This window comes from Schistocerca cancellata, chromosome 3, assembly GCF_023864275.1.
Source record: "Schistocerca cancellata isolate TAMUIC-IGC-003103 chromosome 3, iqSchCanc2.1, whole genome shotgun sequence".
Lineage (NCBI taxonomy): Eukaryota > Metazoa > Arthropoda > Insecta > Orthoptera > Acrididae > Schistocerca > Schistocerca cancellata.
This window is the reverse complement of record NC_064628.1, coordinates 921,439,160-921,511,248: the sequence shown is the minus strand read 5'-3', so window position 1 is coordinate 921,511,248 and position 72,089 is coordinate 921,439,160.

The following is a 72,089-nucleotide window of genomic DNA, read 5'->3' as shown; positions in this document are numbered from 1 at the left end:
TCTTGTGTATGATAAACGCCATCCCGAGATGGGGGGCTCCTCTTCCGATTCGTTTATCCGTCTTGCTCTTAAAGATGCGATAGTTGCCATAATCTGATGTTTCTTCATCTGTAAAACGTGTCTCCTGTAAAGCTAGTATTACTATCTTTTGCTTTTCAAGTTCTGTTGTAAGGTTTAGAAGTTTTCCTGGTTGGATTAATGTATTTATGTTAAAGGTTCCAATGTATGTAGGTGTTTTAAGTGGAAGTTTGCCAGAGAGCTCCGACTTTCTCTGATGTAATCGTGTAAGTCCAGGTTCCCCAGAATCCGAATTCCTGGTTGCCATCTGTTGATGGGTGGATTGGTTACCACCTGGGGTAATGTTGTTATTACTTGCACGAGTAATACTTGCTTGTAATCAAGTTGGTCCAGTGTTTCCACTGGGTGTTTAGAACCAGGGATTGTTAGTTCCTGGCGCATTATGACCAGCCGCACATTGTGTGAACAGACGCTGACCAGGATGCCGATGGTTCCCACTTCAGACGCGTCCTGGATTTGGGTGTTGACAGTGCTTATTGTAATGGCGGCACTTACTCGCCATGACACAGCAACGTCTTCGGGTTCTGTGGTTTTTGAATGAGTGTGACCCTTGCCAAAAGTCACCCTCCCACACCCTCGTGATGCTGCCGCCTCGGTCCGGGACTGCTTATTTGGGTTTTCCCTTATTCGCAGCTGTCCACCATATCTGATGGATCGTTCGCTATCCGCCACCTGCGACCCGCCCTGTACCTGAGGCTCGGCTAGGGCACCCTATATATATATATATATATATATATATATATATATATAGAGCCACAAATTCTTCCTCTGTGCCAACCCCTTCATATCAGAGTAGCACCTGCAACCTACGTCTTCAATTATTTGCTGGATGTATTCCATGTATTCCAGTTTCTGTCTTCCTCTCCAGTTTTTCCTCTGCAGATCCCTCTAGTACCATAGAAGTCATTCCCTGATGTCTTAACAGATGTCCTATCACCCTGTCACTTTTTCTTGTCAGTGTCTTCCACATATTCATTTCTTCTCCGATTCTGCACAGAACCTCCTCCTTACTTATGTTATCAGTCCACCTAATTTTAAACATGCGTCCGTATCGCCATACCTCAAACGTTTCGTTTCTTTGCTGTTCTGGTTTTCCACAGTCCATGGTTCATTGCCATACAATGCTATGCTGCAGACGTACGTTCCCAGAAATTTCTTCCTCAAATTAAGGCGTGTGGTTGATAGTAGTAGACTTCTGTTGGCCAGGATTGCCCTTTTTGCCATTGATAGACTGCTTTTGATGTCTTCCTTGCTCCGTCCGTCATCGGTTATTTTGCTTTCTAGGTAGCAGAATTCCTTAACTTCATCTAAGTCGTGACTGTCAATCCTGATGTTAAATTTTTCGCTGTTCTCATTTCTCCTACTTCTCATTACTTTCATATTAGACTCTTTATTCCATTTAGGAGGTCCTGTAATTCCTCTTCATTTTCACTCAGCGTAGCAATGTCATCAGCTAATCGTATCATTGATATCATTTCACCCTGAATTTTAATCCCACTCCTGCACCTTTCTTTTACTCCCTTCATTACTACTTCGATATACAGATTGAAAAGTAGAAATGAAAAACTACATTCTCTCTTACACCCTTTTTCATCCGAGCACTTTGTTCTTGGTCGCCCACATTTTTATTCCCTCGTGGCTCTTGTACATATTGCATATTATCCGTCTGTCACTATCGCTTACCCCTATTTTTCTCAGTATGTCGAACTCTTACACCATTTAACGTTGTTGAACGCTGTTTCCAGGTTGTGTGGATTATATTTTTTCGGAAGTCAGACGATATGTCGCCAGACTCACACATTCTACACACCATTATGAATAGTCGTTTTGTTGCCTCTTCCCTCAATGGTTTTAGAAATTATGATGGAATGTTATTCGGCTGGTGTGGTCTAGCGGTTCTAGTCGCCTCAGTCTGGAATCACGCGGCTGCTACGGTCGCAAGTTCAATCCTGCCTCGGGCATGGATGTGTGTGATGTCCTTAGGTTTGTTAGGTTTACGTAGTTCTAAGTTCTAGGGGACTGATGACCTCAGTAGTCAAGTCCCATAGTGCTCAGAGCCATTTGATGCCTTTATAAAACAAAGTTTCATCTACACATTTTAACCAATCTGATTAACTCCGAGGGTATTTCAGATTCCTTGACTATACTTGGGTTTCCCAGAAAGTAATGCACCGAATTTTTTTTCTTCAACAATTCTTCATTGAACATAATGAGAATTACACACACAAAAGAATGGTGTTTTATCTACACACCCTATTTTTCCACGTAGTCTCCATCCTCTTCTATGGCCTTCCTCCAGCGCAAAGCAAGGGACTGATGACCTCACATATTACGCCCCATAATGTTTAGAGCCATTTGAACCATTTTTATGGAATGTTATCTATCCCTCCTGCTCTATTTGATCTTAAGTCCTCCAAAGCTCTTTTAAATTCTGATTCTAGTACTGGATCCCCCATCTCTTCTAAGTCGATTACTGTTTCTTCCTCTATCATACCAGACAACTCTTCGCTCTCACAGAAGTCTTCGATGTGCTCTTGAGTCAGGTAGCAGTAGCCAACCGAGAGAGACGCAGCAACAGGGAAGTAACCGCTTTTGTGACATTTACGAGTTCCTAACTAAGAGCGAATTTTATTGTATCATCAGTGTCCTTTAATAGTTTAGTTTCTTGAGTTTCAGCGTGTAAATTTAATATCTAACAGCCACAGGTGTCGCGTTTTCGTTAGCGTCGGAAAGTAAACCGATTTTGTGACATATTACAAGCTTCTAATCAGGGGCAAATTATTTAGTTTCACCTGAGTGCTTCGGTAGTTAGGTTTTTGAATATCTGCGTATTACTGCACACTGTTCGTGCGTTTTCGTCAGGGTCTACAGTAGAGTTGCACAGCACGTGCCGATAGTCAGTTTATGTGTGTAGTTTAGTTTTCCACCGTCTTTAGTATGGACAGGGACTGCGTCTGTTGTGTGCGGATGCGAGCCGAGTTGGTGACACTTCTCTCTCAGCTTCAGGCTTGACGGCTTCGGTTACACAGCTTGTGGCTGCAGTGGATGAGCACCACTGTTGTGGGCCAGCCGTGGGGATCCAACTGACGTCCAGCACGTCAGAGTCCTCCAATCGATCCTCACCGGTGGCCAACCCAGTTACTTCACGAGTTTAGACTGAGCCCCCACCTGTAGTCTAGTGGGAGGAGGCCGCGTTGCGAAGAAGGCGGCGAAAGACTTCCCAGGCGGCCGCACGTAAGGCCTACCCGGTTTGTCTGACAAACAAGTTCCAGGTGCTGTCTATGGCTGACACTGTCGCTGAGCCAGATGCTGTCGCCTGTCCTGTTTCAGAGGAAACCACTCAGCCTGCAAGATCCGGGAAATCGTGGAGGGTGGGATTATTGGTAGTTGGAAGCTCCAACGTCAGGCACGTTATGGGGCTCCTAAGGGACTTGGCTGACAAGAAGGGCAAGAAAACCAATGTGCACTCCGTGTGCATACCAGGTTGAGTCATTCCAGATAGACGTGGAAAGGGTCCTCCCGGATGCCTTGAAGAGCACAAGGTGCAACCATCTGCAGGTGGTTTCTCATGTCGGTACCAATGATGTGTGTCACTTTGGATTAGAAGTGATTCTCTCTGGTTTCGAGCGGCTAACAGAAGTGGTAAAGACTGCCAGTCTTGCTTGCAAGATGAAAGCAGAGCTGACCATTTGCAGCATAGTCGACAGGACCGATTGCGGACCTCTGGTACACTGCCGAGTGGGGGGTCTGAATCAGAGGCTCAGACAGTTCTGCGACCGTGTAGGCTGCAGATTCCTCGACTTGCGCCAAAGGGTGGTTGGGTTTCGGGTTCCGCTGAATAGGTCAGGTGTCCACTATACGCAGGAGGCGGCTACGGGGGTAGCAGGGGCTGTGTGGCGTGGACTGGACGGTTTTATTAGGTGACACTGTCTCGGGAAAACACAAGAAGGGCTTCAGTCACAATGGGGCGCGTGCTGAACACAGGAAGAATGTAGATACAGGAACCATTGGTATAACAGTTGCAAATTGTCGTAGCTGTGTTGGGAAGGTACCAGAGCTCCAAGCGCTAATAGAAATCACTGATGCTCAAATCGTTATAGGCACTGAAAGCTGGCTAAAGCCGGATATAAGCTCAGCCGAAATTTTTGCAAAGAACCTAACGGTGTTCCGAAAGGATAGGCCAAACACGGTTGTCGGTGGCGTGTTTGTTGCTGTCAGAAGTATTTTTAACTTGTCGCGAAATTTAAGTAGTCCTGTTAGTCAGTATGGACAGAGGTCATTTTTGGCAACAGGAATAAAATAATAATTGGATCCTTTTACCGACCTCCCATTTCAGATGATAAAGTTGCTGAAAGGTTCAAAGAAAACTTGAGTTTGATTTCAAACACGTACCCTACTCATACGATAATAGTTGATGGTGACTTTAACTTGTCCACGATATGTTGGCTAAAATACATGTTTAATTCCGGAGGTAGGCATAAAATATCATCCGAAATTGTGGTAAACACATTCTCTGAAAATTATTTCGAGGTGAGCCGACGCGAATAGTAAACTGTTGTGAAAACACACTTGACATCTTAGCAAGAAATAATCCTCAGTTAGTAACGAGCATCAAAACCGATTCAGGGATTAGTGAACACAGGGCTGTGGTACCTAGATTGAATATTGTAATACCCAAATCCTCGAAAAAGAAGCGAAAATATACCTATTCTAAAAAGCAGAAAAAAATTCACTTGACGCCTTCCAGAGAGACTCATTCCACGTTAATAATATAAGTATAGACCAGATGTGGCAAAGAAATAGTATCTGCAGAAACTGAGAGATTTATACCAAATAAATTAACAAACGACGGAGTAGATCCTCCTTGGTACACAAAACGGGTTAGAACACTGTTTCAGAAAGAACGAAACAAACATGCCATATTTAAACAGAGGCAAGGTCCCCAAGATTGGCGATCTTTTACAGAAGCTCGAAATTTAGCGCGGACTTCAATGCGAGATGCCTATAACAGTTTCCACAACGAAACTTTGTCTCGAAACCTGGCAGAAAATCCAAAGAGATTCAGGTCGTATATGAAGTATGTTAGCGGCAAGAAACAATCAATGCTTTCTCTGCGCGATATCAATGGAGATACTATCGAAGACAGTGCTGCCAAAGCCGATTTACTAAACACAGCCTTCCGAAATGCTTTCACAAAAGAAAGGCGAAGTAAATATACCAGAATTGGAATCGAGAACAGCTGCCAACATGAGTAATTAGAAGTAAGTATCCTCTGAGTAGTGAAGAAACTTAAATCACTTAATAAAAGCAAGTCTTCTGATCCAGACTACATACCAATTAGGTAACTTTCGGAGTAATCTGACGCATTAGCTCCACACTTAACAATCATATACAACCGTTCGCTCGACAAAAGATCCGTACCCAAAGACTGGAAAGTTGCACAGGTCACACCAATGTTCAAGAATGCTAGTAGGAGTCATCCACTAAATTACAGGCCCACATCGTTAACGTCGATATGCAGCAGGATTTTAGAACATATATTGTGTTCGAACATTATGAATTACCTCGAAGAAAAAGGTCTATTGACACACAGTCAACATGGGTTTAGAAAACATTTATCCTGGGAAACACAACTAGCTCTTTATGCACATGAAGTGTTGAGTGCTATTGACAAGGAATTTCGGATCGATTCCGTATTTCTGGATTTCTGGAAGGCTTTTGACACTGTGCCACACAAGCGGCTCGTAGTGAAATTGCGTCCTTATGGAAAATCGTCTCAGTTATGTAACTGAATTTGTGATTTCCTGTCAGAGAGGTCACAGTTTATAGTAATTGACGGAAAGTCATCGAGTAAAACAGAAGTGATTTCTGATGTTCCCCACGGTAGTGTTATAGGCCTTTTTTGCTGTTCCTTATCTATAGAAACGATTTGGGAAACAATCTGAGCAGCCGTCTTCGGTTGTTTGCAGCTGACGATGTCGTTTATCGACTAATGAAGTCATCAGAAGATCAAAACAAAATTGCAAAACGATTTAGAAGAAATATCTCTGCCAGGCACTTAAATGTGATTTGCAGAGTTTCCATGTATATGCAGATAGATGTAGATGTATATGTATCCGCTCTATCTTCTCCATTTAATTGTGGAATCGCCTTACATATTTGAGGCAAAATGAAATAGCTCTCATCTCGAGCAGTAATTTTTTCTTCGACATAAAAGAGCGTAGTGTAGTGCGCTTCTCGCCAAAATCCAACCGAAATTCTCACGTGACTTCACAGACATTATGTGGTACTACCGTAACTTTTATATTTGACGCATTTGCCCTTTTTTTAAACATTTCATAACAGCAATTGTGAATAACTGTTGCTGCTACGCATGAAAATAAAAGTACATGAAAGAAAAACCAGTAGTTTTCCTAGGTGACTACCACAGAGTGACATATATTAGAGAAAGATATCCTCTTCTTTTCATCCAAATGCTCACTCTACTGATATTTATACTCTATGGCTTCCGATGATGTAGCTTTTAGGGAGATGGGCTAAGAATTTTTTCCGATTTAGCATGTAAAAACTAATAAACATCAACCGTCTACTTCTTTTTAGAAAGTCCAATAATCAGGATGAAGTAGGCAGTTTTGGATTCATTGACTACACACAAGCTATCCCTCTTTTCCAGCAGTTGCACGTCGTGATAATAATGTTCTTTTGTACGCAATGTGATAAAAGTTTGAAACGCTCTGAAGCGAATAACAGAATTCAGTGAAACATGTTCTAATATGACTAATACTGGCACTGGTAAACAATTAAATGTGGTAAGAGCCTGAACCAGCAGTCTTAGTGTAGCAGATTCGAGTCCTGTCACAGTGATGTATGTGCTCCGTGCTTCTAAGATTCTGACGTATATGTGGTAACTCGAGGAGAAAATGCATTTCTGCATTGCAAAACTTAAGATCGTAATTTGTCTGTTGAAGATGACTGACTTCCAATAGCTAATGATGTGGCAAAAAGATGTTCAAATGTGTGTGAAATCTTATGGGACTTAACTGCTAAGGTCATCAGTCCCTAAGCTTACACACTACTTAACCTAAATTATCCTAAGGACAAACACACGCACCCATGCCCGAGGGAGGACTCGAACCTCCGCCGGGACCAGCCGCCCAGTCCATGACTGCAGCGCCCTTAGGCCGCTCGGCTAATCCCGCGCGGCAATGATGTGGCACTTTGGTAGAGTTGCTGAAGACTGAAAGTTATAACAAGAAAGACCTTAGGAATGCTGCTGTAATTCAGTCATTATGCTGTGAAGCTATTTTGAATTGCAACAAGGTACATAATATCGAAAAACCTAAGCGATTGAGTAGGAGGGGGTTGTTGGTTGTGGCCAAACGCGGAACATCGTTCTCCTAAGTAGACAAACAGTAATTTAATTGCTCTCACGTAAACGAACTGTTAAGTTGGGTGTACGTTTTATTTAGTTTGGCCATAATTAATATTCAATAACTGTAAAAATAATTAACATAATTTATAGGCAAGACGGCGGCCTAGTGGATTCAGGTGTTCAATGCTTTTAGCTTAAAGTGATAACGTCATTTTTAAGGACGGTAATTTATGACTGAAATAATGCCGCCCTCACTGCGCCCATTGCGCTGCTATTGGACGCTCCACACTACAACCACCACTTCTTTTCCGCGTCCCTCAGATTTTCATTCTTAATCTCTACCTTGCTTGAGCAACACTCCCACCACCATGAAGCATCAGGGATCATAAATTACCAATAAGGAGAATAAAAAGAAGAAAACTGTTTCATTCGAATGTAGTTATTAATTCCTCCATTTCTCCCTTATTATTGTTATTATTATTTGCTATTTTTAGTAATATTATTTCTTTCTCATATAGTGCCGCGGACTCCTGATGATACTGCACTTGAACAGCTTGATTTGTGGGAGCTATTCGATTTATCACCGGACTTACCTGGTTTGATGCACTTCAGGTTACACTGCCTGTTTCATGCAACTTTGAGCCTCAAACGCAGCAGCCTCATGCATGGTCCCACCAGCTACATATCACTGACATCATCATCATCATCATCATCATCATCATCATTTAAGACATTATACCTTTCAGCGTTCAGTCTGGAGCGTAGCCCCCCTTATACAGTTCCTCCATGATCCCCTATTCAGTGCTAACATTGGTGCCTTTTCTGATGTTAAACATATTACCTCAAAATCATTCTTAACCGAATCCAGGTCCCTTCTCCTTGGTCTGCCCCGACTCCTCCTACCCTCTACTGCTGAATCCATGAGTGTCTTGGGTAACCTTGCTTCTCCCATGCGTGTAACATGACCCCACCATCTAAGCCTGTTCGCCCTGGCTGCTACATCTATAGAGTTCATTCCCAGTTTTTCTTTGATTTCCTCATTGTGGACACCCTCCTGCCATTGTTCCCATCTACTAGTACCTGCAATCATCCTAGCTACTTTCATATCCGTAACCTCAACCTTGTTGATAAGGTAACCTGAATCCACTCAGCTTTCGCTCCCATACAACAAAGTTGGTCGAAAGATTGAACGGTGCACAGATAACTTAGTCTTGGTACTGACTTCCTTCTTGCAGAAGAGAGTAGATCGTAGCTGAGCGCTCACTGCATTAGCTTTGCTACACCTCGCTTCCAGTTCTTTCACTATGTTGCCATCCTGTGAGAATATGCATCCTAAGTACTTGAAACCGTCCACCTGTACTAACTTTGTTCCTCCTACCTGGCACTCAGTCCGTTTGTATTTCTTTCCCACTGACATTACTTTCGTTTTGGAGATGATAATCTTCATACCATAGTCCTTACATTTCTGATCTAGCTCTGAAATATTACTTTGCAAGCTTTCAATCGAATCTGCCATCACAACTAAGTCATCCGCATATGCAAGACTGCTTATTTTGTGTTCACATATCTTAATCTCACCCAGCCAGTCTATTGTTTTCAACATATGATCCATAAATAATATGAACAACAGTGGAGACAGGTTGCAGCCTTGTCTTACCCCTGAAACTACTCTGAACCATGAACTCAATTTACCGTCAACTGTAACTGCTGCCTGACTATCCACGTAAAGACCTTTAATTGCTTGCAAAAGTTTGCCTCCTATTCCATAACCTTGTAGAACAGACAATAACTTCCTCGTAGGAACCCGGTCATATGCCTTTTCTAGATCTATAAAGCATAGATACAATTCCCTGTTGCACTCATAACACTTCTCCATTATCACTGACAACTTAAAAAAACTATTCTTCTGTGATCGTGAATCACCACTATAATCTACGTCTGCACCACCATCTGTGCAGTTACAGTGGCCCAATGCACACGCTGAAGTGCCTCTATTGGTTCAAATGGTTCAGATGGCTCTGAGCACTATGGGACTTAGTACCTGAGGTCATCAGTCGCCTAGAACTTAGAACTACTTAAACCTAACTAACCTAAGGACATCACACACAGCCATAACCGAGGCAGGATTCGAACTTGCGACCGTAGCGGTAGCGCGGTTCCAGACTGAAGCGCCTGGAACCGCTCATCCACTCCGGCCGGCAAGTCTCTCTATTCACTGTTATGTACAGTATAAACGTGAGTATAGTGAAGGTATAGTTGTGCGCGTGTCTACAGGTCATGATTTCATTGCTCTAGTAGTGTTTGAAATGCCTCAGATTTATGGCAAGAATTTTATGCTTTTATCATCCGAGTAGTGACAGTGACATGACAAGTTCTGAAAGGTAGATTCTATATTCAACGATCAAACTGCACCCCCCACCGTTACTGGGTTGTCACTCAATGTACGTCGGGTGATGTCTGTAAACTATTAAAATTACCAATGATCTCGCTAGATTACAATACACCCATTTACAGGAAGTGATATTTAGAATCTTGGTGGGTGCCAATTCGACAGTTCAGTGGGCTGTTAAGGACCATGCTAGTTGGTGGAATTATCTTTATGCATTTCTCAGTAGTCTTTGGTAAGCTCTTTCGAAGCTGACTAAAGACAAAACTTCTGAAGTCACATAGAGAAAAACTTTGATATGTGTTGTGAAACTGTACGGAGCATATTAAATGTGTCGCCACATGATGTAGGCAACAAAATGCACGTATACTTACATATGTTTATCTCACCACAATGTTACCCAAAATTAAAAGGCAAAGTAAATGACCTGTAAAATAACGCTTTCTTAATTTTTTCCAAGAAAGTACTTGGAATAAGAAAGAAAATGAGTCTGCCTCCAGCAGCAAATGTTTCTAAGCTACATAACAGTTAAGAATTTCAGTAGGACTACGCAAAATATGTGATACGGTTTTTTCTGCAAGAGAAAAGATCGAGAAAGAATTACACTGAAGAGACAAAGAAACTGGTACACCGCCCTGATATAGCGTAGGGCTCCCGCGCACACAACGTATTATGAACTCAGCTAACGTCCGAAGTAGTGCTGGAGGGAACTGACACATTGAATCCTGCAGAGCTGTCCATAAATCCGTAAGAGTACTAGGGGTCGGAGATATCTTCTGTACAGCACGTTGCAAGGCATCCAGATATGCTAAACAATGTTCGTCTCTGGGAAGTTTGATGACCAGCGGAAGAGTTTGAACTCAGAAGAGTGTGTTCCTGGAGCCACTCTGTAGCAATTCTGGAAATGTGGGGTGTCACAATGTCCTGCTGGAATTGTCCAAGTCCGTCGGAATGCACAATGGACATGAATGGATGCAGGTGATCAGACAGAATGCTTGCTTACGTGTCACCTGTCAGACTCGTATCTAGACGTATCGGGGCTCCCATATCACTCTAACTTCACACACCCCATCCCATTACAGAGCCTCCACCAGCTTGAAGAGTCCCCAGCTGACATGCAGGGTCCATGCATTCATGCGGTTTTCTCCGTAACCGTAGACGTCCATCCGCTCGGTACAATTTGAAACGAGACTCGTCCGACCAGGAAACAAGTTTCCAGTCATCAATAGTCCAATGTCGGCGATGACGGGCCAAGGCGAGGCGTAAAGATTTGTGTCGTGCAATCATCAAGGGTACACGAATGGTCTTCGGCTCCGAAAGCCCATATCTATGAAGTCTCGTTGAATGGTTCGCACGCTGACACTTGTTGATGGCCCAGCTTTGAAATTGGCAGCAATTTGCGGAAGGTCGCACTTCTGTCACGTTGAACGATTCTCTTCGTTCGTCGAAAGTCCCGTTCTTGGAGGCTCTTTCTTCGGTGGCAGCGATGTCGGTTATTTGACATTTCGCCGGATTCCTGATATTCACGGTACACTCGCGAAACCGTCGTACGGGAAAATCAGTAATCCATCGCAACCTAGGAGATGTTGTGTCCCATCGCTGTTGCACCGACCATAGCGTCACGTTCACTCACCTAAATCTGGATAACCAGGCGTTGTAGTGGCAGTAACCAATCTAACAAATCCGCCAGACAGTTCTACATCTACATCCATACTCCGCAAGCCACCTGATGGTGTGTGGCGGAGGGTACCTTGAGTACCTCTATCGGTTCTCCCTTCTATTCCAGTCTCGTATTGTTCGTGGAAAGAAGGATTGTCGGTATGCCTCTGTGTGGGCTCTAATCTCTCTGATTTTATCCTCATGGTCTCTTCGCGAGATATACGTAGGAGGGAGCAATATACTGCTTGACTCTTCGGTGAAGGTATGTTCTCGAAACTTTGACAAAAGCCCGTACCGAGCTATTGAGCGTCTCTCCTGCAGAGTCTTCCACTGGAGTTTATCTATCATCTCCGTAACGCTTTCGCGATTACTAAATGATCCTGTAACGAAGCGCGCTGCTCTCCGTTGGATCCTCTCTATATCTTCTATCAACCCCATCCGGCACGGATCCCACACCGCTGAGCAGTATTCAAGCAGCGGGCGAACAAGCGTACTGTAACCTACTTCCATTGTTTTCGGATTGCATTTCCTCAGGATTCTTCCAATGAATCTCAGTCTGGCATCTGCTTTACCGACGATCAACATTATATGGTCATTCCATTTTAAATCACTCCTAATGCGTACTCCCGGATAATTTATGCTATTAACTGCTTCACTGTTGTCTTATATAGGCGTTTCCAACCTCAATGCCCTATTCTGCTTGTTTACATATCTCTGTATTTGGATACGCATGCCTACACTAGTTTCTTTGGCACTTCAGTGTATGTATTTGACAGTTTTTCATGGTTTCTTCATTAGATACATGTACAATAATTATTTTATGCAGAGAGAAAGAGACAGTGAGAGAGAGGGTTACAAAGCATTGACTATATATTACAGAAATAAAACTCTTCTTTTTAATGACAAGCAGTTACAAGGATACAGAGCATTGACTTGAGATTTCCTTTTATCATCTTTCACAATATTAGAGAGAATCCATTTTCTCAATACAATATTATAGATTCATTGTAATGCATTTATCGCCTTTGACGTAAAAAAGAGAATGGGAGACGAGTGAATACAAATATATACACTAATAATAGAGGTGTGACTAGCAAAAGATGCAGAAATAAATATACTCTATGTGATCAAAACTATCCGTTCATCCCCAAAAACACACATATTTCATATTAGGTGCATTGTGATGCCACATACTGCCAGGTACTCCATATCAGAGACCTCAGCAGTCATTAGACATAGTGAGAGAGCAGAATGGGGCGCACCGCGGAATTCACGGACTATTTGAATGTTTTCTAGAATGTCAAGTTTTTTTCCTTTGCTGGCCCTATGCAAAATCTCCGTCTCGTCGTATATCTAACACTTTATTCTAGAAAACATTCAAATTTATAGAAACAAAAAAGAGACCCTAACTTATTGCTTAATGATAAACTCGAGTCTGCAGACCATAAATTGTTTAGTAATTTTGACGAGGTCGTATAGAGCCCTTTGAAGCAATAGTTAACGATGGGAACGCAGTCAACTCTTTAATGAATGTGGAGAGAGTGTTCTGTTTTAGGGCGATAAGCACTCCCCCCACCCAGTTTTATGTTTTCTCGGTTTTGGTCCGGTGATCGCAGCATACACAATAGAACAGGGTTTTTCACGGCTACGTAAGTATATAGTCAACAAAAGGCGGCATAACTTTTTGATAGACGACTGTGGTTCATTTACATGAGGCTTCCACATAGTTGTACTTATGTAACCAGGCAGATGTGCATTTGATATGACCGGCTTGTAGTGTAAGAACAGAGCCGGAGTGTCGGTAGTACCTAGACTGCGCTTTATGTGATGGAGACACTTAAAATTTATGTCTTTTCTCTTGGACGCCTATGTGCTGCTTACGAAATTTTGTAAGGCCTGCGTGTTATAGGCCACTATTAATATCACCATATCACCATTGTTTGCCTTGATGTTGTAATCAGTATGTGTCCTAAGGTAAGTAACTAAATTTATATGTATACATGTTATATAAGTGGATCCAAGCCCACTTTTATAGTGTGTTCTGTACTCTCTAGATCCCATGATGGCGGCTTTAGTTTCACCGAAACCGTTTATCATGGAATAAAAAGAATTCCTGAGATCTTGGCTACCAGTTTATTGTTTCTGAACTTTATTGAAACGGTATGCCGAAATATCATGTATACCACAAAGCCCCTTCCAGCGATAAAGTGCATTGATTTCGAGGCAGTCTCTTAAATTATCCATGGTTTTCCCAAAAATAGCATTATTCATTAATTTTAAAAAAGGTCTCTCTGAAAGTCTCACATCGCAAGGGTCTTCTGTTCGGTATTAACACTCGTTCATCCGGCGTGTCTGCTTGCAGGAAATGCCACAGGTAACTTTAAGCAGTATCATTCAAGAACGGATGCACTGATGGAGGTTGGAGGTTTCTCTGTAGTGAATAATGGGTCTGTCCACCCCACCCCCCTACCGCCGGCGTTGTCATCTGTCTGGTGATGGAACCACGGGACTAGGTGCTCCAGACATAAAGCAAGTCTACATCCACAAAATATCCTTCACCAGGATCAGCTGCCATGCCTGTCAAATCACCTAAACTGGAGGATATCTCCATCAGACAGCCGTTGAAACTGTGCTACAGGTAGATATTGTTGCACGTCATATCTGTATAAGTTGTAGTTATAAAGACGCATGATGAACCTCTGAACCTCAGATGCTTTGAATTGTCCACCTATTTGTAGGCTATTTGCCTTTGCCTGTCTAAGGACAAATTGACGTTAAAAAATGCACATGGTCATGTATACTGTAATGTGTCAGGCAAATCCAACACCTTCCATGAAAACCCGTACATGATAAGCAAATCCAGTAGTGTGTGACATAGCTCCGAATAAATCGTGACATTAAATTAACCAAAGCAATACGAGTAACGAGTGAGCAAATGGAATACCACAGACTAACACAAGAATGCCTAAATGCATGTCATACCTTCCCACCGTGAGACAGACGCAGCTCCTAGGGGGGAAACGAGAACAGAAGCCGAGAGCAGAACCGTGTTAAGCTAGAAGGCCCTACGATAAGGGACGGACACCCACGTCGCCAGCTAACCGCTAGGACCACCCCCCAGCCCGTGTTAAAAGCTAGAGCCCTCCAGAAGAACAGTATAGATCTTACGATAACACTAAAAGGACCACACCAGCCGCAAGTTTTAGCGTGAGACTTTTTCGCGTCTGTTACGTCAGGACCACCCCCCCAGCCCATGTTAAAAGATAGAGCCCTCCAGAAGAACAGTATAGATCTTACAATAACACTAAAAGGACCAAACCAGCTGCAAGTTTTAGCGTGAGACTTTTTCGCGTCTCTGTTACGTTGCAAACTTTAAAAACATTGCCCCACCACGAAAAGTATAACGTTTCTCATTGGATAGACAGAATTTTTGTAGGCGGAGCTTAAGGTTAACATTGAGACCCTGATTGGTCAGATGAAAACACAGCCAGATAGTTTTTTTAAACAACTTCGGTAAATTGTAGTAAGGAGAAGTTAGGAGAGAGTTGCTTCCGAGACGGCGAGGTGAGCGGAGATGTGCTGTCCGCCGCCCCCTGACGAACACCGACAAGGTAATGAACGCACGCGATGCCGCATAACAGCGCATAAAGCTTCACTCAGAACTGCAGAAGTCTCATCTGTTACACCTCCGTTTTGCGTAATACTAGTGTTGATCGTCAATTAAAGCTCATGGTGTTCACATTTGCCACTTGAAGTAGAAATCTGAAATGCGATGATTTTTCTGTTATGTAGTTATTGAGAAGCCACATCAGCTACTGTAATTTACGACAAGATAGATAAGTAATTAAAGATAATTGAGGGTCACTGTAGACCATTTTGATAGTTTTCTCTCTTGTGAAACTTAATTTAACCCTAGATTATACATGTGATATGGCATAGGTCATCCTTCGATCCATTGTAGAACTTGGAAACCTATTCAGGGAATATTCGTTCACATTTTTGGTGGACGCAGTTGGTTTTTATCATCCTGTATTAAAACATTTCCTTTTATCAATAGTGCAATTTATAAACAATGTTTTGTGAGTAGAATAAAATTTCCAATGGTAAACTTAACTGCTTTTTCGACTTTATTTTACCAGATAACTAAAAATAGGAAATCCTTGAACCCCTTCCACTAAATTTAGTTGCCGGCCGCGGTGGTCTAGCGGTTCTGGCGCTGCAGTCCGGAACCGCGGGACTGCTACGGTCGCAGGTTCGAATCCTGCCTCGGGCATGGGTGTGTGTGATGTCCTTAGGCTAGTTAGGTTTAAGTAGTTCTGAGTTCTAGGGGACTTATGACCTAAGATGTTGAGTCCCATAGTGCTCAGAGCCATTTGAACCATTTGAATTAAATTTAGTTAGTATTAAGATTCCTTTACAGTGAGTGCAGTGGAGCTGACGCTGAAATCATTAAGTATTTGGTTATATCATCGCTAGTCTCACTGAAATTTTCTGAACTCTACATGTCACGTGTGGTCTGGCGTCTCCTTACCAGCAACAGGTCCCAGGTTCAAACTAGTCAATTCCCTAAAAAACACGCTCAGAGCGTCGTTGCGCGAAAGTGGTAGAGAGACACGATATAGAACAAACAGACACCACGCAGAATGTTAGAATACACTCTGGAACTTCTCGAAAAATCTGCTAGTAGTCATTCATCTGTGTCCATATATAGCTCTGCATACTCCCTAAGTCGCAGATGTTGAGTTTCTGCCGTACATTCACAACATGCCAATCTCCACATCCGCTGTGCCATTGCCTGTAAGATTACTGGTGAATACATTTATGTGGGGTAACATGGTTTCATTGGGTCTGTCGACTAAATACAGGTGGCAGAAATACAGTTGCAGATGAGAGCAGCTCACCGATTCCAATTTGAAAAATGTGTTAGGGAACCGTCTGAAATTTTGGTCTAATTGTAGAACGTGAACATAGGGAACGTATGTGGGAGATTTGCATGCTCACCAATGAAAAATCTGTTCGTATTGTAATAAGTCAAACGCAGAAATTAGTTTAAAAAAAACGCCATTAATGGATCACCCATCTTAAAAGTAATTTCACATTATTTGGAGCCGAAATAAAAGAATTACTCTGCTCAACTTCTTCTCCATAGATCTTCTTTAGTTGGCAGATCAATGGACAACCATATGACTCAAGATCACGTAATGGAGCGTTCGTATGTATTTTCTTCACCCAAAACACTTCGTCACTGCCTTTGACCTAAACTACGCTATCGATGTGATCAGAATTCTGAAAAATTATCGGCACATCTTCCAGAGACAAGCCAGATTCGTCCCAGACCTTTGAATGCTGATTTCGCATCAGCTGTAATGGTGTGTCCCGAGTTTCTCAATACTTAATACTGTACTTCTGAATGGTTTATTAGCCTGAACAGTCATTGAAAGTGTTGTTATTACCTATCCAGAGCTCGTAAAAGCTAGAAATTCCAGGTCTTGGCACACAAACTCCCAATGTTCATCCGTGAATCCTAAGGTGTCAGCAAAATAATCACATTCTGAAACATTGCTGGTGCGATGTATCAACAAAAACGTAACAGGACGTAGAGGATGCTCCAGTGAACAATTGCAGGTAGGCAACCTGGGGTCGGAGAAGCCAGTTTAAGGAGAGTAAAATTGTTTACCCCTGTGCCTAGCATTACTGTTTTCCAGCGTTTTTACATCTAAGATGGTGCGGGTTTACACTTACGGAACCGTTTGTTTAAATGTATAGTCTTTATTTCCTGCAAGGGAACAAGGAGGACGAGTCTGATTAGTAGGAAGTCATGATGATTGTGATGGTATTTCGATCAGCAGGAATACCCATGTGCCGGACGAGGAAAACACTCACGCTGTAGTAGAGTCACACCATCAAGTACGTTTTGCTGTGAATATCTGGACCAGCAGTGTAGGCGAGGATCTCACTGGGCCATATCTTCTACCTGGACGTTTGAATGGCCACCTGTACTTGAGGTAGAGTTCTACCTGAGTTGTTGGAGATGCAACATGACGGTGCACTGCCTCGCTTGTGGATATCTGCATCCACCTCAATGCTATGTTTCATGCTCACTGGATTGGAAGGGGACGTCCTATTCAATGAGATGCGAGTTCAACTGACCTGAATTCTGTTGATTATTTCCTATGGGGATATATAAAGCCACTTGCGTACGAGACGTCAGTGCATAAGGACATGCAATTAGTTGCTAGAATTGTAGTTGCCTGTGGTGTGATTCGAAACACACCAAGGATATTTGCAGGGTGCGTCAGAATATTGTTCGCCGATGCCGTACTTGCATTGAGGTTGATGGCCGTCAGTTTCAGCACATTTTGTAAGACACGGTACAAATGGTGCGTTCATTGTGTCGGTGTTGGTATTTGCAGTTAACTGTAACTAATGCAAAAAAGGTCACAGTAGGTATTGTTTTGTCCCTGTTATCTCCTTAAGGGGCTCCGGAACGCCCTATACTTGCAATGTTAAAATAACGCTTATAAATTACATCTTTCCTCACAAAGTATTTGAGATAGGAAGTTGAACTTTTTACAGATTATTTATTGGAATATGGGCTACAACTTAACACAGGGATTTTACAAAATTTTAGTTCAGTTATTAAAGATGATTTTTTTTCAATTGTAATGAAAATTCACAACATTTTTTTGCGATTTTTTATTTATGTATTCAAAAATATACAGTTTTTTGGAAAAAGGCTGTGTTAAATTATGCAGAAGGTACTGTGTAACATTTACTGAAAGTCTGAAACAAATATGTTTGGAAGATCCTTAGAAAACATGTAATTAGTATGAGAAAATAAAACTTTTGGGAATCGAGCGACAAAGATTGGATCAACTTTTTAGTGCATTCCAGGTCCATAGGATGGATTATCTTCATCCTCTGCAAACTCCTCCTCCAGCTTTCTCTTGTTCCTCTTCCTGTTTACTCTTGCTTGTATTTCTAGACTCTTTACAGCCCTGTCTGCAGCCCGAAGGCGTTCCTTGTCTAAAGCAAGCATCGCTCGTACCATGTTAAAACCTATCTTCATTCCCATATTTCTAAATACCTTGCACCTTACAATGTTGCCATCATTGAAAGTCGCAACAGCATCATACACACCAAAGTGAAGTGTTTCTATTCCAACAAATACAGTCTTGGGGATTCTCGACCATATAACACAATTTACACTTTCATTGGGGTTTTGAGTTTTTCCGTGAATACACTTTTTCAACAGTTCAGGTGCTGCTAAGTCTCTGAAAATAGGTTTTATCACTTCCATTATTGCATGAGGTAGACTATGCTTATGAGTGTACACTTCACCAGTTAGCAATCCTTTGTTATATTTACACCAACTGTCTTCCTCTTTAGGACACAAGCTATGTTGGGGATTTTCATCGGTTGAAGAAGTATGAAAAAAAAGAGCCCAAACAGCCTTCTTCATTTCGTCGACACTTTGTGTATTTCTAATAACTTTACTTTTACTCATTATTATACTTCAACAGTATAGAGACTCAAGTAACAGAATTAATTACGAATATTTTCGAGATAACGACAGAGTAAATAAACATGAAACAATCGACAATCACACCAGCGATATATATTGAACCATCACAGGTTAGCCGCAACACATACTTTATCTCACATCACTAAAATGTACCTGATGAACACGGACGTTAATAATAACACCATTTGACAGCAGTTTAACAGCGCCACAGTGGGTCACGCCCATGTAGAACACATTTCAAAAAAAATTTAAAAATAGTTGTAGTCTTCGGAATTGAATAAATTATATATCTATTAAAAGGAAATAGTTGCAGATTCAGAAAACGTAAAAAAGTAAAAATTGAACTTTTCATGATTTTGAGCCTTTCCGGAGCCCCTACCTCAAATTGTCCTTTGCAGCATCCTCTATGTCCTGTGCAACTTTTGCTTGCTCTTACGGAAGCACCCTGCAATATAATTTAGGTCAGTGGACAGTAATTCACCACTCTATCATGTAACAACAATGTGAATGACGTAATGCATCAGAGAAATAGTCTGATGACACAAATTCTATACGAATGTCAGCAGGTTCGCCTTTGATGAGCTCATTCTGCTTCGATGTGTGTATAACAACGATCGGCGATAATTACTTAAACTTGTGTGGACTCAGTATGCATCCGCTTCCATCGTTTGACTCGCAGTAGGACGGACAAAACTTTAATACACGCCGTACAGTAGGCTGTTCACTGTGTTACAGCAGTTCAACTGTAAGTTATCGTGTGGGTAGAATTCTGAATTTAGAAAAACCTCGGCAGTTTGCAGTTTTTGAGTACGCTAATTTTTCGTTAAGTTTCCTTTCTCTTTGGTCTGAAATGCCTGCAGCACGCTGACAGCATTAAAGTAGCTGCTCAGTCAAACCACACAAGCTACACACGGTTCCACGAACAACTCGAACATTACTAAAACCAGTGAGTGTGGAACAACAAGCACGCATCGCAAGTCTACACACACGGAGAACCCAGAAGTGGTTGGCGACCAAATACACGTCGTCCGCACTCAGGTCATGTTGTGTCGGCAACGGTCGGGCGAGTCACGGCTGTCCGAACCTCACTGCAGCTCCGTCCCGACCGAACTGCCAACACGCGACCACACGGAAATACCAGCGGTCGCTCAAAAGATTGTATGGCAGTGCTCTTATCGATAAGCGCTGCTGCTTCCACTCACTAGCAGGCATGCCAACAACTTAGTGACACCAAAAAATCGAATAAGAAACGGGATGGCAGTACCGCCAAGAAAAAATGTCATTCAATAATAGCACGACCACGAGCCGCGCACGGCTCAGTGATGTACGAGGTGCATTCAGGGTCTAAGGCCTCCGATTTTTTTTCTAATTAACTACTCACCCGAAATCGATGAAACTGGCGTTACTTCTCGACGTAATCGCCTTGCAGACGTACACATTTTTCACAACGCTGACGCCATGATTCCATGGCAGCGGCGAAGGCTTCTTTGGGAGTCTGTTTTGACCACTGGAAAATCGCTGAGGCAATAGCAGCACGGCTGGTGAATGTGCGGCCACAGAGAGTGTCTTTCATTGTTGGAAAAAGCCAAAAGTCACTAGGAGCCAGATCAGGTAAGTAGGGAGCATGAGGAATCACTTCAAAGTTGTTATCACGAAGAAACTGTTTTGTAACGTTTGCTCGATGTGCGGGTGCGTTGTCTTGGTGAAACAGCACACGCACAGCCCTTCCCGGACGTTTTTGTTGCAGTGCAGGAAGGAATTTGTTCTTCGAAACATTTTCGTTGGATGCACCTGTTACCGTCGTGCCCTTTGGAACGTCATGGGTAAGGATTACGCCCTTGCTGTCCCAGAACATGGACACCATCATATTTTCAGCACTGGCGGTTACCCGAAATTTTTTTGGTGGCGGTGAATCTGTGTGCTTCCACTGAGCTGGCTGGCGCTTTGTTTCTGGATTGAAAAATGGCATCCACGTCTTATCCATAGTCACAACCGACGAAAAGAAAGTCCCATTCATGCTGTCGTTGCGCGTCAACATAGCTTGGCAACATGCCACACGGGCAGCCGTGTGGTCGTCCGTCAGCATTTGTGGCACCCACCTGGATGACACAGTTCGCATTTTCAGGTCGTCATGCAGGATTGTGTGCACAGAACCCACAGAAATGCAAACTCTGGAGGCGATCTGTTCAACAGTCATTCGGCGATCCCCCAAAACAATTCTCTCCACTTTCTCGATCCTGTCGTCAGACCGGCTTGTGCGAGCCTGAGGTTGTTTCGGTTTGTTGTCACATGATGTTCTGCCTTCATTAAACTGTCGCACCCACGAATGCACTTTCGACACATCCATAACTCCATCACCACATGTCTCCTTCAACTGTCGATGAATTTCAATTGGTTTCACACCACGCAATTTCAGAAAACGAATGATTGCACGCTGTTCGAGCAAGGAAAACGTCGCCATTTTAAGTATTGAAAACAGTTCTCATTCTCGCCGCTGGCGGTAAAATTCCATCTGTCGTACGGTGCTGCCATCTCTGGGACGTATTGACAATGAACGCGGCCTCATTTTAAAACAATGCACATTTCTATCTCTTTCCAGTCCGGAGAAAAAAAATCGGAGGCCTTAGAACTTGAATGCACCTCGTACTAGACGCTAAATGCGATAAGAAGGGAGTAATGGTAATATATGTTAATTTACATGCAGACGATGAGTGTGTACTGTAAGTTCTCACCACAGAAGCATTTTTCAACATACTATAGTCAACCATTAAGATACTGTTAATGGAGAATGACGAATGCAGTACACTTCTGATTTCAGAAAACCGGCTTAATCCAACCATTCTTAACATTCTGAACCAAATTATACCAGATCTCATGACAATGATGCAACTACACGAAAACGGATTTGACTAGATGGAGATTGCTCACACATATTACATATTTGAATGGCTAAAATCTAAAAAGGGGTGTACGGAGTTTCTTGAAATTTATAAGAAACTTACAGATGAGTGCTATACTTTGAATGATGGAGTGGGTTACTACTTGTTTCCTAAAGACCTGATGGCTACTTTACGTTGCGCCACACACAGATTCCGCAAGCTGCTGCCAGTGTTTCACAGCATGGAGATTGTGGTGTCGATGACACATCCCCTATTAAACTGTGTTATGAAGGTTGTAAAAAATTGGTTGAACGAGAAATAAATGAATTTTTAATCCATTATTATTTGCATATAAATGCGTGACTCCCTTGTCTGTATTTGCTATTGAGATAAACTGGGTGCACATCTGTACACTCTCTGAACAAAGTTTTGATCCAGCAATGGTGGCCAAGTATTTACAGCCCCGTCATGGAATCGACGACAGAGGGATAGAGAAACAATTAAAATCGCTCAAAAGAGGAAAGGCCTCTGGACCTGATGGGATACCAGTTCAATTTTACACAGAGTACGCGAAGGAACTTGCCCATCTTCTTGCAGCGGTGTACCGTAGGTCTCTAGAAGAGCGTAGCGTTCCAAAGGATTGGAAAAGGGCACAGGTCATCCCCGTTTTCAAGAAGGTACGTCGAACAGATGTGCAGAACTATAGACCTATATCTCTAACGTCGATCAGTTGTAGAATTTTGGAACACGTATTGTGTTCGAGTATAATTACTTTCCTGGAGACTAGAAATCTACTCTGTAGGAATCAGCATGGGTTTCGAAAAAGACGGTCATGTGAAACCCAGCTCGCGCTATTCGTCCACGAGACTCAGAGGGCCATAGACGCAGGTTCCCAGGTAGATGCCGTGTTTCTTGACTTCCGCAAGGCGTTCGATACAGTTCCCCACAGTCGTATAATGAACAAAGTAAGAGCATATGGACTATCAGACCAATTGTGTGATTGGATTGAGGAGTTCCTAGATAACAGGACGCAGCATGTCATTCTCAATGGAGAGAAGTCTTCCGAAGTAAGAGTGATTTCAGGTGTGCCGCAGGGGAGTGTCGTAGGACCGTTGGTATGACCTTGTGGATGACATCGGAAGTTCACTGAGGCTTTTTGCGGAGGTTGTAACAATGGAAAATTGTACTTAAATGCAGGAGCATCTGCAGCGAATTGACGCATGGTGCAGGGAATGGCAATTGAATCTCAATGTAGACAAGTGTAATGTGCTGCGAATACACAGAAAGATAGATCCTTTATCATTTAGCTACAAAATAGCAGGTCAGCAACTGGAAGCAGTTAATACCATAAATTATCTGGGAGTACGCATTAGGAGTGATTTAAAATGGAATGATCATATAATGTTGATCGTCGGTAAAGCAGATGCCAGACTGAGATTCATTGGAAGAATCCTAAGGAAATGCAATCCGAAAACAAAGGAAGTAGGTTACAGTACGCTTGTTCGCCCACTGCTTGAATACTGCTCAGCAGTGTGGGATCAGTACCAGATAGGGTTGATAGAAGATATAGAGAAGATCCAACGGAGAGCAGCGCGCTTCGTTACAGGATCATATAGTAACCGCAAAAGCGTTACGGAGATGATAGATAAACTCCAGTGGAAGACTCTGCAGGAGAGACGCTCAGTAGCTCGGTACGGGCTTTTGTTGAAGTTTCGAGAACATACCTTCATCGAAGAGTCAAGCAGTATATTGCTCCCTCCTAATCAGAGAGATTAGAGCCCCCACAGAGGCATACCGACAATCCTTCTTTCCACGAACAATACGAGATTGGAATAGAAGGGAGAACCGATAGAGGTACTCAAGGTACCCTCCGCCACACACCGTCAGGTGGCTTGCGGAGTATGGATATAGATGTAAATGTAGATGGAAGAGGAGGGGGAGGGGTGACAGCCCCCACCTGCGCCCGCAGCCACTACGCCCCACCCTGCCGCCCACCCCTCTCCACCGATGCGCCAGCACCGCAGCCACAGTCATGGCTCATGCGCTGTGTCTCCATCACAAACCCACCCGTCAACCACCGCTCGACTAAAGAAGATAAAGTGCATAGCTAACCTATCCCAATGTTATCTTCTGTCATATTAGAATAACAAGAGCATATTTTTTTCGAAGCATTGTGATGTTACCTTGACATTTTTCACAAGTGACTGCAGGTTACGCAGTCTAATGTTAGTTGCAGGATCAGATATTTTTATGAACTGAGGTGTTAACTACCATCACGATATTCCTTTTTTAAAGAAAATCGGTAAATAGCATTTGGACTAGTGTTGTTGATAGAATATCGATGTATCGATAATTCCTCCAATAAATATCGTCATGTACAGCGATACCTTTTCATTTGATGCATCGATATCAAAATAACAATATCGAGTGCCGATATTTTTATTTTATATTATTTTTTTCACAATTTTCAGTAAATATATAAAGTTGTTCTTTTGAAACTGTTAGCACATAATTTTACTTTCACTGTGTGAAAGAATCTGACTACTTTTTTAGCTTTAATCACGTAGAATCTTTCTCTTTGACTGTGTGAAGCAAATACAGAGATATTACAAATGATTGAAGCGATTTCATAAATTCACTGTAGCTCCATTCATTGACATATGGTCACGACACACTACAGATACGTAGAAAAACTCATAAAGTTTTGTTCGGCTGAAGCCGCACTTCAGGTTTCTGCCGCCAGAGCGCTCGAGAGCGCAGTGAGACAAAATGGCGACAGGAGCCGAGAAAGCGTATGTCGTGCCTGAAATGCACTCACATCAGTCAGTCATAACAGTGCAACGACACTTCAGGACGAAGTTCAACAACTGCTAACTCCATTCGGCGATGGTATGCGCAGTTTAAAGCTTCTGGATGCCTCTGTAAGGGGAAATCAACGGGTCGGCCTGCAGTGAGCGAAGAAAAGGTTGAACGCGTGCGGGCAAGTTTCAGGCGTAGCTCGTAGAAGTCGACGAATAAAACAAGCAGGGAGCTAAACGTACCACAGGATGGTGCTCCACCGCACTTCCATCATGATGTTCGGCATTTCTTAAACAGGAGATTGGAAAACCGATGGATCGGTCGTGGTGGAGATCATGATCAGCAATTCATGTCATGGCCTCCACGCTCTCCCGACTTAACCTCATGCGATTTCTTTCTGTGGGGTTATGTGAAAGATTCAGTGTTTAAACCTCCTCTACCAAGAAACGTGCCAGAACAGCGAGCTCGCATCAACGATGCTTTCGAACTCATTGATGGGGACATGCTGCGCCGAGTGTGGGAGGAACTTGATTATCGGCTTGATGTCTGCCGGATCACTAAAGGGGCACATATCGAACATTTGTGAATGCCTAAAAAAACTTTTTGAGTTTTTGTATGTGTGTGCAAAGCATTGTGAAAATACACTCCTGGAAATTGAAATAAGAACACCGTGAATTCATTGTCCCAGGAAGGGGAAACTTTATTGACACATTCCTGGGGTCAGATACATCACATGATCACACTGACAGAACCACAGGCACATAGACACAGGCAACAGAGCATGCACAATGTCGGCACTAGTACAGTGTATATCCACCTTTCGCAGCAATGCAGGCTGCTATTCTCCCATGGAGACGATCGTAGAGATGCTGGATGTAGTCCTGTGGAACGGCTTGCCATGCCATTTCCACCTGGCGCCTCAGTTGGACCAGCGTTCGTGCTGGACGTGCAGACCGCGTGAGACGACGCTTCATCCAGTCCCAAACATGCTCAATGGGGGACAGATCCGGAGATCTTGCTGGCCAGGGTAGTTGACTTACACCTTCTAGAGCACGTTGGGTGGCACGGGATACATGCGGACGTGCATTGTCCTGTTGGAACAGCAAGTTCCCTTGCCGGTCTAGGAATGGTAGAACGATGGGTTTGATGACGGTTTGGATGTACCGTGCACTATTCAGTGTCCCCTCGACGATCACCAGTGGTGTACGGCCAGTGTAGGAGATCGCTCCCCACACCATGATGCCGGGTGTTGGCCCTGTGTGCCTCGGTCGTATGCAGTCCTGATTGTGGCGCTCACCTGCACGGCGCCAAACACGCATACGACCATCATTGGCACCAAGGCAGAAGCGACTCTCATCGCTGAAGACGACACGTCTCCATTCGTCCCTCCATTCACGCCTGTCGCGACACCACTGGAGGCGGGCTGCACGATGTTGGGGCGTGAGCGGAAGACGGCCTAACGGTGTGCGGGACCGTAGCCCAGCTTCATGGAGACGGTTGCGAATGGTCCTCGCCGATACCCCAGGAGCAACAGTGTCCCTAATTTGCTGGGAAGTGGCGGTGCGGTCCCCTATGGCACTGCGTAGGATCCTACGGTCTTGGCGTGCATCCGTGCGTCGCTGCAGTCCTGTCCCAGGTCGACGGGCACGTGCACCTTCCGCCGACCACTGGCGACAACATCGATGTACTGTGGAGACCTCACGCCCCACGTGTTGAGCAATTCGGCGGTACGTCCACCCGGCCTCCCGCATGCCCACTATACGCCCTCGCTCAAAGTCCGTCAACTGCACATACGGTTCACGTCCACGCTGTCGCGGCATGCTACCAGTGTTAAAGACTGCGATGGAGCTCCGTATGCCACGGCAAACTGGCTGACACTGACGGCGGCGGTGCACAAATGCTGCGCAGCTAGCGCCATTCGACGGCCAACACCGCGGTTCCTGGTGTGTCCGCTGTGCCGTGCGTGTGATCATCCCTTGAACAGCCCTCTCGCAGTGTCCGGAGCAAGTATGGTGGGTCTGACACACCGGTGTCAATGTGTTCTTTTTTCCATTTCCAGGAGTGTATCTCAAATAATAAGGTTATTGTAGAGCTGTGAAATCGCTTCAATTATTTGTAATAAACCTGTATATGTGGCACAAAAGAAGAAGTCCAATTGCACTGGGCTGTGCCGGTGTGAATAGAATAACAAGATTTCCGCTGTGAAGGAATACCACACAAGTTGCGTTAAAAACATTTTTAACACAAAATTTTTTAACGCAAATGGTGTGCTATTTCTTCAGATCGGCATTCTTAGAAAACAGTTGTTGAAAATGATGAACAAAAATCTAAATGACAAGACTGGTCTTTACAGTGGGTGGAGTGATGTAATCGGAGCACGGCGCTATCACCAGAAACTGCAGTGCTTGGCTTCACCACACAGTTTCAACACCAATTCCAGGTCGCTAGCATTGACAGAAATGAAAAAAAAAAAGCAGGGAAATCGACATGAAGTGTTCTGGGCAAATCCGATACGTGACGAAACCGAACAACATACTCATCATCAGACACATTTTACTGTGCCACTAACATGCAGTTGCCATTGATAGCAAAGTGGTTCCCGGCAAGGTTGAAAATGTTTTATTTTTTGTTCAGTTCTTGTTCTGAGGGGGGTAAGAAGACTGGTAGATTTTTGATGTTCAGAGTATCTAATAATAAATCAATACTTAAACATTCAGCTCTAAAACCGTCAGTATATATACAAGATGCGGCCGATATTTTTGTAGGAACTTACGTCGATATCGTTCCCATCGATATCTCGATTCATCGAGACTTTTTTCCGGTATATCGAGAGCCGGTAATGACATTTTTTAAATATACACTCCCGGAAATGGAAAAAAGAACACATTGACACCGGTGTGTCAGACCCACCATACTTGCTCCTGACACTGCGAGAGGGCTGTACAAGCAATGATCACACGCACGGCACAGCGGACACACCAGGAACCGCGGTGTTGGCCGTCGAATGGCGCTAGCTGCGCAGCATTTGTGCACCGCCGCCGTCAGTGTCAGCCAGTTTGCCGTGGCATACGGAGCTCCATCGCAGTCTTTAACACTGGTAGCATGCCGCGACAGCGTGGACGTGAACCGTATGTGCAGTTGACGGACTTTGAGCGAGGGCGTATAGTGCGCATGCGGAAGGCCGGGTGGACGTACCGCCGAATTGCTCAACACGTGGGGCGTGAGGTCTCCACAGTACATCGATGTTGTCGCCAGTGGTCGGCGGAAGGTGCACGTGCCCGTCGACCTGGGACCGGACCGCAGCGACGCACGGATGCACGGCAAGACCGTAGGATCCTACGCAGTGCCGTAGGGGACCGCACCGCCACTTCCCAGCAAATTAGGGACACTGTTGCTCCTGGGGTATCGGCGAGGACCATTCGCAACCGTCTCCATGAAGCTGGGCTACGGTCCCGCACACCGTTAGGCCGTCTTCCGCTCACGCCCCAACATCGTGCAGCCCGCCTCCAGTGGTGTCGCGACAGGCGTGAATGGAGGGACGAATGGAGACGTGTCGTCTTCAGCGATGAGAGTCGCTTCTGCCTTGGTGCCAATGATGGTCGTATGCGTGTTTGGCGCCGTGCAGGTGAGCGCCACAATCAGGACTGCATACGACCGAGGCACACAGGGCCAACACCCGGCATCATGGTGTGGGGAGCGATCTCCTACACTGGCCGTACACCCCTGGTGATCGTCGAGGGGACACTGAATAGTGCACGGTACATCCAAACCGTCATCGAACCCATCGTTCTACCATTCCTAGACCGGCAAGGGAACTTGCTGTTCCAACAGGACAATGCACGTCCGCATGTATCCCGTGCCACACAACGTGCTCTAGAAGGTGTAAGTCAACTACCCTGGCCAGCAAGATCTCCGGATCTGTCCCCCATTGAGCATGTTTGGGACTGGATGAAGCGTCGTCTCACGCGGTCTGCACGTCCAGCACGAACGCTGGTCCAACTGAGGCGCCAGGTGGAAATGGCATGGCAAGCCGTTCCACAGGACTACATCCAGCATCTCTACGATCGTCTCCATGGGAGAATAGCAGCCTGCATTGCTGCGAAAGGTGGATATACACTGTACTAGTACCGACATTGTGCATGCTCTGTTGCCTGTGTCTATGTGCCTGTGGTTCTGTCAGTGTGATCATGTGATGTATCTGACCCCAGGAATGTCTCAATAAAGTTTCCCCTTCCTGGGACAATGAATTCACGGTGTTCTTATTTCAATTTCCAGGAGTGTATTTACTATCAAAAACAGTCCTGATCACAGTTTATTTATTACGGTGACCGGTTTCGACCACTACTGTGGTCATCTTCAGACCAATGAGTAAGAACCTCCTTCTGGTGGTAAATCACTACCCACCAGCACAGTAGTGGTCGAAACCGATCACCGTAATAAATAAATTGTGATCAAGACTGTTTTTGATAGTAAGCACTTGAATGTGATAGCGAAAAATGTTTCTGTGGTATCAGACCAGCTCATAGCGCACCCCGAGGTCTAGGTTACTTTGGTTGTGAGATCGGCAATCCAAAGAATGTTATGCCGAAAAACGAGTCCGTGGTGACAGATTGGTCTGTAACGTTGTCCGAGACGTAGGTTAGCCTGGATGCAACAGTATGGATGTGAGAGAGCGAAACCAACAAGTGTGAAAACAAAAAATGTGTCTGTGGTGACAGAAAAAAGCAGCAGCGTAGGATGTGTTCTAGGTTAGCTTGGAATGCAACCTTTTGGTTGTGAGTTGGCGATACAACCACGAATGTGATAGCGAAAAAGTGTCTGTGATGACAGAATGGTCTGTAGCGTAGCTCGAGATCTAAAGTTTGGTTGTGAGATGGCGATGGCAACGAATTGACAGCGATAAACGCGTCTGCGGTCACAGACTTGTTTGCAGCGTAGCCCGACGCCTAGGTTAAGTTGGAATTCAACAGATGATGATGCTGATGATTTATGGTAGAGGGTGCTAAACAGCAAGGTCATCAGCGCCCTTGCGTTGATGTTATACCGAAGAAAAGTGTGAAAATCTACGGAAGAAGATCAATAAACTGGAAAACTACGTTTGATCCCACCATAGGAATCGTAAACAACCCCAAGACGGCGAGGTTCAGAAGGGCCGTAATAAAACCCCAGCGAGTCACAGCGGAATAACTAAATAAAATCATAGTTGTTAAAAAGAGTACAGATAACCGTGGCTGAATGAAGACTTAGAAATAATACGTGATCCAACCATTCAGTGACACATTAAGATATCCTACCAGTATTTTGGGAATAAATCCGAACAGTAAACAAAATCTTAAGACACATGTTGTGAATTGGCAGGAGCCAATTCACGGAGTTTGGAGGAAGCCGAAAGGCACGCGTTTAAGCTCATGCAGGCTGGCGTGAGGTCTGGATAATGACAAGGAATTATAGTAGCCAAAAATAGTACATAGCTTCTGGAATACTAAACTTTAATCCATAATTGGAGAACATCGCTCTTGATGATACATAATTACAATCTCAATATAAACTGGTAATGGCGCCTTGCTAGGTCGTAGCAAATGACGTAGCTGAAGGCTATGCTAACTATCGTCTCGGCAAATGAGAGCGTAGTTTGTCAGTATAGCATCGCTAGCAAAGTCGGCTGTACAACTGGGGCGAGTGCTAGGACGTCTCTTTAGACCTGCCGTGTGGCGGCGCTCGGTCTGCAATCACTGACAGTGGCGACACGCGGGTCCGACGTATACTACCGGACCGCGGCCGATTTAAAGGATACCACATAGCAAGTGTGGTGTCTGGCGGTGACACCACAACACAAACAACTCTATCCTCTTTATTAGTTAAAATAGAGGGAAGATCCTGTGGGGACCCAGTTCAACCCTCAGTTCGTCATACACAACACACTCAGTTAAAATATGTCGTACAGACAGCTGTGTTCCGCATCTCTGACATACTGGGGGCTCCTCCCAACATGAGACGAAGCCATGTGTCAATGGACAATGTCCCACTCTAAGCCGAGTAAGGGCTACTTTTTCACACTGTCGCGAGCAGCAGGATGTGATCCATGGATTCACTGAAATCTTAATGGAACGCAGTTTATTATTCCTCACTCCCAACCACACTGGACTCGCATTCGGGAGGACGAAGGTTCCATCCCGCGCCCGGCCATCCTGATTTAGGTTTTCCGTGATTTCCCCAAAATCGCTCCAGGCAAATGCCGGGATGGTTTCTTTGAAAGGGCACGACCGACTTCCTTCCCCATCCTTCCCTAATCCGATGGGACCGATGACCTCGCTGTCTGGTCCCCTCCCCCAAACAACCAAACCCCAACCCCTCACTCCCAACCACTGAGACCCCCACCAACATATGGCCTTCCTGGTCACAAATGAAGTGACAGCTCGCAGAGGGACTGAACAGCGAGCAGGTGGAGGAAGGGAGCAAGCAGCAGCGGCAGCGAGTTCATTTCCCTGGATGCCTGTGTGCCCTGGAACCCTGCAAAGAAGGATTACCTTGTTTTGCCTTTGCAAGAGGAGGAGAGCGTCCTGCACCTGTTGCACCATCCAGTCTGCTGGGTACATCTGTCCAACAGGGAGAAGGGCACTTTCAGAAGCGGAGCAAATGATAAATTTGTTGTCACGACGCCATCTCATCTTCTCCATTGCTCTCAGGATAGCAAACAGTTGCGCGTAATTAAGTGAAAGCTGCTCTGGGAGCCCTATCCTGAGGGAAATGTCGGGGAAAACGACAGAACAGCCGAAAAAATCTCCCTGCTTAGGACCATCCGTGTAGACAGTAATAAAATCTTGGTGACTACGTACAATCTCATCAAATTTAATTTTTAAAAACATAGTCCGGGGTACAATGCTTCTTGTAAGCAGTCAGTTCTAAAAGCAATCTGGGCCTTGGTAGTAGCCAGAATGATACCCTACTCCACCCCTGGCTTTGGACCTTAATGCCCCCACCTGTAATAACTCAAGGCTCTCTCTTCCACGGATCCCATATAGCCGTGTTGCTTGTGGTCGATGATCGAACAGCCGTTCCAGTGGCGGATGAACAACGTAACTGGATGCTGGCGATGTAGGAACGGACAATGCCCTATATGTTTGGTCTATCATGAGAAGAAGACGTCGAAAAGACAGCTGCGGCTCACCATCCTCTGCACACAAATTAACAACTGTTGACAGCCTTATACCCTCGTGGTGAACTGCAGCCAGCATTCTGAAGTATGAAGGTCTGACTGACCCATAAATCTGGCACCCGTATTCAAACAGGGGTCGCACAAAAGCCTTATAAAGTGGGAGCACACGTGCCCTGCCGCCTCCCCAAGACCAACGACTGATGCATTTAAGGATGTTTAACGCCTTGAGACATGTCAGTTCCAATTCTTTAAGGTGTGGCAATCATGTTAACTCAATATCAAAGGTAAGACCGAGACACTTCACCTTTTCCTTAAAAGTGAGAACGGTGTCTCCCAGTTTTAAAATGGGTACGTTAAACAGACAGCGATAGCAATTAAAATCAACACAAACTGTTTTCTGTAGTGAGAATTTAAAACTTGTGGTGCAAGACCATTCCTCCAACCACCTGATAGCTGCAGTTGTCGAGTAGGGGTGGTGAGGATGGAGGATGTACAGAAGATGGAGAAGTCGTTGTAACACCACAGTTCTTATGCTGTATGGATTTATTTTGTTTTTTTGATTTATTTAATGTTACATTGTTGATCGTCTGTAAATGTGTTTGAATCGATATCATAAAATTGTGTACTCTTTTCTTTGTCAAACTTTTGATGTCGTGATTTGATTCTATGCAAAGCAGTGTATCTGTAATTTAAAATTCTTTGTCCCATTTGGAGGGAACAAAACTTACTGTATATAATTGTAATTTTGTGTGAATAATTTTTTGTACAAGTGTCAATATGTGAAAATGTTCTGTTTTATTTAATGTATTTGTTTGCTGTTATGTAAACTGCTGACCTTCACTTAGGGTTCTTAGTTAATTTGTATATAAAAGGTGTAGTGGTTCCCCTCGGGAACGGAACTGTGTAGCGCGCGCAAATTGTGGTTGGCCTAGGTGGAAAGGTGGAACTGATTGTCAGTCGGGGACGAGCCAGCAGTCGGAGACGAGCTACCAGTCGGGGACTGCCAAGTAACCGATGCATATTGTGATGATTCCGAGGGAGGCTTTTTCTGCCACTTTCAAATGCCTCGGATGGGTGGATAAATAGCTGGAACTATTCTGGAATTTGTATTTATCATCGCCACCAAGAAATGACAGAGTACAGGAATTCTACCTGCAATTCCACCTACCAACATGCAGTTGCCACCACATTGCGCAATCATTGTATCGGAATACTACATTGATGTACAGTGAAGGAACAGCTTAATGGACGTGCTAATGTGCTGAAATATAAGGTAATTTGTATCTGAGTTTGTGTACCTACCTTGATTTTACTCCTCATCATAACACCTCTCAGGGTCCTCTCCGTTTGAAGTAAAGTGATTACCGAGTGTCCTTACTGAAAGTACATTGAAACCCAGTTTTCTAATTGATGCCCTTTGAACATAGTAAAGAGAAAGTTAAAGTTAATGATGCTTGCTGAAATAATTTTCCTAGTAAAACTGCTTATTAAAGTGTTATTGCCAACTTCAAATTAAAATTTCTCAAGACAGTGACTTACAGAGTTTTGCTTAGTAAACTATCACACTACTGCCTGTTGTTAATATCCGAAAGTGGGTCAGTATCTTACATTAATGTTAATTTTATGTTTCACGGTAGTAAAAGTAGAAAACTGCATAGTAGGAAATTATAAGTTCATGATCACTAAGTGTTTATCTCTCTTGTGTGCATATTAACAGTATAAAGACCACTCAGTTTGTGTAAACCCTGAAAGTGATAGTGTTTTTCTGTACGTGTCATAATTTTGCAAATAGTTTTTGTGCTGCTCCAGTTGTTAGCTTCAACCTTAAAACATATGTGTGTCGGCGTTCATTGCACTCGCGTGTGGCCAAGTCTAGGTTGTGTTTTGTCCGTTATAGTTACTTATACCTATTTTCTTGAACGAGAATGTTAATCATTCTCTTGCCTAGTTAGGCTGGCGACCGTTTTCTTTATCAATTAAACAGTGCAGATAAATAAAATTTCGTTTGTTACTGTTCAAATATTAACGTAATTCTGACTTTCATTTCCGATAAGCCACCTCCGTTAGGAACAACACGGTCAACATAACAAAATTCCTCTCAGAGGGTAACACAGATCTGTTGCTTTATACCATAATTGCTATAGCAAAATAGTTCTGTTTTGCAAATTTCCTCCAGTTTTGTGGTTATGGTATAACAGTAGCAGTTAGGGAGTGTTATATCGTCCACAAACAAGGAACATAGTACTGGACGTCGCACTGTGGATGTAATGCTGCTTATTGCAATGACGAAAGCCGTGTCACTTAAAACACTCTCTTGAGGGAGACTATTCTCCTGTTTAAAACGGCCAGGCAGGACATTCCCAACCTTGTATCTAAAATATCTGTCCGAGAGAAAGGACCGTGCGGAGGTCGGTAGGCGTCCACGAAATCCCCACTGATGGAGCTGCAATAAAATATTATCCCTCCAGGTTGTATCGTGAGCCTTTTCCAACTCGAAGAAAACACTGACAAGGTGTTGCTTACGAAGGAAAGCTTGTTGAATTGTGCTTCTAGCAGGTTCAGGTTATCGAGCGTGGTATGATACTTCCTGAACCCACACTGGGAGCGACTGAGTAGGGACCTGGTTTCAAGAACCCACAGTAGGCGCCGATTGACCATACGCTCCAGTGTCTTTCCTACGCAACTCGTCAGGCTAATACTGTCATAACTATCGTGGTCTGTCCGATCATTCCCTGGTTTTAAAATTGGGATTAAAACAGATTCTTTCCACGAGTTGGGAAACTCGCCCGTCATCCAAATTTTATGGAAGAACTGAAGGAGGACCTCCTTCGACCGTCGGTCCAACTGTTGCAACTTGTTGTAGATTATCAGGTCGATTCCAGGGCTCGTATCACAAGAAACTGACGATGCAGGAGGGAAAGGCTGGTTGTATTCTTCCATGTTGGTGGAACGGAAATCAGCATCAACCTTCTCCTGTGCCTCCCAATAGCGGTGGAAGGTGGGATCCTGGCTAGAATCAGCCATAATGGATTTATATGATTCATCCATTTTCTGAGCTATGTCAAAACGTAGATATTTACTGTTTTATGTGGCATGCGGACACGAGCTAAGGACAGCAGCCCGACCGAGGGTCCATTGACAACTGCTCTTCTCTTCCTTACCGCCGCGAGTGTACCCCTAGGCATCCTTGAAGACCGTTGCATTCTGACGGTCGCCTTCATGCATAGATGCCTGCACAGAGGGTTGCACTCTCCAGAGACGCGGTTGAATGTAGCGACCGAACATACTGGCAGCCACAGAAATATTAATTTCTTTCCACCACAACACAACTAACGTAACTCCTGATAAATCATAGAAAAGAACTCAAATGGGTACACATATCATTGCTTCTTTCAACCAGGTAATCTGTCCCTAGAGTTTGTAACTGGCGTCTGACAATCACAATCACATAAATAAAAAGTGCAGTGAAACACCAAAAATGAGGAAATAGACTGTGCCTGTCGCAAGGTACACACACGACAAAAAAAAGAAAAAAAATATAATAATCCGAACACACTCTTCACTTTTGTATCATTTCATTTGGTAAAGGACATAGCTTTCAGAGAGGTCTCTTGAAAACTCCTTGTGGTGTGCTAATAGTGGCCACTCGTACCATTCCATCGCGCCCGTGTGCTCTTTCAATGATGGTCAGCTTACAGCGTGAGGGTGGCACACTGGAATGCCAATACTTCGACGAATGCTACAGGTTACACGGTCTGACTGCTGACCATCCACTTGACCCACTTCTGTAGATGATGTAGGTAGTTAGATAACCAGTGCCACCAGAACCCTTGCTGTAGTGGTTCCTACTTTGTGAGAAAACTCAGTTTGGCTGTATCTAGATCTGGTAGAGGAATGCTTATGATTGTGGTTGCAATCAAGAAATGACCTGGGCTGTGAGCAGTGCGCGGCTCGTGTTCGTGCGGTTTTCTGCTTGACATTTTATCTTTGCGGTACTGCCGTCCCGTTTCTTTATCGATTTACTGGCGTCACTAAGTTGCTGGCTTGCCTGCCCACGAGTGGCAGCAGCAGCGCTTATCGATGAGAGCACTGTCGTACTACCTTTGGTGCGAAAGCTAGTGTTTCCGGGTCGTCGAGTGTCGGGAGTTCAGTCAGGATGGAGCAGCAGTGAGATCCGGACAGCCATGACTCGCCCCACTGTTGCCGACACAGCATGACTTGAGTCGGGACGACCTTGGTTGGTCGTTCTGTCGGTCGACTCATCGGACGCAGTGTATTTAGTCGCCCACCGCTTCTGGGCGACTTGTGATTCGTCGTTGTTGTTCCACAGTCACTGGTTTTAGTATTGTTCGAGTTGTTTGTGGAAGTGTTTTCTTGGAACCCTCTGAAGCTTGTCTGGTTTTGACTGAGTAGCGGCGAAGTTCGTTGCCCACCGAACTCTGAAGCTGAGTGATCAATTAACCTGTTATGAAGCCTCAACTACTGTGACATCTCTTTGTTCACTTGCAGGTTCTTGCTCTTTGGGCCGTTCGGCATGCAGCAACGTGTGATGTATTGGGTCGACGAAATATTGCACCCATTTTCCTATATTGTGATTAATTATTAAATTGACTGTTATTTATCAGTGGAGTGCACCAGCGGCATTTCATCTACATCTACATCTACATTTATACTCCGCAAGCCACCTAACGGCGTGTGGCGGAGGGCACTTTACGTGCCACTGTCATTACCTCCCTTTCCTGTTCCAGTCGCGTATGGTTCGCGGGAAGAACGACTGTCTGAAAGCCTCTGTGCGCGCTCTAATCTCTCTAATTTTACATTCGTGATCTCCTCGGGAGGTATAAGTAGGGGGAAGCGATATATTCGATACCTCATCCAGAAACGCACCCTCTCGAAACCTGGCGAGCAAGCTACACCGCGATGCAGAGCGCCTCTCTTGCAGAGTCTGCCACTTGAATTTGTTAAACATCTCCGTATCGCTATCACGGTTACCAAATAACCCTGTGACGAAACGCGCCGCTCTTCTTTGGATCTTCTGTATCTCCTCCGTCAACCCGATCTGGTACGGATCCCACACTGATGAGCAATACTCAAGTATAGGTCGAACGAGTGTTCTGTAAGCCACCTCCTTTGTTGATGGACTACATTTTCTAAGGACTCTCCCAATGAATCTCAACCTGGTACCCGCCTTACCAACAATTAATTTTATGTGATCATTCCACTTCAAATCGTTCCGCACGCATACTCCCAGATATTTTACAGAAGTAACTGCTACCAGTGTCTGTTCCGCTATCATATAATCATACATTTTCTGCCCTGTGGTCGTTAATGCCCCAGTTACCTGCCCTGGTCGTTAGCGTACTTAACCGACAGTGTGCCTTCCCTCGTGGTGTTGAGGCTGTCCTGCAAGGCGTGTAGTTTGACATCCTTTAAAGTTGTTTGGTTCATATTTGCTTAGAGTGGTTATTGTTCCCTTGGCTGTTTTTAAACGACAATTTCTGCAGACGTAGTGCTGCTCGTATCCTCGTCCTCGGCCGATATTTTCCATCCTTCCGCCGTTGGTCGGATGGAAGGGAATTGGTTAAATTATTGGTCGGTCCTTGGGCGGTCCCTAGTTTGGGTTGCCAGCCGATTATTTAACTTCAACTCTTGGCTTCCTGTCTCTTCACCTTATGATTGAGCTACCTTCTTAGACCGACCCTCGGAACACTTCTGAGCACCCATTGTTCTGTTTCTTTTAGATTGTGATTTTCATTTTAGTTTGAAGTATTGTGCGAGGCCTTCGGCTGTGTATTAATTCAGTTAAACTTTACATAAAGGCCTTCAGCCATGTTAAATTAAAATTTCGGAAATTGATTTTATTAAATTTTTTTTTCCCCTTAACATTGGTTCTATCTGAAATTGTTTGTAATCCAGGCCCTAAGCCATTAGTTGTTCAATGTATTATGTGTGGCCTTCAGCCGAGGACCAGCATGAACCCCTTTTAATAAGGTCTTCAGCTGTGTGTATTCTTTAAAGGAAAATTTTTTATAAGAAGGAAGGGGTTCATTTTAAGTTGTTGGTCTGAGTTGTTGTTCAGGCCTTCAGCCGTTGTTTCAAATTTGTTTGTGGCCTTCAGCCATACAATACGTTAATATTTCTTTGATTAGGCTTTTGGCCGTCCTGTTACAACTTTAAAAAGAAATTTATTGGTTAAAAATTGTTTATTAATGTGTTTTCATTACAGTTGTCCTTCGGACGTGTAGTGTAGGCCTTTAGCCGTTAATTGTTTTCAGTTGCATGTTTTTCTTTAAAAGGAAAAAGAGTCACCTTCTATTTTTAGTTGCTTTTGATTTCTAAGCCATGCCTTCAGCCGTTCTTGTTTTGGTGTGGGTTTTGGCCTTCAGCCCAGAAAGCATCTCAAGTCCTTTAACTAGACCTTCAGCCATATTGTTTAACTGTTATCTTTTAGAGCAATGTGTAAATGAGTGGTTCTCAGAAAAATAAAGTTGTGTGTTTGATTGTAAAATTTACACTAACTGTTTACGACCTCATCCACAATCATAATCTTATCCTGTGCGCTCTCTGCGTACCGACCAACCTGGTTACATTCTGATGACTTGGGGACCAATAAAATCGCAAGGTAATGGCTTGAGGGGATGAGATTTCAAAGAAGTCTCAATTTTTTTAAAGTCAGGGTTGTCAACTCTTCGTATCTTGGACATATAGTTCCCATTGTTTGCCGTAAGTGGTACTTGAAGAAATTCACTCCTGCTGCACATATTCCGCCAAATGTGGTGATGCAGGAGGATTGAAATGCTAATCGATGCGTTATTCGGGCGTAAAGTTTTCGTCTGTGTCTGCTAATAATGACTACTCACATCGACTTGTAACTTGTTGAGTTGTCGACTAGCTCAAACAAAGTTTGCCCCACTGAATGGTTCAAATGGCTCTAAGCACTATGGGACTTACTATCTGAGGTCATGAGTCCCATAGGCTTAGAACTACTTAAATTTAACTAACCTAGGGACATCACACACATCCATGCCCGAGGCAGGATTCGAACCTGCGAACGTAGAGCAGCGCGGTTCCAGACTGAAGCGTCTAGAACCTCTCGGCCACAGCGGCTGGCGCCCCATTTACCACGTACAGCTTTTGGCACCTACCCCGTCGTGATACAAATTTTCTGAGGACCGATATAAATACTTCTGTTGTCATGTAGTCAGCTACCTTTAAATGCTCTGCTCGTGTATCCAGTCACACAGACATGACAACGTAGCACTTTTCCTTCAATTTGGATCGTTGTGAGTCTGTTCCCACCTGGTACGGACCTGTGTAATCAATTAAAACTTGAAGAAGGCTTCACAATTCTACAGGGGGGCGTGGAAAGTCTCCCATGAGCTGTTGTGCACACTTCGCCTTTAATCCCTGACAAGCCAAGCACTGATGCAGAACACACCGAACTGCGTTCCTCCCGTTAGGTATCCTGTACGGCTGCCTGAGAGATGCAGACAACAGTTGACCAGTTGACACACAGCGTAGGAAAGACGACGATGTTCACCTTCCACTATTAGTGTCATCAAATGATGGTGAGGTGGCATACCATGGATCAACATATCGTAGCCCCTACAACTCGTAGTAAATCGACGGTAGGACACTGTGATGTGATTTGAGCTTGCTGCTATTATTTATTAGCTTATTGGCCTCCAACTGCGTACGAGGCTTCTTGTACTATTTTGACACTCAGTAGCAAGGTGCCCTGCGGTTACTCCTGTTTCTCCTGCAATTATTAATAAACGTGGGTCAGTATGCCGTTAACCGCTGCAGTCGTGACAACTTCGAAAATCGGCAGATGAGACCGCCTTTGCTTGCTGTGCTGAAGTGACAGTGGACTTTAGCCGTTTCTTGTAGGACCTCCGAGGAAGCATAAACGTTAGACGTTTCCAATACAGGTCTTTAAGCCAAGCTGGTCCTTCCTACCACATGCTGTATTCTTGCAGACCTCCAGGAGACAGTAGTGGCGATATCAGATCAACTAGGTTTCCCATTGTGGATACATATTTCCGTACTGCAGCTGCTGTATTTTCCTGTATCACGGAGAGAAGGCTCCCCACAAATGTTTTCGCTGCGTGGCTGGAGAGGCGAGACATGCCAGTATGATGAATGAGTCAGTCCACAGGTAATTTAGTTCCCTGTCTGCACCCAGCGATCAAACGGTAATAGTCACGATAGCAAGAGGACTCCACAGAGTTCCAAGCGAGGTAACGAAAGTTTTTTCAGTGGCGCCTGCTCGTCTTTTGGAGCTTAATAGTTCGAAACAGGTGACTCCATGCTGATTAGTTGATCTCACATGTATACAACAGCAGTGGGCCTTCCTGAAGTGACGCATAATCCATGGAGTTGAATGTGGCGGGTGTTCCTTCTGTAACGACTCTACAATCAGCTCTAATATTGTCTGTCGTACGAACCTCTCTGAATAATGTCTGCCACATGCAGTTCAACTCTTGAGGCAGGGGCTCGTCCCATGACAACTGATTTTGCCACAGACTTTGGAAAAAGATCCTGAATTAGATCTCAATGGGACTGATTAGTCCCAGAGGGTCAAACGTTGACGTAACAGACAGTACAGTGCATTTTGTCAAGTTGTAGCCCTTACATGCTGGCTTGACACTGTTCACCTTTTGAAACTGATCAGTTACTACATGCCAGAATAAACGTAAAGTTTTATTATCCTCGTCGTTATCAAGCCGTAAGGGTACTTGTGTTTCTCAAAACTGTGAGGGGAAATGTTCTAGGGGTTACACGCAGTTGCCGGAATATTTCTGTGATGAGAAACCACATTTCTTCAACAGCTTCTTGAAGTCTTGCTGGACTTTGATTGCAGCCTCTGCCGTATCGTAACCTGAGATACACTCGTCCACATACAAATCATAAGTAAGAATTTTTGTTGCCTCGTTATATCCGCCGCCTGCATGAGATAATTGTAACAGACGTCGTACGCGGAGGAAAGGGACACCAGCCATTCCATACCTACTGTCTTTAACTGATATTCCTGCAGTGGTGCAGATCTTCCAGTACTCCACAGTAATCATTGGTAGGCGCGATCTTCATCCCCTATGAGAACTTGTCGATACATACTCTCTATGTCAGCTGTAAAGGGAATGCCAATACTACGGAAGCGTGATATTCTGGAGCACAAATCATGTTGAATGGTTGGACCGACCATTAACACATTGTTCAGTGACAAATTAGTGCTTGTTTTTGCTGAGCAATCAAAAGTTGCTCTTGTTTTGGTAGTCTAGCTGGTTTCCTTAAGGACAGCGTGATATGATGTGTGATATGAAATTGCAAAAGGTGTAATTACTGGTTCCGTATGTGCAAAGTCTTCATACACACTCATAAACTCTGTGTAGCTTTCGTTAAGCTTCGAATGTCTCGCTAGATTCTGTTCAAACTGAGAGAAGCGTTTTTCTGCAGTATGAAAAGAATCACTCAAATGATTTGGCTCTTCGCGAAACGGAAGGGGTACAACGAATCAGCCTGTGGAATCTTTCATTGAGTGTCCCATGAAGTGTGCTTAGCATTGTTACTCTTCTTTCGTCATTATATCACGATTTAGTTCATCTACAGTAAGTCTCAGAATTTCTTCAAAAGTGTTTGAACGTCAGATTCGGTTTTTACAAAGCATGACACGACCGGCCGCCTTGAGGAATGCTGTGCTTTGCCGTTTGATACTGGTCACGTACGACCCATCATAGTTCTGTTTCTCGAAGCACGGATGATAAGCTTCTCTGGAGATAGTCGTTGACTTGTCAATGTACGGACTAGATTCTGCTCCTAGCAATATGTAGATCTTTCCAGGTGACCAAAACTCTGGTTCAGCGAGTTGTACATTTGGCAAGTTCCATGTACTTGGATCAATTATTTGTTCACACAGTGTGTTAGTTATCTTCAGTAAAACTAAACTTTCGACAAGCCACATAAAGTTGCTTACACGAGAACCCTATAATACAGTATAGAGACACAGCGTCCTGAGTGGGTTGCACCTATTCCTTGAATAGATAATTCGCTGTGCCACCCTTGAAGCCTGAGGCTTTGTGCACATTTTCCTGATATGAAGCGTGACTGCGACCCAGTGTCTAACAGAGCACGTACCATTTGCCACTGATATTTTGCAACTTTATTCTTGCTGTCGCAACGAGCAGTAGTTTGCTTCGACGGATCATAAACGAACAATAACTCGATGTGCTTGACTGATGCTTGCCACTGTGTTCGAATTGCATATCAGTTGGACACTCCTCCCTTGTGCCATCTTGTGCGCGTTGTGATTCTGCGTTCAATAACGTGTGGTGTCGTTTACCACAGGTATGACAACTAATGGAATTGTAATTAAAGGCCCAGTGATAATTATTCAGGCAGTTGTAGCACAAATTGTTGCTCATCACAATGGCTTTTCTTCCGCGACATGTGGCCTCTTTGAGTTACCTGCACTTGTGCACACGGGATGCTGCTAGCACATGACACCCGCAGTACTGCTAGTGACGTATGTCTGTTGCTAATACCCAAACTGCTAGGCGTTGGACGCATTATGATGTTTATTAACTGCTCGCTCGTGACTTTGTGGTACTGCAGCCTTGGCTATCTCTAAGGATTTCCTTTTTTTGTTGTTGTGGAAAGCACACTTTTTTTAAATGTCAGAAAGCTAATTGAACTGTGACTGGTTTCATGTTCTGTTCTTATATACTGTTCAGCTCTTTTTATAAGGAGCTGTGATGTAATTATATCTTGCAACGAGACATCTGGCTGCAATACCACCAGCGCATGCACATTGCTTACGCCCTCGTTCTGTAGTGCACGAAGCTCACTTACATATGGCTCTGTCATTATCGAAAGCGTTAACAGTTTCTTTAAATGTTCCGGTGAAATCAGTCGAGGACTGTTGTATAGAATACAGATCAATCGAATACTACATTAAAGTCAATGTTAGTCACTGGAAGATAAGCAGTCACATTCTGTAGTTCATCTATTAATGAACCCAGCCAATGATGGTACTTAGCAATGATCTCTAGTGCCACATTCTTTACTATGAGACTGAGAAATGTATCGTAATAACACCGGAATTGCATTACATTTCCATTAAATGATGACTGTTTTCAGACCCAGCATCTGACGAAACCTTGTCAGTTGCGTAGGCGTGATTAATCCGAATCGCTCTCATTTCTTTCGAAATCTCGAAGATTATGTTTACCCATGGGTCTCTACACCTTTGAGCTGTTACTGCGGGTCCTCATCTTTGGCAACTGTTCTAACCTGACAGTAAAATCCAAAGTGTTCAAAAATGGTTCAAATGGCTCTGAGCACTATGGGACTTAACCTCTGAGGTCATCAGTCCCCAAGAACTGAGAACTACTTAAACCTAACTAACCTAAGGACATCACACACATCCATGCCCGAGGCAGAATTCGAACCAGCGACTGTACCGGTCGCGTGGTTCCAGACTGAAGCGCGTAGAACCGCTCGGCCACACCGGCTGGCCCAAAGTGTTCGATTTGCCTGTTACGTCGAATAAGTTTGCAGACTTTAACAACCGCGTGAGGCTTGCATTCGTCACCGACAGTGTGGTGACAAGGGTCTTTCTTAAGGCTTCGTCGGTAATGGAAAGGAAGCGGTGGCAGCCAATAGCAGAAACTGCAGTTGCAATGAGTAGGAATTAGAGGAAGCAGGATAGCCAGACCAGGTACTTAACTTTAAAAGCGTCTTGTCGGTGCTGCTGGCTGCGTCTCCTTGTTGCTTCGTTGAGACTCGTCGCTGCCGTTCCACCGACGGATGGCTGTCGCTGCACGTTACTTCGTCGAATCCATCACGATCTGTCCCGGGAGGATTCAAAGTGTTAACGTCCGTAGACGAAAATACACTCCTGGAAATGGAAAAAAGAACACATTGACACCGGTGTGTCAGACCCACCATACTTGCTACGGACACTGCGAGAGGGCTGTACAAGCAATGATCACACGCACGGCACAGCGGACACACCAGGAACCGCGGTGTTGGCCGTCGAATGGCGCTAGATCCGCAGCATTTGTGCACCGCCGCCGTCAGTGTCAGCCAGTTTGCCGTGGCATACGGAGCTCCATCGCAGTCTTTAACACTGGTAGCATGCCGCGACAGCGTGGACGTGACCCGTATGTGCAGCTGACGGACTTTGAGCGAGGGCGTATAGTGGGCATGCGGGAGGCCGGGTGGACGTACCGCCGAATTGGTCAACACATGGGGCGTGAGGTCTCCACAGTACATCGATGTTGTCGCCAGTGGTCGGCGGAAGGTGCACGTGCCCGTCGACCTAAGACCGGACCGCAGCGACGCACGGATGCACGCCAAGACCGTAGGATCCTACGCAGTGTCGTAAGGGGTCCGCTCCGCCACTTCCCAGCAAATTAGGGACACTGTTGCTCCTGGGGTATCGGCGAGGACCATTCGCAACCGTCTCCATGAAGCTGGGCTACGGTCCCGCACACCGTTAGGCCGTCTTCCGCTCACGCCCCAACATCGTGCAGCCCGCCACCAGTGGTGTCGCGACAGGCGTGAATGGAGGGACGAATGGAGACGTGTCGTCTTCAGCGATGAGAGTCGCTTCTGCCTTGGTGCCAATGATGGTCGTATGCGTGTTTGGCGCCGTGCAGGTGAGCGCCACAATCAGGACTGCATACGACCGAGGCACACAGGGCCAACACCCGGCATCATGGTGTGGGGAGCGATCTCCTACACTGGCCGTACACCACTGGTGATCGTCGAGGGGACACTGAATAGTGCACGGTACATCCAAACCGTCATCGAACCCATCGTTCTACCATTCCTAGACCGGCAAGGGAACTTGCTGTTCCAACAGGACAATGCACGTCCGCATGTATCCCGTGCCACCCAACGTGCTCTAGAAGGTGTACGTCAACTACCCTGGCCAGCAAGATCTCCGGATCTGTCCCCCATTGAGCATGTTTGCGACTGGATGAAGCGTCGTCTCACGCGGTCTGCACGTCCAGCACGAACGCTGGTCCAACTGAGGCGCCAGGTGGAAATGGCATGGCAAGCCGTTCCACAGGACTACATCCAGCATCTCTACGATCGTCTCAATGGGAGAATAGCAGCCTGCATTGCTGCGAAAGGTGGATATACACTGTACTAGTGCCGACATTGTGCATGCTCTGTTGCCTGTGTCTATGTACCTGTGGTTCTGTCAGTGTGATCATGTGATGTATCTGACCCCAGGAATGTGTCAATAAAGTTTCCCCTTCCTGGGACAATGAATTCACGGTGTTCTTATTTCAATTTCCAGGAGTGTATCAACCGTAAATGTACCGGAGGACCATGAGTTTAGGAAGGCCACATAATGGTTGGAATCAATTTGGATTGTAATGAATGGCTACAGTCAAGATGAACACTTTCTATTCACAGTTAGGTTAGTAGTGAAAATATACATATTCACCGTTTGACATAACCCGCGATTACGAGCTAAGGACAACTGCCCGACCGAGGGTCCGTTCATAACTGTTCTTCTCTTCCTCGCCACGCAGGGGGTATCGTTATAAGCCACTGCAGGATGGCCTCCTGGACATTGTCCCTCAGGCACGAATACCTCCAGAGAGGGCAGCACTTCGGTCTAAACCAAAGACATATTAATTTCTATCTCCCATAATACAGCACAAGTCCTGATAAATCACGGAAAAGAACAGGAGTACGTACGCACATCACTGCGTGTTTCCACCAGGTATTCTGTCCACAGGAACAGAGTTTGTAACTGGTGCCTGAAAATCACAATCACATAAACAAAAAATACATTAAAACATGAGAAATGGTGAAATACACTGGTTCTGCTGCAGGGTACACACAGGACAAAGAAAAGAAAACATACAAGGTAAATAATGCGAATACGCTCTTCAGTTTTGTATCGCTTCAGTCGGTAAAGGGTATAGCTTGCAAACTGTCTCTTGAAAACCGCTTGCGGTGTTCGAGTTGTGGTAACTCGTTCCATTGCATTGCATCCAGGGTGTACTACTTCAGTGACGGCTACCTTGCAACACAAGGGTGACAGGTTATCTTACTATGACCAATGCACCAGGTTGCGAGCTTTACCTGGGGACCGTTCACTTGGCCTCCGCTGCAGTTGATAAAGGTAGTCAGGTGACCAGAGTCACCAAAATACCTGGAACCCTGGCTGCCGTAGTTCCCACCTTGTGAGGAAGCAGAGGTTGTTTGTACCTAGATCTGGAGGAGGGATGATTGTGATTGAGATTCCAGAAATGGGATCAGTAGAGTCGCAAGATAATGGTGTGAGAGAAGTAGAATTCAAGCCAGCCTGTATTTGGCAAGTTAAGGCATAAGCGCCTTTCGAGTGTAGTGTATTCGAGTAACTTTGAATTACTTGCATTTATGTGAGACACCACACTACTCCCCCTCAGTTAAATGCCTAACAAAGTTACCCACTGGATATTGAGTAATGAAAGAAATAAATTAGCTCTGTGGAATTCAACGCAAGGTTGGAAATCTTGACATATGAGTAACCTCATTCGACAGATTTGTCGAAACATTTAGACATATGACCAACATAACTGCGTGAAATTCAGTCAGTAGCTCTCTCACCCTTAAGAATCATATACAGATGCAGGTGATGTCTCGTACTCGTAACTTGAAAGAGAGGTAGTATGTTTTAAGAATTTCATTTATTTGAACAAACCACAAAAAGGCACAGGGAGCATGTTTCAGCAACACTGCTGTTAACGTGTTAAATAGATGCAAGGGTTACTCATGTAAAATAAAATGAATGAAATTAATTCGTTCAGAATATTTTTTTAAAGCAAGGAAAATGGCTGGGGCGGTCTGTCAGTTTCCACATGCCTATTCACGAAAGAGTATGTCCTTCGTAATTTCAGTTAATGTACATTATAGTGTTAAAGTTCTAATGCAAAGGTTCTCCAACGTTCAGCTGAATCATAACCAGAGCTGTACAAGGAGTCGATATCGAGATTCCCTACAATGCCAGAGCTGAGCTAAGCTTTACCGTATCAAACATCTGTTTTTCGTCGTCGCGACTGCGTCTGATGGGGTGTGATGTCCTGGCTCTTGTACCGCATTACGGGTATATTTGTAAAGACTCGTCTGGTAGCTGGTGGTAAAAACACGACTAATCCTGCCGTACGCTGAAATAAGTGCCGAATATTGCTATTCATATTTACATTAATGAGGACGATGGTAAGCGTCCACTCCAATGTAAACATATCTTTAAACTAACAACAACCAAATTACAAATGGTTCAAATGGCTCTGAGCACTATGGGACTTAACATCTGAAGTCATTAGTCCCCTACAACTTAGAACTACTTAAACCTAACTAACCTAAGGACATCACTCACATCCATCCCCAAGGCAGGGTTCGAACCTGCGACCGTAGCGGTAGCGAGGTTCCAGACTGAAGCGTCTAGAACCGCCGGCCAACCAAATTACAGGTTAATGAATATTCTATCGATACGACCAAAGTCTGAAGGAGAAAATTCACTAAAATATGTGATCCTGAGTGATGCTCATATCAAACCTCCACTTAGAGTGAAGCTCTCCTACATGGATCGAAAAATGTAAGTACTTTACGCTCTAAGGAATCTGAGCCAGATGTTCATCAAATATCATACCTACAGACAAAATCTGATCTGAACAAGCAGGAGGTTAAACATAAATCTCTCTGCGTGGATGAATGCTAAAGCATAAAATCATTCGGCAATTGCATGTGACCAAGCAGACATTATCCATGACCGCATACCAAGGCAGAAGTTTGCCAGCAACTGCGTAAAACCGTTATTAAGATAACACTTCTGACTGGAAAAGGAATGATAAAAATATAGGGATACGAGGTTTCGTAATTCCCACCGGTACACATAAGCGGCATTCTTGATTCTACTCTATTTTTATCATTCCTTTTCCAGTCAGAAGCGTTATCTTAATAACGGTTTTATGAATTGTGTTTCATTTAATAACATGTTGCCCCAGTAAACCTTAAAAACATTGGTGTTTATTGAACGCAGAACTTTTAACTGGGATAGTTAAGTCAGTCATATTTTACGAAGGATACGTTTATGAATATTGTTTTTAAATTAGGAAAAGTTGGCCAAAGAAGCCTTAAAACACTGCTGTCTGTTGAATTCCGAACTTGGATGTGATGAAAAGATAGATAAAACAGTTTCCATGTAAGTGACGAAGTAGGTGTGAGCGCCGGCCGAAGTGGCCGCGCGGTTCTGGCGCTGCAGTCTGGAACCGCGAGACCACTACGGTCGCAGGTTCGAATCCTGCCTCGGGCATGGGTGTGTGTGATGTCCTTAGGTTAGTTAGGTTTAAGTAGTTCTAAGTTCTAGGGGACTGATGACCTCATCAGTTGAGTCCCATAGTGCTCAGAGCCATTTGAACCATTAGCCAAGTAGGTGTGATTTATTTGTCAGTCATATTGAATTAATTATGGGTCCATGGACATGGTTTAAATTAATGTAAGGGGTTGAACGAAAACGATATGTAAAAGATACCTTAAAAGATTTTGTGTTCTATAAGACAAGCTTTGTTGCAGTTATGGTTACTATGAATGTATTATGAGCAATGTGTTTGTAATAAAGAAGTGTGTGGCATCTAAAACTGATTTCGATTCTGATTTCGGTGTGTCCTTAGGGACCACTCTCCATCAGAACAGTGTGGTGTACTTTCGTTAAGACAAATTCAGGTGTGCCATTTTTGTTGTGATGTATTTATTATAAGAAATAAAGATTTTTTTGCAGACTAATATCGCGTAGTGACTTTCGTCAATCTGAAAACATTTTCCGGCTGTGTATGAACATCAGGTTATAGCTTTCTTGTTTAAGCAATCTGTGTTCCTATTCTGCTTCATAGAACTAACTAGCAAAATTTAATTTCATATGTTGCCTATAAGTACAGGTAGCTGGACCAGTTTGTAAGACAGTGTCAAACAGTCTCAAGTATAAATCTACGATAGTAAAAAGGTGCTAGCATTCAAATTGTAGTTAAACTGGTGAGTGATACACTTTTGCTATTTAGAAATGGACATGATACATTAATGTACAACACGATCCAATAAAGCTTCATATACAATCATTTTATCATCTACACTTATAACGTAAATGACATTTCAACCAAGTAGGCCTATACACGTGTATCAGTATGAAATAAATATATACGTTGGACCTGTACCTGAATGGTGTTGGTTTGAGATTAATCTGCAGCTTTCGTTAATATTTTTTAATTAATTTTTTTCGATGTCGTTGTGGTAAAAATTGCTTTTGAATTACTGTTATTATTACGGGGTGTTGAAAATTTTTACAAAATAACAAAAGTCATATACAGCATGTTATACACTTATGTTAATATTATGATTAATATGTTTAATGTAAAGCTTTTGGATGAAAATGTTTTTATGGAGTTAGTAGTACTGTAGTCCGCAGCTTGTGATCTCGCGGTAGCTTTCTCGCTTCCCGAGCACGGGGTCCCGGGTTCGATTCCCGGCGGGGTCAGGGATTTTCACCTGCCTCGAGATGACTGGGTGGTGCTGTGTCGTCTTCATCATCATCTTTCATCCCCATTACGGCCGGAGGAAGGCAACGGCAAACCACCTCCACTAAGACCTTGCCCAGTACGGCGGTGCGGGTCCCCCGCATCGTTCCCCTACGCTCTGTGAAGGAGTATTGGACTTGATGATCAGCAGTATTGTGTGAATTACATTCTGAACTTCATTTTGACTGTGTGTCAAAAATGGTTCAAATGGCTCTGAGCACTATGGGACTTAACAACTGAGGTCATCGGTCCCCTAGAACTTAGAACTACTTAAACCCAACTAACCTAAGGACATCACACACATCCATGTCCGAGGCAGGATTCGAACCTGCCTCCCGTAGCAGTCGCGCGGTTCCGGACTGAGCGCCTAGAAACGCTAGACCACCGTGGCCGGCGACTTGTTGTCATTGGTGAGGAAAATTGTTAGTAACATGTAGCAAATCGAAACGAGTACGAGACACCGTGGCACATTGGTGCAGAACAGTTTTCACGTAAATCGTTCTTGCTCGAGCGCTAACGACAATGGAAGATCAGTACTGCCAGATACTGAGTAGCTGGTACCGACTGAATGAACATCTTAGCGTGAAGAACATATTTGTGGTTTTGTGCAAGGTTGAAAATCGTCACGGATTTACCGTGATGTTTCTCATGTTTAATACGTTATTTATTGCCTTTCCATAGCCTATTAGTTCACGTAAAGGATGAGAGAGGCAGTTTTTCAAGACATCAGTTATATTCAAACAACGAGTTCACATATATTTCGTTTTCCTTATCGACCAGGAACTTTCTTTTTAATTCTTATTACAATTGTAACTTGCCATCACGGTGCACTTGGGGTAGCTTAAAGTGTTGTAGGAGCTTGTCAGAGATGAGCATTAAATGATGAGACACCTGTTATTCTCAGTGGACAGAGTAAACCTGGGACGCTGGTCTGTCGTCTCCAAATTTAAGAGTTTCCGACAGGGCGCCACCACAGAATACCAGGGTGTGACCTGTCGTTTCTCCAGGACACCAGGAGAGGATGGGTCATCTGTTCTACTCTTTAGCGAACAACTGGCTTCAGACCTTTTGAATCAGAAAATGTGAGTCTACATTTCGATTTACTGCCTCCTCTATGATAGAGAATTGACTTTCTCTCTTTTAGTAGCGAAGACAGCTCCTTCGGCAGTAGGGATGTGCAGACACGGGAAACAAAAGAAATGCCACCCATAACCCACTTCCAAAGTATCTTCCTTTTTGGCTCCAAGTCGTAGCGTGGGAATGCTATTGTATTCCGAGAGCACCGGTCCTAATGGTGAAGATATCGTGACGTCAGAGGGGCGGCTCTCACGTCCCTCACGTGGACTGAAACCAAGCGTTAGATTGACTACGACTTTTTTTCTTTTGGGAGAAAGGAGACTTTCGTGGGGCTCACGCTTCTGACTGGAAAAGGAATGATAAAAATATAGGGATACGAGGTTTCGTAATTCCCACCGGTACACATAAGCGGCATTCTTGATTCTACTCTCGTCTCTCTCGATTTTCTGACACCAGACGTGCCGAACTGCGCTGTTTTCACACACACCAGGTCGAACAGTAGTGTAATTGAACCTGCTACCTTGGCCAACGTTTCATAATTCAAACACAATATTCATAAAAGCATGCTCGTAAAATATGAATAACGTAACTAACCCAGTTAAAAGTTCTGCATTCAACAAACATCAAAATTTTTAAGGTTTACTCGGCCAACTTTCCTTTAACTAATACAATGTTCATAAAATCCTGATTCATAAAATATGACTAAAATGACTTACTCACATCAAAGTTCTGAGTTCAAGAAGCCACAAAATTTTTAAAGTTTACTTGGCCAACTTCTGATAATTAGAACAATACTTCTTGCATGTATCAGTTTCGTATGATTTCATTACCTGACTATAACGAGAAGCTCTTCCCAAAAAAACTTAACACGGGTCGCTTCCACGCTACATGAGAATTAGTAATGGACGCTAGCACACCAAAAGATTTTAACAAATACAGGAAATCCACGGGATAAGAAATGAAATAAAAAGGTACTCAACTTTGCACTGCGATAGAGCTTCAGGAACCATAAGACTCCACCGAAAGGATGGAATTTCAGGACAGTAACAACATAACCCCATACGTGGGGGTGGGGGGCAGGGCCTTAAATATCACTCTGCCACCGTGGTAGTCCGATCCCAGTTCGCTCGCGTCAACCAGTGCCAATTATCTGAAACATGAAACACATCAGCGGCAGACAATATTCTGGGTCATGAGATACACAATCCTAACTGCACAACTAGTTATCAATATCTTTTAATGATATACTCCACTAATGAAACCAACAGAATTAACCTCCGTGACTTACTTGGGCAGTCACGGCTCTTAAAATTTGTTTAGCCAATCCCTAAAAGCCATGACTAAAATAATGGCATAAAAGTTAGAATAGCAAGAAAAAACTCGGCGCACATTTAAAGGTCAGACTAAAATAATGACATAACAGCTAGAATGGGAAAAATATTACAGCGCAACTTGGAACGCCCAACACAGACTTACGCAGTACTTAGTTACACTTGTCGCTACGTGTTTAGCCATGTTTCGTGTCTGTTTGGTGGGCGTCGTTACACTTCCTTAACTGCCATCAAGGCCGTCACCAAACTCAGTGATAAGCGACTGGAACAATTCCAAATGGTTTTTAGTACACTGGAATATTTAGTTAATATAAATACCACCCAGCGGAACAACTCGACGACTCCAGTTCCTTCGGCCTGTGTAACTTGTAACCAACTCGACGGAACTTGTCCTTCCAAAGTCGAGGAAATCTCAGTCACCATGGGCAGAAGATCTGCATTGTAACGGCTAAACTCGCAATAGCGGCTGGCCAGGATCCTTCGTCATGCCGAAGCGGTCCCTCGCCTTGCTGCACACAAACTCACTCCCACGTCACTCCCCCTCACACCGCGGCCACCCGCACACCAGCCCCCAACAGAGCTCGCGCACTGCAGTTAAAATACCCTGCCGCCAGAGATGTGAAGAAGACAAACATCGAAGTCGACTCAACGATGAAAAGACAATCGATGGAAACTGGCGCCAGCAACGCACCAACTCATCTGACAGTAGTTTATAAAGGAGTTTTTGTATAACAGTTTCTCACGCTTAAAATATCTCCCTTGCTCTCAAACCTGGTGAAGTTTTGAAAAACCAGGACACATTGCTGCACGCGGACCAAACAATTACTCAAAAATCAGCATTTGACACACAAACAAGATTTGTAGTGTAGAAAACGCTAGTAGCATAGTGAGGTGACATGGGTTTGCTCTATAATTCAGTGTAACAGTGGTGGCGGACACTTATGCTAATTTAGAACTGTGTGCCTGTCTAGAACAGGAACCCTTATCTGTATCATTCACGACCCGTGGGACGCCAGTTGCGCTCTGCAAACAACATGCACCAAAAACAAAATAAGAACGCCAGTCTCGCACTGGTCATTCTCATGTACTTCCAAGATGCAATGAGAAAAGGTACTGTATTTATAAAATGAATGTGTTTGAGAAATAGGAATCTTTTCGCTAATATTGCTAAAAAAATTTCGTTAAAAGAAAGAGATCACAATGATCATTGAATTTTTCATTGTAAGAATGTTGCCTATTTAATGTTGGCACACTCATGTTAAACTAAGTTTTATATGTATCATTGCAAGCTAATTATTTCTCTATCGTCTTATAGCCCTTTTGTGTCAAACACCTCGTAACTGAGGAGAATGATGTGCGAGAAGTTGCTAATAGCTCCAGAAACATGAAACGTTAGCTTAAGTCGTTAACGAAGCCCCTGAAAGTTCCAGTGCGATATCGGACGGTATCGTGCTCATTTAATTACTCTGCATTTAATTTGTTGTAAATTATTAAGACAACCAATAACGTCCCAGAAATCTGCATTTCCATAGTGGAGAGTCTTCAGGTGTAAAGCAAAGCTTTAAGAAAATTATAGTAAGTGCAGTTGATTACTGATGTCAAGGGCCTTATGCTTAGTGAGAGATTTATAGAGTCAGAAACGAAGGTAAGGGAAACTATTGATAAAGTGGATTAGTGCTACGATGAAAAGGCTTGCAACGTAGTACAAGGTACTGAATGTAAGTACTGTGATAGAGCTCCTTCATTTAGCGGGTGTGGTATATTTAAAAAAATAAGATCCTGTGAACTTAAATTATCGCGGTGAATTTCTGCCTGCGATGTGGTACAAGACATAAAATGTTAATACCCTGCTGGATGTATTTTATTTAGAGAGGAAGCTCGAATACGCTTGCTTTAATAAGTATCAGAAATTTGGTGTTTATGAATGGCAGCTCGGCAACGACCAGAGCCATAAAGGAGATTTTTTTAACACGACGAAATTATACGTACTTCACAATTAAGACGACAGATATAATTAGGTTCTCACATATGTTAATTGGGAATTGTTGTACACCCGTAGTTGAGCTTAGCGAATATTCTTCTTAATAACGCGTTTATGGATCCAAATCGTACTTCTGACTTTTGATGTGTACTTTCTCATAAACCCAACAAACATGAAGATTGATACTCTACTGGCCATTAAAATTGCTACACCAAGAAGAAATGCAGATGATAAATAGGTAATCATTGGACAAATATATTGTACTAGAACTGACATGTGATTACATTTTTACGCAGTTTGGGTGCATAGATCCTGAGAAATCAGTACCCAGAACAACCACCTCTGGGCATTGAGTCAAACAGAGCTCGGATGGCGTGTACCGGTACAGCTGTCCATGCAGCTTCAACACGATACCACAGTTCATCAAGAGTAGTGGTTGGCGTATTGTGATGAGCCAGTTGCTCGGCCACCATTGACCAGACGTTTTGAATTGATGATAGATCTGGAGACTGTGTTGGCCAGGCAACAGTCGAACATTTTCTGTATCCAGAAAGGCCCGTACAGGACCTGCAACATGCGGTCGTGCATTATCCTGCTGAAATGTAGGGTTTCGTAGGCATCGAATGAATGGTAGAGCCACGGGTCGTAACACATCTGAAATGTGACATCCACTGTTCAAAGTGCGTCAATGCGAACAAGAGATGACCGAGACGTGTAACCAATGGCACCCCAGACCATCACGCCGGATGATACGCCAGTATGGCGATGACGAATACACGCTTCCAATGAGCGTTAAGCGCTATGCCGTCAAACACGGATGCGACCATCATGATGCTGTAAACCGAACCTGGATTCATCCGAAAAAATGACGTTTTGCCATTCGAGCACCCAGTACACCGTCGCAGGCGCTCCTGTCTGTGATGCAGCGTCAATGCTAACCGTAGCCATGGTCTCCGGGCTCATAGTTCATGCTGCTGGAAACGTCGTTGAACTGTTCGTGCAGATGGTTGTTGTCTTGCAAACGCCCCCATCTGTTGACTCAGGGATCGAGACGTGGCTGCACGATCCGTTACAGCCATGCGGATAAGATGCCTGTCACCTCGACTGCTAGTGATACGAGGCCGTTGGGATCGATCACGACGTTCCGTATTACCCTCCTGAACCCACCGATTCCATATTCTGCTAACAGTCATTGGATCTCGACCAACGCGAGCAGCAAAGTCTCGATACGATTAACCGCAATCGCGATAGGCTACAATCCGACCTTTATCAAAGTCGGAAACGTGATGGTACACATTTCTCCACCTTACACGAGGCATCACAACAACGTTTCACCAGGCAACGCCGGTCAACTGCTGTTTGTGAATGAGAAATCGGTTGGAAACTTTCCTTATATCAGCACGTTGTAGGTGTCGCCACCGGCGCCAACCTTGTGTGAATGCTCTGAAAAGCTAATCATTTGCATATCACAGCATCATCTTCCTGTCAGTTAAGTTTTGCATCTGTAGCACGTCATCATCAAAATGGTTCAAATGGCTCTGAGCACTATGGGACTTAACAGCTGGGGTCATCAGTCCCATAGAACTTAGAACTACTTAAACCTAACTAACCTAAGGACATCACACACATCCATGCCTGAGGCAGGATTCGAACCTGCGACCGTAGCAGTCGCGCGGTTCCGGACTGCGCGCCTAGAACCGCCAGACCACGGTGGCCGGCACGTCATCATCGTGGTGTAACAATTTTCTTGGCCAGTAGTGTATATATAAATTTGTTCATCGCAAAAGAGACGCTTGTTACACCTACGTGACAAATCAAAAAGAATGTAAAATAACGCATCTAACAATATTTGATCTTGTAAGGAACAAGCAACACACCTGCATACAACCATGAACAAGTTATTCAGTCCTGAAAACATAAAACAACATTTCATGAACGCAGCGCATTGCGCTAACAACTAATTATAGCTTTCCCGTGCGTGTTTTAACTGGGTCTCCTTACTCCGTTCACCTACAATCATTGAACTGCGACACATGTATCGGCAACCGTCAGCTGAGGCAAAGAATGGCAAAGTGCGCGCGTGTCTGCTGTGGGACATGCGGAGAACACTACAGTCTGTTCTCCATTAATGCGTGCAACAATGTCTCCAAACAAACTCCATTTCAGATTTTCGTAGTTAAAATAAAGAGGCAAGGCGCACAGCATTAAAAATGCTGCAAACGGGACAAACTTTGTTCTTGGATGATAAACGGGATTGTGAAGAAGCATTGATGTAACCTATACCTATTTTACGTAATACCTATATATTCGTTGAGTATTTCCCATAAACTGTTATTTCCGTGTGTACCTGGCAGAATACGATTATTGTAATTTATTAACAGGAATCAGTTTGTGAAGTTCTCCAAAATTACATTTATTTGGTCACCAACCGGCTTTGACATCTTAGATCATCTTCAGGTGACAACTGAATGTCGCACACAAAGATACAATGACGTGCGACATACACAGATATTATTTATACTAAAGATATAAAAATGATGACATGCAGACTGTTTACCTACGAAAGCATTACATATTTTGTCGTGTAAAAATAATTACAGTAACCGAAAAGGGAAACAAAGTTTCTTTTTTTGGAGGTACATTTTACAGCTGTTGCAAAATACACTCCTGGAAATGGAAAAAAGAACACATTGACACCGGTGTGTCAGACCCACCATACTTGCTCCGGACACTGCGAGAGGGCTGTACAAGCAATGATCACACGCACGGCACAGCGGACACACCAGGAACCGCGGTGTTGGCCGTCGAATGGCGCTAGCTGCGCAGCATTTGTGCACCGCCGCCGTCAGTGTCAGCCAGTTTGCCGTGGCATACGGAGCTCCATCGCAGTCTTTAACACTGGTAGCATGCCGCGACAGCGTTGACGTGAACCGTATGTGCAGTTGTCGGACTTTGAGCGAGGGCGTATAGTGGGCAAGCGGGAGGCCGGGTGGACAGAAATACACTCCTGGAAATGGAAATGCACGTGCCCGTCGACCTGGGACCGGACCGCAGCGACGCACGGATGCACGCCAAGACCGTAGGATGCTACGCAGTGCCGTAGGGGACCGCACCGCCACTTCCCAGCAAATTAGGGACACTGTTGCTCCTGGGGTATCGGCGAGGACCATTCGCAACCGTCTCCATGAAGCTGGGCTACGGTCCCGCATACCGTTAGGCCGTCTTCCGCTCACGCCCCAACATCGTGCAGCCCGCCTCCAGTGGTGTCGCGACAGGCGTGAATGGAGGGACGAATGGAGACGTGTCGTCTTCAGCGATGAGAGTCACTTCTGCCTTGGTGCCAATGATGGTCGTATGCGTGTTTGGCGCCGTGCAGGTGAGCGCCACAATCAGGACTGCATACGACCGAGGCACACAGGGCCAACACCCGGCATCATGGTGTGGGGAGCGATCTCCTACACTGGCCGTACACCACTGGTGATCGTCGAGGGGACACTGAATAGTGCACGGTACATCCAAACCGTCATCGAACCCATCGTTCTACCATTCCTAGACCGGCAAGGGAACTTGCTGTTCCAACAGGACAATGCACGTCCGCATGTATCCCGTGCCACCCAACGTGCTCTAGAAGGTGTAAGTCAACTACCCTGGCCAGCAAGATCTCCGGATCTGTCCCCCATTGAGCATGTTTGGGACTGGATGAAGCGTCGTCTCACGCGGTCTGCACGTCCAGCACGAACGCTGGTCCAGCTGAGGCGCCAGGTGGAAATGGCATGGCAAGCCGTTCCACAGGACTACATCCAGCATCTCTACGATCGTCTCCATGGGAGAATAGCAGCCTGCATTGCTGCGAAAGGTGGATATACACTGTACTAGTGCCGACATTGTGCATGCTCTGTTGCCTGTGTCTATGTGCCTGTGGTTCTGTCAGTGTGATCATGTGATGTATCTGACCCCAGGAATGTGTCAATAAAGTTTCCCCTTCCTGGGACAATGAATTCACGGTGTTCTTATTTCAATTTCCAGGAGTGTATGAAAAAATGTTTCCAAAACAGAAGTTTTATTATCCAGGTCACGCAGTTGATAGATACCTATTTCAAGCAAAGTTATGTTGCCGTCATCAGATAATCGGATATGCGAATTACAATGCCTCTACCAGTGGGACATTGAATTCGGGCCACTAAAACTTGGAGGTAGAGACGCTCCCATGCAACTCGAAGTACGCAAAAATAGACGTCTTAACTGTATCAGCAAGACACAGAGGTGTCAAGTACATCAGATGGAGCACATGGCACAGAGGTGCCAAGTACATCAGATGGACCACATGGCACTGAGGTGCCAAGTACATCAGATGGAGCACATGACACAGAGGTGTCAAGTACATCAGATGGAGCCCATGGCACAGAGGTGTAAAATACATCAGATGGAGCACATCCACTGCTGCCAGTAGACCCTGTTATCAACATAAATACGTCTGATAGCAGTGGATGTGCTCCATCTGATGTACTTGACACCTGTGTGCCAAGTGCTCCATCTGATGTACCTGACACCTCTGTGTCATGTGCTCCATGTGATGTACTTGGCACCTCTGTGCCACGTGCTCCATCTGATGTTTTTGGCACCTCTGTGCCATGTGCTCCATCTGATGGAGTTGACACCTCTGTGCCATGTGATCCATCTTATGTACTTGCCACCTTTGTGCCATGTGCTCCCTCTGATGCACTTGACATCTCTGTGCCTTGCTGATACAATTAAGACTTCTATTTTTGCGTATTTCGTGTTGTATAGAAGTCTCTTTTCTGTGAGTTTACCTCTGTGTTTTAACGACCAGAAGCCAATGTGTCACATTTATGGGTTTGTGAATCATTTATTCGATTATCTGAAGACGACAATATAACTTTGTTGAGACTAATAATCAAGATAAGTATCAACTGCTGTCTGGGCAAAAGACTTCTATTTTGGAACCATTTTTTACATAGAAATCACTCTCCTTCTGAGTCAGGTAATTATGTCGAAAAATAATTTTTAATTTAGTATTTCACTGTATGATTTGTAACTATAACTTAATTTAATTGAAGAGAGGGGAAAAGGAAATTAAGTTTCATCAATTAATACTAAGATGGCATTCTGTGTCATATGTTTGTTGATTTCGAGTAATTTCAGCAGGGCAATCTTTCCACTTTTCTTTACAGAATGCTAAATTTCACGTTCTACACCATATGAAAATACAGTGCAAAGTGTAGCTGGGAGGTTCTTCTATAAATTCTCTTTATCTTAATACAGATATCAGCACAAAGAGACACTTATTTAGCATTTACAGGAAAACCACTTCTACAGATAGAATGATCCCTGCAAGCTTCCAGCACCCACACACCAAACACGTGTCGCTTTCTGTTCAGTGGTGCAATACATCGTATCTGCTCCAATATCTGAAACGGCCTTTCAGGCAGAACTACATACAATCAAACATATCGCTTCCAGTAATGGTGACGGCTCTGCTCTGATACTAGGATAACATGAAATGCGTAGAATTACACCAGTTCTGTATTCAGGCGAGCAGGAACCAATCAGTAGTTGCAAAAACTGGAAGTTTCCAAAAAAGTGTCGCACCTACAGACCTGCATTTTATACCAACAGTAAATCAATTTCTTTCAATAGTAAAGAGAAACTTTAGCTCTTGGCACCCAGAGATGTATATTAAGTCACATGCGACCACGGCGGAAAGTGAATCTTGGTCATTCAGGAACAGCTGCGGTAGTCATGTCATCTGAATACGAAGGAAGTTGGAGATTAAGAAAGAAAGATTCAACTTTTCCTAATCATATTATAGGATTGAACAAAATTAGAAAAATGGTCATGCTGGAAATATTGGATATCAACAAATATATGACACAGAATGATCAAACTCCATTTCCTTTCCCATGATTCAAATCAAGTTTTAGTTAAAAACAGACTGAATAAATTCGAAATTATTTTTCGTCATTTGTTGAATGTAGCTCCACCAAGCACTTTGTTTCCGTTTTAGTTAAGGTAATTATTTCTGAGTGACAAGACATATAATACTTTCCTATGTAAACTACATGTCATCATTTTTGTCTCTTCCATGAAATTAATATCAGTACAAGCCGCACGTCATTGTATCTGTGTTTGAGACATTCAGTTGTCATCTGAAGACGTGTCACGAAACTGAAAGCCAGTTCGCGATCAAATAAATATAATTTTGCAGAATATCAGGAACTTCCCCATTTAATATTAATGAATTATAAATTACAAACGGAACCATTTAACAGAATGGTTATTGAGAACAAATACATACAATTTATACACAAGTAAATTATAAAATTATAAAGCGAGCGAGACTCGTGTAGGCAATCGTTCAACGTTTGTTTTATTAGTCTTATAGTACGAGCGCCCACACCAAAATGTGTGAATTATACCAATACGATCAAAACTATAAAAAATCGATATATTCGATTACCCCATATCATATACCCCCATTTCAAAAATTTTTCGCGTCATGTCTGATCTGACAACATTTTCAAAAATTTCAGCAAATTTTACCGATCTGTGTCATAGCAACATGTTTGATTTTTGGGATTTAGTTGAACGATATCTTCAAGCTAGCAGAAACTCGTTTTTCAGACGCCTGTTCGTAGTGAAAACTCGGGGGATTGTTTGAAGAAACAAAAGGAGGAACCAAAGCCATACATTATAGCAAACCGTCTCAAAATCTGTTTTACTGGTAGCTTTGCATCAATTAATGTGCAATTATTCTCTCTCAGAAGAAAATATAAGTATCTTTCGTTTTGAGACCTTTACAAAAGTGTTAAGAAATTTTACCGACCGATAACAAAGCATTACGTCAGAAAACTGTTGGATATGATAAAATAACCTGCCGAGATGGAGAAAAAATCGGCGTCAGGCCTATTTAGTTGAGCACCTTACTGCTAAAAAATAATTGTAAGATCGCACTAAATCGTAGATTAGTTTATGTTGCAAGCTAAAGACTAACCGAAGCTGCCATCCTCAAATTCTGGTATGATTAATAAATACCTCGCTCGAAACCATCGCACTGATGGATTTTTTAAATAAATTGTACAAAAAGAATTTGGGATAAAGTTCCAAAAGTGCAGCTTAATTAAAGGAAAAAACAGTGATCGGTTTTAGTCACTTTCAGCCTTAACAACATTATCGTCATCATCAAAATCACTCTCCAGATCACTACCAATTTCTTCACTGTCTTATTCTGGAAAAAAAATTATTTGTTCACAATCATTAATTTCTTTATAAAGATCGAGACTTGTGTCAGCTATATCTCCTGTGGACGTTCATTCTTCGTCTAAAATAACTTCACTCATTTCTGGTAGTTGGTTGACGAAAAATCGCGAAAAGTCGTAAAGTAGCTCGTTGTCACATCATCTGAAATCTGTGGAATTTAGATCTGTTAGAATTTTCGTATCCCTACCAGGGAACCACCTTATGGCAGGCACCTCCAGTGCCTGGTTGGGAGGATTTGCGTGCTTCGTTGAATCCGAGAGCTGTGCAGTAGCGTACCTACTGGCAGGGTCACCCAAGCCAGACGAAGTGACGAAGTGTCCCCTACAACATAGGGCAGGGAGGGCTCTGGAGGCGTAGTAAATCCAGCCTCCCTAGAGGACTAAACCTAATACGAGGGTAAGTCAATTATTATCCGCAAAGTAGTTGTATTGTAATCAAATAGGGAACTTACAAGAACATTATTTTTCGACATAGTCTTCTTGTGTTTCAACGCACTTGGTCCATCGTTGTACAATCTTTCTGATGCCCTCATAAAAGAAGGTTTTCGGTTGAACTGCGAGCCAGGAATGCACCGCTTCTTTCACTGCTTTGTCCGTGGCAAATCGATAGCCTCTTAATGAGTGACTGAGTGGACCAAACAAGTGATAGTCAGAAGGGGAAAGATAGGGACTATGTGGAGGGTGATCCTGTACTTCAAATTTGAGTTTCTGGAGCGTTTCAGCAGTGTGGACAGCAGTATGCGGACGGGAATTGTTGTGCAACAACATAACATCTTTTGACAGCAATCCTCGGCGTTTGCTTCGTATTGCAGGCTTTAGCCTGGCAGTAAGCACCTCACTGTAACGTACGCTGTTTATTGTTGTGCCCCTTTCCTCATAATGTTCGAGTAGCAAACATCAGTTTTCCTGCGGACGGTTGAGGTTTGAACTTCTTCTTGCATGGCGAATTTGGATGTTTCATTTCCATGCTCTGCCGTTTACTCTTCGCCTGGTAATAATGGATCCATGTTTCGTCACCAGTAATGGTTCTGTCTAAGTTGTCCCCTTCGTTACCATAGCGATCCAAATGTTTTTTGCAGATGTCCAAGCGCGTTTGTTTATGCAACTGTGTCAGTTGTTTTGGTACCCATCTTGCACAAACTTTATGAAACGCAAGTCTGTTGTGGATGATTTCGTAGGCGGAACGGTGACTAATTTGCAGATGACGTGCCACTTCCTCAATAGTTAATCGTCTGTCTAAGAGCATTATTTCACGTGAACGCTCAATGGTTTCTTCATTTGTGGCGGTAAATGGTCGTCCGGCTCCTTCATCGTGCGTAACTCTTGGGCGATCATTTCGGAATTTTTAATCTATTTGTAGACACTCCGTTGTGGCAAAAAACTGTTCCCGTACTGTACAGAAAGCCTTCGATGAATTTCGACCCGTGATACATCTTCCGACCACAAAAAACGGATCACTGAACACTGCTCTTCTTTGGTGCAAACAGACAGCGGAGCAGCCATGATTAACAGCACAGCAGCGATAACGAAACTAACATAGCAGCTTGAAAATTGCAAACATATAACAGCAAATAAACAAAGCATGCGTCATCATCGTAAAATGACAGTACTACCAAAATAAACAAAATATAGCTAAACTGTCGATAGTAATTGACTTACCCTCGTACTAATCCTGGTCCTCCAGGTCGGGGGTTGGGAATGGGACTAATAACCCCATACTGTAGAAAACAGAATACTGCGGAAATTCAACAAAAGCCTCGGAAACTGGAGGAAAACATGTATCACGACACCGGAGAAGGAAACGGCTAAAGGATCTGACAGTACCGTCATGCAATGTGAGGACAGTGCATCACCCTGGAAAAATGGAAGAAACAGGAAATAAACTTTTAAAATTTAAGTATGATGTCGTAGGGCTACAGGAAATAAGATGGCAACGAAATGGGGAGATAGAAAACCTGAGTACTCATTGGTATATAGTGGACCAGAAGAAAGAACAGGCCAATCCGGAACAGGATTTATAATAAATAGAGAATTCATGAAAAGCCGAATAGAATTTGAGCCCATAAATGAAAGGATGTGCAGACTCAGACGAATTGGGAAATTTTGTAAATGCATATGCACCAACATAGGCAAATGAGGATAAATAGAAAAATGTTCAAATGTGTGTGAAATCTTATGGAACTTAACTGCTAAAGTCATCAGTCCCTAAGCTCACACACTACTTTAACCTAAATTATCCTAAAGACAAACACACACACCCATGCCCGAGGGAGGACTCGAACCTCCACCGGGACCAGCCGCACAGTCCATGACTGCAGCGCCTAAGACCGCTCGGCTAATCCCGTGCGGCGATAAATAAAAGAACAGTTCTATGAAATCTTAGAAAAAGTGTGCTGCGCTGTACTTAAATGTGATTTAATGCTAATAATAGGAGACTTTAATGAAAAAATAGGGAGCAATAAACATCAATATGGAATTGATAGAAAATGTTCATTACATGAAGAAAACAACAAGAATGTTGAGTTACTACGCCACTTTGCAGCAAGGAATAGTATGATTATAAAAACACCTGCTTCCTACAAAAATGACCCATCTTTGTACTTGGAAGTCTGCAGTCAATGGAGAAGCCAGCCAGATTAACCATATTTTAGTATTTGCACGCCACTCCACGTCAATTATAGATGTATGGAGCTGCAGAGAACCAAACTGTAGCTCAGATCAGTGATAGAAAAGAAGGTGAACTGGAATGCTGACAAAGTGAAAATCACTCAAGAAATAAAAAAGTACCAGGAAACACTAAGAAGAAAGTTGAGCAATGAATACAGTAGAAGTAGACGAAAGTTCGAGCAGGATTCAGAAAGCCGTTAAAGATGCTCAAGAATAAATAATAGCCATAAGAAGGAACAGAAGAACGCAGGAATGGTTTGACGAAGATTTCAGGGCAGCAACAGAGGAAAAGAATAGGCCAAGAATGAAAGTGCTACAGAGAGAAAGCAGAAATAATGTGGAACAATATAGAGAATTAAGGAGAAGAGCTAACAGACTGTGCAAGGGAAAGAAAAGAGGGTGGACTAAAAATAAATTTCAGGAACCAGAAGAGTTAAAGGAACGGTGTAAAATAAGGAAGTTCTATCATGCTACAGGCAAAATAAAGAGAAGATGACAGCCAAAAATAATGGCATGCTCCAGTAGAAATCGAAATGATAAGGGAGGAAGAACAGATAGTGGGAATATGGGCAGAGTACTTCAAAGATACACGAAATACCAGTCTGTAAGATGAAGAGAAACCTGCTGGAGCTGCAAGTAGACAATGAACCCAGTGAGACAAGAAAGCCAACACTGCAAGAGGTCTCCAGGCTGTGCACAAGATGAAAAATAATCGAGCCCGGGGGGAAGACAGCATAATCACTGAATTAATAAAAACTGGTGGAGAGGCTGTAATAAATAAACTGCACACGTTAATATCAGATATATGGGAAACGGAAACTATGCCAGATAACTGGAAAACTGCAATAATAATACCCATTTATAAGAAAGGGGGTAGAGCAGCATGCAAAAGCTACAAAGGTATAACACTCCTAGGCACAGCTTACAAGATCTTCAGAAGTATATTAAACGAAAGGATACAGAAGTGCGCGGAAGATATACCAGGGGCATGTCAGTGTGGCTTTCGACGAGACTGAGGAACAACTGATCAAATATTTGTGATGAGACAAATGATGGAAAAGTTCTATGGATACGATATAGATATGCATTTCCTATTCATCGGCTTCAAACAAGCCTTAGACAGCATAAACCGGCAAGAATTATACAGAGTACTGGAAGAAGTTGGCATATGTGCTAAACTACTAAGACTAATCGAAATGATAATGACAGAGACAAGAGCAAAAGTAAAGGTCCCTAGCAGAACGAGTGAAAGCTTTGACTTTAACAAAAGCGTGAAGCAAGGTGATAGTCTATCCACTGTCCTATTCAATATAGCCCAGCACAACAAAAGGGGCACCATATCTACGAAAACCAGCCAGATATGTTCATACGCTGACGACAACGCTTTGGTAAGAAGAAATATCAATAAACTCCAAGAAAAATACCGGGCAATGGAAACAGAAGAAATAAAAATTGGGTGAGTCAAATGAAAACTTTAAATATTTTTTTAAATATTATTTATTGTGTAGAAGTGGTACAAAGATGTATTAATTTTCAACATAATCTCCCCCACGCTCAATGCAAGTCCTCCAGCGCTTACAAAGTGCATCAATTCCTTTAGAAAAAAAATTCTTTTGGTAGTCCGCGCAACCATTCATGCACCGCATGGCGTACCTCTTCATCAGAACGGAACTTCTTTCCTCCCACTGCGTCTTTGAGTGGTCCAAACGTATGGAAATCACTTGCGGCAAGGTCTGATGAGTATGGTGGATGAGGAAGACACTCGACATGCAGGTATGTGATTGTTGCAGCTGTTGGACGTGCAGTGTGGGGATTTGCATTGTCTTGTTTGAAAAGGACACCTGCTGACAGCAATCCACGTCGCTTTGATTTGATTGCAGGCCGCAGATGATTTTTTTAGGAGATCTGTGTATGATGCACTGGTGACAGTGGTCCCTCTAGGCATGTAATGCTCGAAAATGACGCCTTTTTGGCCCCAAAAGAGAGTCAGCATAACATTCCCTGCTGATGGTTCTGTTCGAAGCTCTTCACCGGTTTCAAAAATATCAAACGTTGGCATAATCTTATCATTAAAGGGTATAATCTTACTTCGAAAGTTTTAGGGCAGTGTATTCACCAAGTAACTGAGAATGAGGGCGCTTGGCGACTTCCAGGGAACATCACACATAATTTGAAACCTTTTCGAAACTTTCTCCCGCTGTCGCCGCTCACAAAATAATGAAAGGATAAAGGTTTATCGCCTAGTATATTTTCGCTGTTCATGCAGTAAAATCTCAGCATTTAACTTGACGGTCTAGTTTAACACTTCTTTACCATGAACACTACTCAAAAAACATTTTGAAGAAGTATCCACACACCAATAATTTTACCTGCAGTTATATGTCGTTCTATGACCTACACTTCAGGAGATATAACGTCACAAACGTTTAGACGCAAGAAAAACTGGCTTACACTAAAACGGGGCGCAAGTTACCCAGACTATACTCATCAAATGTTCGTTAATGAGAGCACTTAGCCATTTCCAGAAAACTTTAAATATAATTTCAAACTATTTTCAAACTTTTCTAAAATGACCTATTGACACTATGCACTATCTGCCGAGAAGGTCTTAAATGAAAATAGAAAGTGCCATCTGGTTTCTGTACAAATTGAAAATAGCCTTTTTCTCCCTGTATTTTACCCCTGCCACATTCAGAATTTGAAAGAGAGTATTCCAGTCAACAACGTCAAAAGCTTTCCCTAAGTCTACAAATGCTAGAAACGTAGGTTTGCCTTTCCTGAATCTATCTTCTAAGAGAAGTCGTAGGGTCAGTATTGCCTCGCATGTACCAACATTTCTACGAAATTTCGTCGCCTGGGTTGGCTTCTACCAATTTTTACATTCGTCTGTAGAGAATTCGTGTTAGTATTTTGCAGCTGTGACTTATTAGACTGATATTTCGGTAATTTTCACACCTGTCAGTACCTGCTTTCTTATGGGATTGGAATTATTACATTCTTCTTGAAGTCTGAGGGTTATCGCCTCTCTCATACATCTTGCTAGAAACGTAGGTTTGCCTTTCCTTATACTATCTTCTAAGACAAGTCGTAGAGTCAGTATTGTCTCACGCGTTCCAGTATTTCTACGGAATCCAAACTCATCTTCCTCAAGGTCGGCTACTACAAGTTTTTCCATTTGTCTGTAAGGAATGCGTCTTAGTATTATGCAGCCATGAAATATTAAACTGATAGTTCGGTAATTTTCACACCTGTCAGCAACTGCTTTCTTTGGGATTGGAATTGTTACAGTTTTCTTGAAGTCTGAGGGTATTTCGCCTGTCACATACATCTTTCTCACCAGATAGTAGAGTATTGTCATGGCTGGCTGTCCCGAGGCTATCAGTGGTTCTAATGTACTGTTGTCTACTCCCGGGGCCTTGTTTCGACTAAGGTCTTTCAGTGCTCTGTCCAATTCATCGCACAGTATCATATCCCCCATTTCATCTACATCTACAAAATGGTTCAAATGGCTCTGAGCACTATGGGACTTAACTTCTAAGGTCATCAGTCCCCTAGAACTTAGAACTACTTAAACCTAACTAACCTAAGGACAGCACACACATCCATGCCCGAGGCAGGATTCGAACCTGCGACCGTAGCGGTCACGCGGTTCCAGACTGTAGCGCCTTTAACCGCTTGGCCACACCGGACAGCTCATCTTCATCTACGTTCTCTTCCATTTCCGTAACATTGTTCTCAAGTACATCGCCCTTGTATAGACGCTCAATATACTCTTTCCACCTTTCTGCTTTCCCATCTTTGCTTAAGACAGGTTTTCCATCTGTGCTCTTGATATTCATACAGGTGGTTCTCTTTTGTCCGAAGGCCTCTTTAATTTTCCTGTAAGCAGTATCTATCTTACACCTAGTGATATATGCCTCTACATTCGTGCATTTGTCCTCTAGCCATCCCTGTTTGTGTTCCTTTTCGCCTGCTTCATTTACTGCATTTTTATATTTTCTTCTTTCATCAGTCAAATTCAATATCTCTTCTGTTACCCATGGATTTCTACTACCTCACGCCATTTTACCTACCTGATCCTCTGCTGCCTTCATTATTTCAACTTTCAAAGCTACCCAATCTTCTTCTACTGTATTTCTCTCCCCTGTTCCATAATGCTCTCTCTGAAACTCTCTGCAACCTCTGGTTCTTTCATTTTATCCAGGTCCCACCTCCGTAATCTCCCACCTTTTGGCAGTTTCTTCAGTTTTAATCTACAATTCATAATCAATTATTTGTGGTCAGTGTCCACACCTGCCCCTGGAAATGTCTTCCAATTTAAAACCTAGTTCTTAAATCTCTGTCTTACCATTATATTATCTGTCTGAAACGTTCCAGTGTCTCCAGGCCTCCTCCACGTATACTACCTACTTTCATGATTCTTAAGCCAAGTGTTAGCTATGATTAGGCTATGCTCTGTGCAAAATTCTACCAAGCGGTTCTCTCCTTCATTTCCTATCCCCAGTCCGTTTTCACCTACTACTGTTCCTTCTATTCCTTTTCCTACTAGCGAATCCAGTCCACATCACTATTAAATTTCGTCTTCCTTAACTATATGAATAATTTCTTTTATCGCATCATACATTACTACAATTTATTCATCATCTGTGGAGCCAGTTGGTACGTGCAGAATATGCAACGGTAAAAAAAATTATCACTGTCGTTTTGGTTAGATTAAATATTTTTACACAAACATATAAAATGAACAGTGACGTTATTTACAGCTCTAAATCTCGATGATTTCTCTCAATTTACGCCTCGAGTCTACAACCGTGTAAAACAGAACTGGTACACCATTAAAAAGTATTTTGTAAATACGAAGTGGCGCTCATACTAAAATTCTCTCTCTTTCTCTTCTCCTCTCTCTTCAGTAGCTCTACAACCCTTGGTGAACCTTCGATTCTTCAACGATTTTCTCCACATTTATCGGTTGATGCTGCTGTTTTCCACCCCCGGACTCCCATACTGTCGAGGTGCTCTATTACGCCGCCAATCCATCTGGTCCTAGGTCTTCCTTTTCGCGTAGCTATTTGTACATAGCTGTTTGTATCACACCTTTAATCATTATCTTCGGAATTCTATCCTCTGTTACTCTTTCCACGCGTCCTGACCGTCAAATTCGCTGTGATTTCACAAATTTTACTGTGTCCCTACGTTTTACTAATATGTGTAATTCAGCGTTGTAGGGTATTCTCCAGACTTCTTCCTCCCATATTAGACCATAGGTTTTGCGTAGTATTTCCCGCTCAAAGGTATTTAGTGCATTTTTGTCCTGTTCTATCAATGTTCATACCTCTGACCCGTAGGCGATAATTCGGCGAAGTAGGTAGTTACGTATTAGTAGTTTCTTTTTTCTTGTAACAGGGCTCTTTCTGAAAAGTTTCATATTTGCAAAATAGGCTCTCCTTCCTGCTTGTATTCTTTCCCTTATAACCTTTCCAATACGGCTACCATAGTTAAAAGAGGACACTGTAGTAGTTAAAAGAGGTCACTCCTTTGAAGCATTTCCCACTGATGTTTAGATCTTAAGGGGTTCTCCTGGCCTCGAATTGGGACATTACCATGTATTTTGCCTTCTTTCAATTACTACGAGGGTGAGTCAAATGAAAATCTTAAATTTTTAATAACAAATCGAAATTTCGCGCCGTTGTCCTGTAAGTTGGTAAGCGTGCTACAAACAGCGTGCAGAATGGCCTGTAGGTGGCAGCATAGTGCAGATGCACACATAGGTCGCAGTATCAGTATAAAGATGGCCGCCCCACTTGCGACTCGCACCAGGAAAGAACAGCGTTCTGTTATTCGGTTTTTCCGTAGTGGAGTTGTGAAACGTATTCAAATTCATCGACGAATGAAGGTTCAGTACGGTGAAGCATGTTTGTCACAGCACCAAGTCTACGAATGGAGTAGGAAGTTCACAAATTGTGTGATTTCAATGGAAGATGCTCCTCGTCCAGGTCATGCACAACGAGCTGTGACTCCACAGAACATTGCAGCAGTTGAAGCATATACGAAATGCTGAAAACCGAGATTTGTTGCCCTGGAAGCAGTTGGACAGGCAACCTGCAACTGGAGCTGGGTTATCAGGTGACCGTTTTAGTCCTTTAGTATTATACAACGTGTGTCTGGATAATTCGGTGAGTGGTCTCGGAAAATGAAGGGAACAAGAGTGACTAAGAAAATACCATTAATTCGCTGTGCGAGGGCATGCTGAAAAGAAATGCCCCCGAATTTTTTATGGGGGAACTCTGACAACTTTTAGATAAAACGAAGTTTGTTAGCGCTATACATCTTTGGTCTTCATATATATAAAAACATAGTCACCCTGGGTACGAATACATTTCTCCCAGTGAGAGACCAGTTTGTTGATATGACCACTGATGAATGTTTGATTTTGTTGACGAAGCCACAGTTTCACCCGTATTTTTAAGGCTTCAGCAGTATGAAAGTGAGCTCCTCCAAGGTGTTCTTTCAGTTCTGGAAACTGACGGAAATGGGGTGCAGCCAAGTCGTGTCGTATGGAGGATGATCGATGACGGTGAACCAAAGGCTTCTGACTGTTGCAGATGTCGCAGCGCTTGTGTGTGGTCTGCTGTTGTCATGCTGAAAGATGGGGTGCTCCACGTGTAGGCGAACACTTCGAACTTGTGCTTTCAGTTTTCTGAGGTTTGTCATGCACCGACGTAGTTACGCCATACAATTCACGTCGCAATTCGGAATCCTGTAGCGGCAGAGGGTTGCAATTTGTGCCTCAACGTACAATGAGAACAGGATAAAACATTCAGTGGCATTGTCTCAGCATCCCGAGGTAATTCCTATTAGCTATAACACATGGCTGAAATCGGTTGTAAACTTGTTGGAAATTGTCAACAAAGGCTTCTTGTGAAACTGCTCGAAACACCATGGCCACCTGTTGTTGGATATCGTCAACGTTTGTGGATGCTTGTGAACAGTAGTGCTAACACTTTATTTGCTTATTTTCAACTCTTGTGCTCTCATTGTAAAAGAACCCTGTCCACTCGTTCTGTGTTCTCTGGGACTGTGCATGATGATGTGAACGTGGCTTATTGTTGACACCGTCCTTTTCGTCTCTTCGCAAACACACACTTTTTTACACTTTTTTCTCACCGCTTCAGTATCGTAACGGCGTACAAACACTTCATGAGTCTCCGTCGCCCTTATCCTTGCGTCGCTCTCATTTGTGCCCCATATTGCAATGACACGATTGCGATGGATTCTTGCGGGTGATCAGCGACTGTCTTTGAGAATGGGAGCAGAAGAGTTGAACATAGTGGGAGCACTATTGTCCAGGAAAAATTACAGACGTGGCCATCGTTCATATACCTATTTTACTCGTCATTTGCAAGTCAAAGGATGTGGTACACTTAATGCTGGTTTGGCGTTCGTTGCATGACACTTTCGTGGTGTTGCAAATTTAATGACCAGCAGTGTAGCGAGGGTATCCGTTTCATCATCGCTAGCTAGCACGCTAGAGTCGATGCGTTCTCTACGTCGCCTGTGGTTCCCAAGAAAGGAGTTTATTTTCAGTAGGAAGGAAACGTCACGACAAAGAGGTCACGTGAACAACGAAAAACTATACTTCGTTCATCATAAGAAAAACCTGATGTAAACAAATACAAAAGCGAAGATCGGTCAACAGCCGTAGCTCTCGCACAGTGGTGTTGTTCTGCTCTTGGAAGTAGGTCCAACTTATGTATGAAGTATCTTATTACTGTTTTTGCTGTGGTCTTCAGTCCAGAGACTGGATTGATGCAGCTCTCCATGCTACCCTATCCTGGGCAAGCGGATTCATCTCGAAGTACCTACTGCAACCTACATCCTTCTCAATCTGTTTGGTGTATTCATCTCTTGGTCTCCCTCTACGATTTTTACCCTCCACGGTGCGCTCCAGAACTAAATTGGTGATACCTTGATGCCTGAGAAAATCTCCTACCGACCGATCCGTTCTTCTAGTCAAGTTGTGCCACAAATTCCTCTTGTCCCCAATTCTGTTCAGTACCTCCTCATTATTTACGTGATCTATCCATCCGATCTTCAGCATTCGTCTGTAGCACCACATTTCGAAAGCCTGTATTCTCTTCCTGTCTAAACTATTTGTCGTCCATGTTTCACTTTCATACATGGCTACACTCCATACAAATACTTTCAGAAAAGACTTCGTGACACTTAAATCTATGCTCGATGTTAACAAATTTCTCTTCTTCAGAAATGATTCCCTCGCCATTGTCAGTCTGAATTTTATATCCTCTCTACTTCGACCATCATCAGTTAT